The sequence below is a fragment of the Podarcis pityusensis genome (assembly GCF_964106645.2).
Source record: "Podarcis pityusensis genome assembly, chromosome: 5".
In the NCBI taxonomy this organism is placed as follows: Eukaryota; Metazoa; Chordata; class Lepidosauria; order Squamata; family Lacertidae; genus Podarcis; species Podarcis pityusensis.
This window is the reverse complement of record NC_138032.1, coordinates 9,399,231-9,471,319: the sequence shown is the minus strand read 5'-3', so window position 1 is coordinate 9,471,319 and position 72,089 is coordinate 9,399,231. Positions and strand designations below refer to the sequence as shown.

The following is a 72,089-nucleotide window of genomic DNA, read 5'->3' as shown; positions in this document are numbered from 1 at the left end:
TGTTGGTCTGCCATAGTCAAAATAAAAAAATCCTTCCAGTAGCACCTTTAAGACCAACTAAGTTAGTTCTTGGTATGAGCTTTCGTGTGCAAGCACACTTCTTCAGATACACTGAAACAGAAGTTGCCAGATCCTTCAACTGGATCTGGCAACTTCTGTTTCAGTGTATCTGAAGAAGTGTGCTTGCACACGAAAGCTCATACCAAGAAGTGTGCTTGCACACGAAAGCTCATACCAAGAACTAACTTAGTTGGTCTTAAAGGTGCTACTGGAAGGATTTTTTTATTTTGAATGTTGCCCAAGACAGGGAAGACACGTGTGTTACTTTTTAAATATCTTGTTGGACTTTAAAAAAGGTTTTTTAAAAACTTGTGTGTGTGTGTGCTGCAGGAAACATTTCAGTGCTGGATGTATCCACTATAAGGAAGGACAGAAGATTCAAGCATAAGGGGCCTTTTCTTTTGAACGTAACTGTGTGCAGATCATTCTGATAGGATCAGTAAACTTCCGAAAGCCTACAGGGCAAATTGAGGTAATTCAAAGACTTGTTTGGTAAAACAAGGGCAGGAAAAGCTCACAGCCTTTCATGCAAGAGGGGAAAGAAAGGGGTGGGGGGTGGGCAGGCATCTCCAAAGGGATTATTCCCTTGTTGATTCCATTCAAAGGGAAGAAGAGAAACTGTGTCCTGACAATGTTTTTCCTTGTCTCCTCTTTATACCTATGTTTGCTCTACTCTGTTTCAGCCTGCAGAGAAAGCAAAGTTCACTGTGGCCAAAGGATACATTCAAGGTAGTCTGAAAAGTTTGCCAGAGATCTCTTTGAGCGAAAGCCATGTTGCATCGGATGATGAGTTTTGCAGATACAGGAGAGTCACAAAGAGGGGGACATCCAAAGGAGCTTTAGCACACGGTCTTTACTTCTGCCCTGTCCCAGTCACTGCCAGCTTTATGGATCATAGCAGTGATGTGTTTCCACTCCAGACATACACAGTGCTTTGAAAAATGATGAGTAACAAAGTCCTGGCAGCTGGTACCCAGAAGAAGTACATAGCTAGTAGCCATTTGTAGCATTATCCTCCATGAGTTGTCTAATCCTGTTCTATAGCCCTCCAACCTTGTGGCCATCACAGTGCCTTGTGGTAGCAAATCCCATAGCTCAAGTCTGCACAGTGAGAAGAAATACGTCCCTTTGTCCTGAATCTCCCAGCAGTTAGCTGAGCAACAGGAAAACACACTGAGAAGTGTGGAATGAACAAGTGATTAATGGGAAGACGTATCAACACCTGGCAAGCAAAAACGGGATCAATGCAGGATGAATAATCTCCCTGCAAACAAATCGGAACAGGTGCACAATAAAGACATGATATAATCTAACCTCCGCAAAAGCATTGTGCAAGCAAATTAGAATGAATGCTCACTAAACAGGTCATATTGGAGGTTGGGTTCTTACCGTCATTATTGTATAAATGGAATATTATGTTTGTGAGTACAATCTAACACCATTTTATATGCACTGGGGTCTTGTGTTTAATTTTGGTGTTGATCTGGTGTGAGCACTTTTGGAAGGCGAGTCAAAAGTGGTTTTAAATAAACAACACAGAGGTATTCGGCTGCATCTCTCCACAGAGTAAAGGCATAAGCTACACTGGTTTAAGTTAAGTTGACTGAAGATTTGAACTCTCTTCTTCCAGGTCCCAGTCCAACAACAGCACACTGGCCCTCATGTCTACAGTACCTGGTGTTCCCGAGAGGTCTCCCATCCAAACACTAACCATGCCTGATCCTGCTTAGCTTCCAAGAGCAGATGAAATCAGGCATGTTCAGGGTGCTGCTTATCTCTGTTTAGCACAATGTAATGGAAGCAGCTCCAACGTGGAGAATTATGTATCAAAATAATTGATGCTATTAGCTGGGCCGCCTCTGAATCTGCTGGATCATGCATACTGGAAGAGCAGCTGGATTCAAGCTATTATACTTGGAATACATTAATGGGGGGGGGGAGCTGAGAGGGGGACACCTTGCAACTTCTGCAATCTCTGCAGTATGTTAAACTGCAGGCCCTGTTTGTCAACATCCTATTTGGAGCTGCTTAGTAACTACCTCAAGTAACCCCAATCAATGCGCATAATGCTGACTCTGTATGGGACGACCTGCTGTTTGTTGAATCTCAAGTGTCCCATTTACATTTCTCAAGGATAACTGGGAAATTTGATGTTTGCCAAATATGACACTGAAGGACACTTGACTGGCATGGATTAGTTCACCGATACGTTTTCACCAAATGTTCAGATTGTCACTTGATCAAGTTCTGCATTTTGCAGACTTGCATAGTTTTCCTTTGCATGCCTAGGAATGGACAAATTTGTCAATTTCAGTTCTCTATGTTTCTCATTTTCCCCACACTTAAATTCAGTTCACCCCATAACTGCAGGAATTTGCCATCACCTCCACTAACATATACTGTACATTGTTTTGCATATTTCCCCCCAATATATGCAATTTTTGCACATATGGCCTGCTTTGCAATAATCAGAATAGGGCATATTCCAAAAGATAGATACTGTCTTTTGCTTTGCATACTGATTCATAGAATCATAGAATTGTGGAGATGGAAGGGACCCTGAGGATCATCTAGTCCAACCCCCTGTGATGCAGGAACATGCAGCTGTTCCATATTGGGATCGAACTTGCAACCTTGACATTATCAGCACCATGCGCTAACCATGCTCCAGCCAGATGAGCTGTCCAGGCAGATAAGCTGAATTTCTCCTCCACCCCAATCTGTGCCAGCCTAAATGCACAGATCTTCCCCTTCCTTCCTTCCTTCCTTCCTTCCTTCCTTCCTTCCTTCCTTCCTTCCTTCATGTATCGGGTTTTATTACCTTACAGAAAAGGTAATAAAAAACATGATTCCTACAACTGTCAGCAGCAAATGATTCATAAATCAGATGGAACCAAGACAGGGCAAGATATGTGTCATGCTATCTTGCAACAGTCACCACACAGAATGTTTTTTGAGTTGTGCGGCAAGTGAAAAGTTGGCCAACCTGCCAATAATTATGTTAAGTTCAAAAGAGGTTTGTTAGAAAGCCATTAGGTGGTGGTCATCATTTACCCAACTGCTGCTCAAGGCCAGACTATTCGTATACATAATTCACTAAGGATCCTTAAAAGGTAAAGGTACCCCTGCCCGTACGGGCCAGTCTTGCCAGACTCTGGGGTTGCGCGCCCATCTCACTTAAGAGGCCGGGAGCCAGCGCTGTCCACAGACACTTCCGGGTCACGTGGCCAGCGTGACAAGCTGCATCTGGCGAGCCAGCGCAGCACACGGAACGCCGTTTACCTTCCCGCTGGGAGCGGTCCCTATTTATCTACTTGCACCTGGAGGTGCTTTCGAACTGCTAGGTTGGCAGGCGCTGGGACCGAATGACGGGAGCGCACCCCGCCGTGGGGATTTGGACCGCCGACCATGCAATCGGCAAGTCCTAGGCGCTGAGGTTTTACCCACAGCGCCACCCGCGTCCCTAAGGATCCTTAAAATCAGATAATAAAGTCGGAGCAATTCACATTCAGCTAAGCACTTGATCTATTCAGGAAACACCCCCCATCTAGCCAGTTCCATTAGTATAGCATGATAAGTAGGCATTGCACTGCTGTTTAGATGGGATGGGAAGGGAGGGGGAATCAAAAGCACACTATGTAAAACAAAATATGAGGTAGTCAGTAGCAGCAAGAACCGGCACAACTGGCGACACTTTAATTAATTCTAAATGGTGCTTTTCAGGGTGTTAAAAGCTCAGGCTACTGAAGTGGAAAAGGGGAGTTAGTTTGTGTCTTGATATACTGGCAACCTTACTAATCTGAGCAAACTCATCTCAGAGGCTTACATCAGTGACTTGGAATGTGGAGGCAGAGTTTCCCTAGGATTGGGAGCACACTCAAACAGCCCAGCTTGCTGTGGCTGGGAGCATCTTGACCAAGGAGGTGGGAAGATTTTAAAATATCTGGGCTGGATCCACATTACAGCCCTTTGCATTTGTGAGGAAGTGCAGGAGTGGGATTTAAAAGCGTTTAAAGCAGGATCACACCACTATAAATGCATAGTTCTGGCTTCCCCCAATAATCTTGGGAAGTGTGGTTTGTTAAGGATGCTGAGAATTTTGTTGTTGTTTAGTCGTTTAGTCATGTCCGACTCTTTGTGACCCCATGGACCAGAGCACGCCAGGCACTCCTGTCTTCCACTGCCTCCCACAGTTTGGTCAAACTCATGCTGGTAGCTTCAAGAACACTATCCAACCATCTCGTCCTCTGTCGTCCCCTTCTCCTTGTGCCCTCCATCTTTCCCAACCTCAGGGTCTTTTCCAGGGAGTCTTCTCTTCTCATGAGGTGGCCAAAGTATTGGAGCCTCAGCTTCAGGATCTGTCCTTCCAGTGAGCACTCAGGGCTGATTTCCTTCAGAATGGATAGGTTTGATCTTCTTGCAGTCCATGGGACTCTCAAGAGTCTCCTCTAGCACCATAATTCAAAAGCATCAATTCTTTAGCGATCAGCCTTCTTTATGGTCCAGCTCTCACTTCCATACATCACTACTGGGAAAACCATAGCTTTAACTATACAGACCTTTGTTGGCAAGGTGATGTCTCTGCTTTTTAAGATGCTGTCTAGGTTTGCCACCTGGAGGAGGAACCGGCAAGCCACTCCAGTATCCCTGCCAAGAAAACTCCATGGACAAAGACAACAGGCTGAGAATTTAGGAGACCCCCGACTCTGCCTGGTTTTCTTGATCCCTTGCAGGCTTTTTGGGTAGGATTTGAATGATTTTAGGAGTTTTACTTATTGGATACCAATTATGCAGTAAACAGTCTGAGTTGTGGCAATGAGGGGGAGCAGGTAAATATATGGCATTTTTTGGACTACTGATGGAATTTGATGCTGGATGTAGAGCAGTGTTTCCCAACCTTTGGTCTCCATCTGTTTTGGGACTACAATTCCCACCATCCCTGACCACTGGTCTTGCTAGCTAGTGATGATGGGCATTGTAGTCCAAAAACAGCTGGAGACCCAAGGTTGGGAAACACTGGTGAAGAGTGATTTGAACCAGGGACTTTTGTTCTCACAGTTCACCTTCTCAACTCCTGTTCTACCCTGGCATGTATATATTGGGATACAACAGTTCTGCACAACGTTACCACCTCTTAAGGAAGTCAGCCTGGCTTTTTAAATAAAGTAATAGATTCAGAAGTAGCTTTGAATCCCACATCTCAACTGAAACAGGCTCCCAGAGCGACTTACAAATATTGATGATAAGACAGCGTCTGCTCTGAAAGACATGGCATGAAAGGAAAATGGGTTTGAAGGGAGGAGAAAGAAATAGGAGGAACTAAGCTCTTCTTAGTTATAGAGTTGTGAACCACCCTGAGATCTACAGGTGATGGGTTGTATACAAATTTAGATGATGATGATGATGATGAATAGAAAGATTTAAGATTTCAAGAAGAGAAGGAAACCAAAGTTGCTGGTCTCTAAGCTGAGTCAATGGAGAGGTCCTGCAGCCCCATCTCTCTCCATCTCCTGCAGCCTGGTGCTGTTAAGAGTAGCTGCTGATAGCTAGTTTATAATTATGGACCTGCAATTGCTTCTGTTCAGCAAAGTCCTGCAAAGTTATGAGTGCAAAAGTCCCACTGATTTCACAGCTGTGTGCTGAACCACAGCCTTGAAGATTTATGAATGAACATCTTCTTCAGGGTCCATTGCCTTTTGTTTACTGAGGTTAAGCAAATGATTTCTTAAATGCCCTTTATGGAAGCATAAAGGGATGAATCTGTTCCTCTGGTCATATAAATACCAAACTGATCTTAAAAAAGAAAGAAAGCCTGTTTTACCTGTTATGCCATTTTACTGGAGAGGGAATAAGTACTAAATTGGAGAGGAGAAAAAGGAGCCCATTTTTCTTAAGTGTATGCCTGCTATTGGGGGGAAAAACATGCTGCATCATTGTTCATAAATGGAGGGGAAATTTCCCTCAGCATAGGAAGGGAAATTTTATTAGAAGGAGTGGAAGCGGCATTTCCTTTTCAAAAAGGGGAAAATCCTCAATAAGCAATAAATCAGTTAACACTCAGGTTTTCCTGGTTTCAAAATAGTTGCACTTCTAAAATCTTTAGGTTGCCTCCCCAGGCTGTATTTTATGTAAAGGTAGTTCCTCAGTCTTCCTCTCTGAGAAAAGGAAGATGAGAAGCTGAAGAAAACACACACTCTCTTGTTATGAGTTGGGGGAGTGGGTCTGGATGACGCCCTGGTCCCTTCCAGTTCTTGCGATCCTGTATTTGTGAGGCTAGGCTGTATAGGAGGGAACCTATGTCTAGGAAAATGCTTTAAGCCTTTAGCCAGCCAATTAAATGCTCATCAGCATCTCAAATAATGAGCTAAGTGAAGCGGGTAGGCTTATCCCCCACTCCACTCACCTGGCTGGTGGCCACATGATCCTAGGTAGAAGAGCAATAGCCAGGGTTGTTGTGGATGTGAGCTGGAAGCTGGAGACACAGAGACATGTCTTGCTCTGTTCTGGGCCCCAAGCTGGACTTGATCCATTGGGGTGTTAATGCTGTGGCCCTTCCACCCTCAGGTTGCTGAGGTTGTATATAAAAAGGTAAAGGACTCCTGACAGTTAAGTCCAGTTGTGAACGAGTCTGGGGTTGAGGCGCTCATCTCGCTTTACTGGCCAAGGGAGCTGACGTTTGTCCTCAGACAGTTTTTCCAGGTCATGTGGCCAGCATGACTAAGCCGCTTCTGGTGAAACCAGAGCAGTGCACAGAAACGCCGTTTACCTTCCCACCGGAGTGGTACCTATTTATCTACTTGCACTTTGACGCGCTTTCGAACCTCCAGGAGCTCACTCCGTCAAGGGGATTTGAACCGCCGACGTTCCGATTCGCAAGCCCTAGGCTCAGTGGTTTAGACCACAGCGCCACCCGTGTCCCTAGGTTGTATATATGTGTAAATAAAACCATGCATCTTTACATCACCAGAGTCTACATCAGCGGCAGGGCACAGAGGCAGCATTGCCACTTACTTTCCACTCTCCGCTGGAGCTGCTGGGCCGGCTGCAAGGAAGCAGGAGCTTAGTTGCTCGTCACAGCCTCTCTCTGCCCCCAGGTCAGCCCAGAGAAGGAGGAGCTTCGGCTGGGCATGCTGTGCACCGCAGCCACAGTCTGCCCCTGAGTCAGGCTAATAATAATAATTTATTATTTGTACCCCACCTATCTGGCTGGGGAAACCCAGCCACTCTGGGCGGCTACCAACAAAGATTAAAAATACACTAAAATGTATTAGCTTGACCTGAGTCAGGAGCTGTGGATGGGCATGCCAGGCGTGGGCAGGAAACACAGAGGGTGTGATCTTCACCCTCTGTGCTCTCCAGCCCCCACCACTGGCAGGGGATCTTGGGGGGGGGGCGCCCGGTTCATGTCCCCCCAGACTGTGCCTGGGGCCACAACTGCTATGACCCCAATGCTATGCCACTGGTCTACACCAGTGTTCCCCAAAGTGGGCGATACCACCCGGGGGGGGCGCTGGAATGATCCAAGGAGGCAGTAGTAGCCTTGGGTGCAATTGAGGGGTGTTGAATAAAAATAAGGGGGCAGTGAAAGAATGAAGAAAGAAGAGAATGGTTTATTTTGAAAAACTGTCTGCACATGTTTCATCTGTCTTGCAATGATGCTTACCACCATGTACTGTTGTGGGACTGTACCAATGCCTCCCCTGGACTTGGTCGTCGTGCTGCAGACAAGGGGTTGAGGTTGGGTGAGCACTATTCAGCTTCACCCAGGCCCAGGAAGTGGATCGCAGCTTGCCTGCTTATTTGGCCAAGGGTAGGTGGAGTATGGTGCTCCCCCCCCCCCGGGGGGCGTGGATCAGACTATTACTTGGGGGAAACATGCATGGAATTGAGCTGTTTGTTATCTTATTTTTCAAGAAGTCATAGGTAGAAATATGGATACGTAAAAGAACGCAAGTTTGTCACTGCATCTTCCTCTCCAAGGTCTCAGGCAGAGGGCAATGATGGCTGGGGCCCATCGGAACCGGTAAGGCATCCAAACTGTGGGTGGAGTCAGAGCCACTGGCCAGCAGGGTCAACTAATTCTAATTTTGTCCCCATCCTCTTCCCTGCTGAGTTCTACAAGGGTGACACTAAAGAGGAGGAAGCTGACAAGCAGCGCCCCCCTCTGGATGGCAGGGGCTGGCTGGGAATGGACTGAAGTCGGTGGTTCAGTGTCCCATGAATCCCACAGGTAGAAGGTATTTCCCATCATTTGCTACCTGATCTATGTAACTGGAGATACTGGGGATCGAACCTGAAACCTTTTGTATGCAAATTGTTGGCTTGCCCCTGAACACTGGTCCCTCCGCATTATAATCAGACGCATCAAAGTTCCCAAGAAACAACTGCAAGGAGTCTGGAGTTAGAGAGGAAACTCCGGGCACATTTAGGATTCCACACATCATTTTTGGGCCTCCTTGTATTTTACTACATAAACCCTGTTTTGGTCAGCTTAATTCTGGAGATAATTTTGGTGTGTGCGTTGTTCCTCCTCCAAAAAAACCCCAAGAAAATTCCCATGCACACGGAGTGAAATTTGAGGAAGGAGAATTCTGGCACTCTGTTCTGTATTAGGGGTGTGAGGAATATGGGTCAGTTCCAGGAATTGAGCAGAGCAAAGTCGAAGATTGCTGAACCCGAATGCATGAATTCCTCCGTCCCGTGAAGGCAACAAGGCATAAATAGGCACTTATTAGATTATGTCAGGCCTTCTCAAACTGGTTGCTTGCCCCAATAGGCAACTTGTTGATAATAGGAAGTCTTCTGTGAGGAAGTGCCTGCAAAAACAAGGGGAACGGTCAGATTTAATAAAGTATCAGAGGAAAAAGTCTTAAAATGACACCCGCCCTATGAAGGGAAGACTAAATTTGCTTTCCGCGAATTTATGTTTGTCAGGAAGGGCTCCCAGCGGCTTTGTTTGTGGTCCTTGATGTGTGACCAGCAATAGGCTCCTGGCTGCCCCCCACCCCTGGCCTTATTCTGCCACTGCTCTGCCCACCCATATTGACACCGCAGGGGGAAGGGGGTTTTCAGAGGAGGCAGAATCAAAAGCGGAGGGAGGGAGGGGAAGGGTAGGGGGGCTGGAAGGCTGCTTTTCAGAGTCTGATGTGTGGGAATCAAATGAGAGGCCTAGCTCAAATCCGGTCGCCAGGCAACCGGAGTGATATGCCGAGGGAATATCATTAAAGTTGGAAACTAGGCAGACTCTCTGAATTAGTAAACCTGACCACAGTGAGGACAACAAGCTCCTGCAGAACTTCTTCAGAGCTAACCCCCCCCAGCCCAAGCTAAGTTTCGACACGTAGATATGGAAAGAGGATGGGGGGAGGGGAAGCAGCTGATTTGTAAAGCTTTTCATGCAAAAAAAAAAAAAAAAGACAATGCTTGTGTCCAGACACAGAGTTGGTGGTGAGATATGGTAACTGCCACAGTTGCAGCTGGCCCTCTGACAGAAGATTAATATCTTGCAGTTACCTAGCCGACCAGAACCTAGTGGGAACTATCCAGCGTTTCTCCCCCTGTGGATTGTGGGTAATGGCTTTACTGCAAGCTGGCCCAGCGGATGGTCCTGCTGCACCCCCACCCCACCCCACCCCCGCTCTCCTAAAAGTGCAGTGAGCATCTGTGACTCTGGTGAGGTCATCTGGAGAGGGTGTCCGGCAACCACGGCTGGCAAAAGTTAGCATAACCTTTGCTGAACCCAAAGCACAGCCATTGTTTCCCAAAGGGTATGCGTGCAAGGCGGAGGGTGAGAGGAGGCAGAGCCTTCTTCCCGTAAACACTGAAGAAAAACGCTCACAGCTATCACAGGGAAAGTAGGGGGAGAGTTCAAGTTCCGAAGGGGAGATACCTTGCCAAAAAACTGCAGCAGAAAACATGTAGGATTCACATTTGAAAGTGCCCCATAAGAATGTTGATGAGCAATTTCTTTCTTGGATTTCAAGGCTGACTTTAAGTCACAGATATATGTAATGTTTTCATTGCTTTGGGGAGAAAATAATATCTAGGAGAAGCTGGGCAAGATCACTGAAAGCAGAGATAGCATAAATCCAGCAGCTGAGCGTACGGATGTGTTTGACAGCAACACCTCATACGTGGTGTGACAGGTTATACATTGATAGACAATTTGATTGCAGGGGCAATGTAATCCAAACGTTACTTCCCTAGGCACCAGCATGTTCCATTTTTAAGCACACAAAACATAATCAATATATCTAATACAATTCTTTTATTTTCAAAGCAGATTTGAGATTGCTTTTCTCACCCAGGGTACTTGGGACCCCCTTAAAACTTCAAGCATGTCCCTTTTGAAAGGCTTTTCTGTGTGGTAAATTGAGTGTTAATTGCACACTTTGCAATTAACATGCACGTTAATTTTCCTTTGCTGTGCATTCCTTCTGCACATCTCTGTTGGGTGGCTTACAGCAGCTAAACAGATATGCAATGACTTCTTCTTTGGCAATCACTCGTAGCTGAGTAAGATTGTCTTCCATGACCATGGTCTTAACAGTGAGTCCGTAAGTGACTATGGAGGCCAATTCTGGATCCACACGTCCTTCCACAGTGGGGACATAGGTTTCTGGGTGGGAGTTGATCATGATGAGGGTTTGCCAAACGTGCCTTCCTCTTAGCACGTTTCTCCCTTTTGTTCTGAGTTCGAACGTCTTCAAAGTCCAACTTTGGGAAAGGCTGTTCTCCAATTGGAGATGCCAGGTCTGATGCCAGGTCAGGTTCAAAGTGTTGCTGCTAACTGTATGTAAGATACAAGGCCTTCTGCAGGTGAGGACCAAGTTACTTGAGATATTGCCTTATACCTTCTGTACCCAGTAGACCTCTGCAGTCTCCAGGACAATTTCTCCTGCAACTTCCAAAAATTGCAGAAACTTGCTTCGCAGCGACTTGGAGCAGGGTTTTTAGTATAGTACTTTCTGCACTGCCCATTTACATGTTACTTTATTTATTTGTAAAAATAATCATATACCACTTTACATAAAGAACACCATAGCAATTTACAACAGTTATATGTAAAACCATACAATAAAAACTGTATGAAAATCTTATAATCAGGTAGCAGCTAATTATTGTTAAACTACAACTAATCCAGAATGCGGCAGCTAGACTGGTGACTGGGAGCGGCCGCCGAGACCACATAACACCAGTCCTGAAAGACCTACATTGGCTCCCAGTACGTTTCCGAGCACAATTCAAAGTGTTGATGCTGACCTTTAAAGCCCTAAACAGCCTTGGCCAAGTATACCTGAAGGAGCGTCTCCACCCCCATCATTCAGTCCGGACACTGAGGTCCAGCTCCAAGGGCCTTCTGGCGGTTCCCTCATTGCGAGAAGCAAAGCTACAGGGAACCAGGCAGAGGGTCTTCTTGGTAGTGGCGCCTGCCCTGTGGAACACACTCCCATCAGATGTCAAGGAAATAAACAACTACCAGCCTTTTAGAAGACATCTGAAGGCAGTCCTGTTCAGGGAGGTTTTTAATGTTTGATATCTTATCGTGCTTTTAATTGTGTTGGGAGCCACCCAGAGTGGCTGGGGAAACACAGCCAGATGGACAGGGTATTAATAATAATAATAATAATAATAATAATAATAATAATAATAGTAATAACAACTACTACTACTATCAGAGATGCCCGTTTAAAATCCAGTGAATTCATGCATTGGAAATGAAAGAAGCAATGGAAGAATCTTATATCCTGAAAGCAGATACAAGATGGCCAAAACAACACAATATATTAAAATTAATGTCCATATGCCATTGACACTGATAATTGAGACTGCCAGCCATGGTTCTGGTTCTGATCCCCACAAAGTGCTGCTACTTTTACTTTAAACATAAGGCACATTAAATGCAAACATACAGACTTAATGTATCATCTAATTCAGTCCACCTTAGCCTCACTTTGCAAAATTAAGTCTGAAAGCTGGTTCATGCAAACATGGTCCTCAATTATCAGATTTTCAAGACAAGATTATGTCACAAATTACTTGCCTGTTCCCGTGTGAACCTTCTGACCTCTATGACCATCCTCAGGGGGCCTTGTTCTCTGTCCTATCCATTCATGAAGTTAGGTGGGTGGGTATAAGAGACAGGGACCTATTGGTGGTGGTGCCAAGACTATGAAATCCTCTCCCAGATGAGATCTGCCAGACCCCTTCTTTGCCAGTCTGTTGACTTACAATGTATGATCTGTTGTTTTAAACTTTTTAATGTGATTTGCTGGATTTTTAGTTTTGTGCTGCTGCTTATTGATATTTTGGTCATTGCTACGTACTTGATTGTTATTGTTTTGTTTGTTTCTTTACTAAGCTTCTATTTTTGCCTTAACAATATTTATTTTCCTGTTTTTACGGAATCCTTCTTTGTTTCAATAGAAGAGGAGGATACAAATATTAAAAGTACTAGCAGCCTTGTACCTGGCATTGCTTGGGAATGCTAAGAAACCCAAAAATCATAGAATCCTAAAAGGAATCCTGAAGGTCATTCAGGAATCTCAACCAGCAAACAAACAGTGGTTAAAATCAGTGCAGTTTTGAAAGGTCTAGTCCATGCACAGGCAAACTCGGCCCTCCAGATATTTTGAGACTACAATTCCCATCATCCCCGACCACTGGTCCCGTTAGCTAAGGATGATGGGAGTTGTAGTCCCAAAACATCTGGAGGGCCGAGTTTGCCTATGCCTGGCTAGTCCACCATCTTGAATAAAAACTGTGTCCAATTCTATCCAAACTTGGACAAAAAACTGCTCAAGAACCAGAGCAAAAAAATTGTGTCCAGACTTTTATTTCTTGAAATATAGCAACCCTGTGCGTAGTGAAGACACAATATATAGCCGATGGCTGGTGTGTGTGTTTCAGTAGATATAAAGCACTAGATGGGCCAGTGGTCTGTATAAGGCAGTTCTCTCTGCTCCTATGTTCCAGATCACACGTTGATCTGGAAGTCACCAGCTAAGAAAATAAGAAGGTCCCTGCTGAGTCACAGCAGTCTCAGCACCCACATTCCCCACAAGCTGAAAGCCCCGATAAACAAGCAGGACAAGACATGAAGGCAATGGCCTTTGCCTCCTGTTGTTTCCCAGCAGGTGGGATTTGGAAGCAAGCTGCTTCTAAACATGCGAGGTTCTACCAAGCCATTGTGATGAACAGAGACTGGCAAAGCCATCCTCCAGGAAGCGCTATGTCTCAGGGGGCTTCGCGTGGATAAAATGGGATAACACCGGCCCAAAGTGTTGGATTGATTTAGATGAAGATATTTTATTTATTTATTATCCTTCCTCTTCTTACTCGTGTAAGAATGCAGATAACATTTTTCAGCAGAATAGACCCACCATCAGTGTGCAGCTTATCTCTAGAAGCTTTTAGAGATGAGGTTGCTAACCTTCTAGAACAATTATGATATCCCAGAATGCTTAGGCAGAGTTGGACCACTTTTCTCCCTTTCTTAACAAAAAAAAATCACTCTCAGACTGTTTAAGTAAACAAGAAAAATATGAAGTTTACTCACATCAAAAGACTTGCCAGGATTCAACAGATACAGTGATGAAAATCAGGCAGGTAATAATCCTTAAAAGTTACAAAAGTCCATAGTCCATAGTTCACAATGGAGTTACCTCATTGCAGGTAAGAATAAGAGTGTGCTGTGACAGGAAGAAGATTAAGTTTTCTATTGTGCCCTCTCCTGCCGCAAAAGTTTAGAGGATATGACATCAGTGTCCCCTGTTTGTGACTCTCTAGGAATCCTGCAAAGGGACGCAGGTGGCGCTGTGAGTTAAACCACAGAGCCTAGGACTTGCTGATCAGAAGGTCGGCGGTTCGAATCCCTGTGACAGGGTGAGCTCCCGTTGCTCGGTCCCTGCTCCTGCCAACCTAGCAGTTTGAAAGCACGTCAAAGTGCAAGTAGATAAATAGGTACCACTCTGGCGGGAAAGTAAACAGTGTTTCCGTGCGCTGCTCTGGTTCGCCAGAAGCAGCTTAGTCATGCTGGCCACATGACCTGGAAGCTGTACTCCAGCTCCCTCGGCCCATAGAGCAAGATGAGCACCGCAGAAGAAGAAGAAGAGTTTGGATTTGATATCCCGCCTTTCACTCCCTTTAAGGAGTCTCAAAGCGGCTAACATTCTCCTTTCCCTTCCTCCCCCACAACAAACACTCTGTGAGGTGAGTGGGGCTGAGAGACTTCAAAGAAGTGTGACTAGCCCAAGGTCACCCAGCAGCTGCATGTGGAGGAGCGGAGATGCGAACCTGGTTCCCCAGATTACGAGACTACCGCTCTTAACCACTACACCGCAACCCCAGAGTCGGTCACGACTGGACCTAATGGTCAGGGGTACCTTTACCTTTACTTTAGGAATCCTGCATTTGTGATTTGGCTACAGATTCTCCCGTACAAAGATTCTGCGTTGAGCAGCAAGGTATAAATGTGATATGTCAGTAAATGACACCATGCACCTGATGAAGGTGGTTCTCTCACACAAAACCTTATGCCGTAATGATAGCACCAAGGTGAAGCTCTTTCAAGATCTGTTGACTTTGATGGGTCTCCAGCTGAAGCCATTCAAACTTAGAAGTGCCTGACACTGGTCGGTTTTGTAGCCATCAGCTCCAGAGCAAGGAACGCAGGATGTGTTGAGATCTCTGTTTCTCATCTTCACAGCGCTTTGGAATCCAGTCAAGGTGTCAACATCCCTCCTTGTCTTGCTGTGCCTCAACTTAATGCAGTACTTCAAATAAGAACCCTCCTTTCTGTCCTCTCTACGTGAGTGGTAAAAACTGTCCCTGAATTCCGCAGTGACGCATGATGGCAGTGGAGTAGTGCAATGTTATTATTCGTTGTATAATAATGTGCTACTCATTTTCCTTCCACATCTTTTAAGATCTTTTTCTCCTGGCAGGGGAGAGATACCATATTTCTAAAGTTTAAAGTAACCCGGATTCACACACCTCAGCCTTCTTCCACAATTATTCCTCCACACAACCTCGTCTTGGCACTGGTTTTTCCTGTAAGCCAGTGTGGTGTAGCGGTTAGACTGTTGGACTAGGACCTGGTAGTCTTGGGTTCAAATCTCCACTCAGCCAGGAAGCTCCCTGAGTGACCGTGGGCCAGTCATTATCTCTACATCAATTTGCAAACGAAGAAACAAAATATAAATTTAAGTCTTCATGAACATTTATCTGCCTTCTTGGCTAATATGCACACTTTTCCAAAGCAGTTTCCTCTGATATATGGCATTTTAAAAATGTTATTTTCACTAATGTACTTTATCCTAGCATGTGCATTTTTGTACACATTGCTTGACCGAAGAACTGCACTGCAAAATTCAAAGTGCAAATTTTGAAGAAGAGTTGGGTTTTGCTATGCACATTGTTTCAGAAAGTGTGGTCCAGTGTGTGGTCTGAAACAGCATCATTCCAGGTCGTTGTGGGTGAGAGAGTGGCAGCTGACATCCCTCTTAATGTCCCCAAATGATGCTGCCCCAGGGCATTGTGGGAAAAACAACACAGCAGCTTTCGAGAGCAGTTCTTCACGTCAACTGGATGACTGCCATAGAGAGCCAGGGAAGCGGGGTAGGGGAAAGAAAAGAGAAGAAAATACCAATGATGGACATGGGAACCAAAATCAAACAAAATGCAGTTTAAGAAAACGTGAATCACCTGCCAGCAACGCCATGCACTCCTTTCTTCATAGAACAAACTGGTCCAGTCTCTGTGCAAAAGTATAGATGGAGACAAATTTGACATCAGAAAACTCAGCATTCCAAAATCGTTAAGGGAACACCACAAATTCCGTCTGATGCTAACTTGAAAGTTCTTTTTCTGCATTACAGTGGTACCTCAGGTTAAGTACTTAATTCGTTCCGGAGGTCCGTTCTTAACCTGAAACTGTTCTTAACCTGAAGCACCACTTTAGCTAATGGGGCCTCCTGCTGCTGCCGCGCCACCGGAGCACGATTTCTGTTCTCATCCTGAAACAAAATTCTTAACCTGAAGCACTATTTCTGGGTTAGCAGAGTCTGTAACCTGAAGCGTATGTAACCCGAGGTACCAGTGTAGATGAATTCAGAGGGAAATTCCAGCATAAACTATTTGAACTGGAACTACAAGTTTGTTATTTTGTTTTGGTGTCTGAATAGAGGCAACAGTTTCATTTCTCACTGCATTAATAAATTAATAGAGGTTTTGACATATTCATGCAAGGTACAACTATCAGAGGTCGCTGGCAGTTTTATCTCTTGCACTTCCCTGTATGGCAGTCACAATTCCCCATGCAAAGACCACAGGAAGACAGACCAGTGGTTCACCTAGTTCAGTATTGTCTACACTGACTGGCAGCAGAGCTCCAGAGCTCCAGACACGAGTCTTTCCTAGCGCTTCCTAGAGATACTCAGGGTTGGACCTGGGACCCTCTGCCTACAAAGCTGGCATTCTACCACTGAGACACAGCACTTCCTCTAGAGTTCTCTTTATCTCATTTATATCCCAAACTTCCTCCACAGCAATGGGTCCATCTTTACAAACTGCCCACTGAGATAGGTTAGGGCTAAAGATTCTGACTTGCTCATGGGGAGCTTTTGAGCACAGACCTTCCCTGCTCAAGTCCCAACACAGATCACCAACCTCTCAGTCTGCCATTTAAATGGCAGACTGAGAGGTATCCCTATCAAAATAGGATCTGTGCATGCTGAACCACAGAGCCTAGGGCTTGCTGATCAGAAGGTCGGCGGTTTGAATCCCCACGATGGGCTGAGCTCCCGTTGCTCGATCCCAGCTCCTGCCAACCTAGCAGTTCGAAAGCACATCAAAGTGCAAGTAGATAAATAGGTACCACTTCAGCAGGAAGGTAAACGGTGTTTCCGTGTGCTGCTCTGGTTTGCCAGAAGCATAGTCATGCTGGCCACATGACCCGGAAGCTGGACGCCGGCTCCCTCAGCCAATAAAGCAAGATAAGTGCTGCAACCCCAGAGTCATCCGTGACTGGACCTAAGGGTCAGGGGTCCCTTTACCTTTATGCTCTCAGGACATTGACTGCATGAGGCATGTTTTATTGCATTGTGGACAATATGATCAAGCTAGGGAACTATTGATTAAACCACTATTGGCAAAGCCGGGTCAATCTGAAGCCTACTGTACCAAATATGACGACAAGTCCAATGATATCACAGTGGCCGTGGCAAAGTTTCTTTCAGTAGTCGTATGAATCAAAGATCAACATACCCATGACTAAACAAATAACGCTTCGGTCTCCCTTCCCTGGGGGGTTGTCTGTATGAATCTATACAGTGGTACCTCGGGTTATATACGCTTCAGGTTACATACGCTTCAGGTTACAGACTCTGCTAACCCAGAAATAGTGCTTCAGGTTAAGAACTTTGCTTCAGGATAAGAACAGAAATCGGGCTCTGGCGGCGTGGCGGCAGCAGGAGGCCCCATTAGCTAAAGTGGTGCTTCAGGTTAAGAACAGTTTCAGGTTAAGAACGGACCTCCGGAACGAATTAAGTACTTAACCTGAGGTACCACTGTATTTTATTCTGAATCCATGTTATGGGTCATTGGACCGCAATAAAGATTAAAATAAAAAGATCACCAACCATCAGCCTTCTTCAACCTTCTGGGTCTCGAGATGTTGTTGGACTACAACTCCCATCATCCCTGACCGCAGTCCAAGCTAGCTGGGGGTGATGGGAGTTGTAGTCCAACAACATCTGATTGCAGCAACGTTGCACTATGCTACATGGATTTCTTGTCATCCCATGTTACAGCTTCTCTAAAGAGATTAATTTCCACCAGAATCCTCCTCTTCTTCTTTGTGTGCCGGGGGGCAATAGAGGCTTTGAACGAAATATTGCTGCAATCCAGAGTCTGCAGAGGGATCAGAATCCAAGAGCTTTGGATCGTAGTTTGCCGAAGCCCTGAACTTGGCTGCTTAATATTGTGAGCCATTACTCAAAGTCCCACGATGCCAACGTGATTAAATTTGTTTCTGAAACCAGTGTGTGCAAGTTAAACAACCAGGTCAGTCTTGTCCTTTGTCCTTTGTACAAGTTGGTGATGAAGTGGTAGCGCCCTCTGGTGGCACAAATCTTGACTAACTGCCCGAAAAGCTGTTTTGCAAACATACTGTAATTCCCTCTTTACAAAGCTCACATTAGGGCCAAACCTTCTTCTTCATCATATCTGAATTGGGGTGGTAGTGGCGGAATCTTCCAAAGCCCAACATATGTTCTTCTTTCTCAGTTTTTCTTTCTTTCAACCCAAGTAGTCGTAACGTTGTCCTTGGTTAAGTATTTTGGAAAGCTGGGAATTTTGTTTACTGCTGTTATGTAAAAGTTAATTCCAGGGTTCTCCCGTAGAATAGACCTTGTTAGATCATTACAGCACCCTTTTCTGGTAGGTTTAGAGAAATTACCTCACTTTTGCTCAGTTAGTTGATCAGACTCACTCAAGAGAGAGAGAGAACACCACCCACATCCCTCAGATCTAACTTGTGAAACCGCAGAGCAGCTCGGCTGCAAGTCCTGAAAGATTTGCTCCCTGCCTGGGAGGCCTTTTCTCACCTGGCTTGGCAAAGAAGGGCCCTGACTGACTCCAACTACAAAAGCCGAGACTGCTGAGCAGACTCTTGGGACAGGGGACGTTGCTGGGGGGGGTTGTTGCTGGGGGGTTTTCTACCTGTATTTTATATCTTGTGATTTATGTGTAAATTGTTCAGTTTGGTTGTGTCTTCATAATGTTTTATTTACTGTTTATGACTACTTTTGTTATGTTGCAGTTATGCATTTTTTCCCATGTTGTAAGCTGCCTTGAGCATGGTTTGAACTGTGGAAAGGCAGCATTCAAATAAAATTATGTATGTATATATGAAAGAACGAATTCAAAATTTAGTTCAGAAAAAGTTTGTAGCCTTCAATATTGCGACAACAGTAACGAATGTATACAATTCCCCATAGCCCATAAATATACAAACCATAATGCAACTCAGAGGGGAGTTATGTTGAAGCCCTGTTGGTCTCAATGCCTCATGTGTTTTTATATGATGTTGGGAGCCAGCCAGAGTGGCTGGGGAAACCCAGTCAGATGAGTAGGGTATAATATCTTCCTCCTCCTCCTCCTCCTCCACCTCCTCTTCTTCTTCTTCAGACCAATGTTATGAACTCTGATTCACAAGAAAGTCCTACTGAGTTCAATGTGCATTCCAATGAATTGTGCTGTTAGAATTACGCTCTTAGTTGCTTTTTCTCATGTTACATTGTAGGAAATGATTGCTAGCATGCCATCTATAGATATATATTTATTATTTGTATTTATTAGATTTATTAGTCCTTTCTCTTGCCCAGGGCAACCCAAAGTGAATCACAGTCGTACCTCCGTTTACGTAACCCTCTGGTTATGTAAACTTTGGGATGCACGCGTGGCAAACCCGGAAGTCTGCGCATGCAATCTGTGCAGTCTGCGCATGCAAAGAAGCGGTCCTCAGGTTGCGGAAACCTCGGGATCTGACCGGACCTCCGGAACAGAACCTGACCTGTCCGCAACCGGAGGTACCACTGTTCATTATTATATTCTCTCACTCTCACTCTCTCTCTCTCTCTTTCTTTCACACACACACACACACACACACGTTAAACAAAGATGTATATCAGCATCAGATAATGTATTTCCTTTTATCTACAATAGCTATTGTACTATCTTATACTATCTTATTGGGCTATCTTATATTTATAATATAAAAAATAAACTTTGAACTGGATACATCTGACAAGGTTTGCAAATTTAGTTTAAAGCTGAGCTTTTTGAAGCACTAGTTAGAAAACTGATGCCAAGAAAAGCACACCAGCAGTCATAAAGGCATACAATGAAGCAGGGTTTAAAGTTACAGAAATAGTTCATGTATATTATACCACAAATTTCTCCTGAGCAATAAAACCCATTAAAATTAATGGGTTCACCATGCTATGTTCTTCTGCAGCTCCCAGCAATATCCATGGACATGAAACTTCCTCATGAGTAGTGCACATAATAATGAAAGAAAATGATCTTTAAAACTAGCATTATGTGGTGGAAATTCAAATGTTGTTGCCAGTGGATGAGATACAATAGTCTTCTTTCTTCTTCTTTGGCGATCACTCGTAGCCGAGTAAGAATGTCCGGTCTTAATGGTGTCTCCATAAGATACAATGGTAGTCCTACTCAGACCCATTGAAGTAAATGGACCTACGTAGGCTGCAGTGGGTCTACTCTAACAGAAGAAGAAGAAGAAGAAGAAGAGGAGGAGGAGGAGGAGGAGGAGGAGGAGGAGGAGGAGGAGGAGGAGTTTGGACTTGATATCCCGCCTTTCACTCCCCTTAAGGAGTCTCAAAGTGGCTAACAATCTCCTTTCCCTTCCTCCCCCACAACAAACACTCTGTGAGGTGAGTGGGGCTGAGAGACTTCAGAGAAGTTTGACTAGCCCAAGGTCACCCAGCAGCTGCATGTGGAGGAGCAGGGAAGCGAACCCAGTTCACCAGATTACGAGTCCACTGCTCTTAACCACTACACCACACTGGCTCTTAAGAAATAATACTGACTTCGAAATTCTTTGGGGTGGTGACGAAGGGACCTTGGTCCCTAGGAGCTGGCTTTGATGACCCACTATTAGTCTCATCCGCTCGATCCACTCAGGTATGGAGTAAGTGAGCAAAAGAGAACAAAAAATAATTCCTACTCAGCCCCCCAAAGACAACCATCTAATCCCACATTGTGTAAATGAATGGGAGGGCAGAGTGATGCTTTAGCTAATCAAGAGTTCTGAGCATGGGCAGAACTGTCTGATGATAGACACACCCATGTCAATGCAGGAATGTTCTTCTCATGGGAACTTGTAGCTCTCACATTCTTCACTCCAGCAAACAGGTGAGGGAAAACAGCCCGTGACGAAGCTGCAGACGTCACTGGCACTTGCAGCAAGTGGGTTTGCTAATTATCATCAATGATGGCTTACCATCATGACAGCGACTGCTTCTTTGGAATCAAGAAGTGCTTAATAAAGGATGTTCAGAATAATAATCCTCTGCATGACAATTACTGGGAATCAAACGTAGAAGGAGGGCTACTGTAGTCATGTCCCGCTTATGGATTTATTCATTCATAAAAATATTTATATACCACAAATTCATAAAGAAAATATCAAAGTGGTTCACAACAAAACAGTATGGTGAAACTCATATTAAAAAGTCAAAATCAGAAATAAGATAACGACCGTGGAAAGATGTATTCTTAATTGTCTGCATAACCCTGACAGAACAGAAAAGTTTTCAGCAGGTCTTTAAAAGTTGGAACAGAAGGTCAATGAATATCCGTTGACACGAGTGTCCCACAGGACTGAGGTGGTGACACAAAAGGTTCAGTTCCTTCTGGTTGTCAAATGAGCCTCACCAACTTGGGGAACAACCAATGACCACTCTGGCAAATGATCTCAGTGGTCAATCTGGAATATAAGGGTCCGGGTGATCCCTGAGCCCTGTTTGTGGGCTTCCCCACTGTGAGAACAGGATGTTGGGCTGAATGGGTCTTCAGCCTGATCCAGCAGATTCTTCTTACTTTCTGAAGTGATATTCAGGCTTCTATTTTCTCTCTTCTTTAGCAATTGGATTTCAGAACCTCATTAGAGTTAATATTATGTTCATGTTCAAAGGGTAAAATATTATGCAGCAATAATAAGCTGACCAGTGAGACACAAAGATTTGAGAAGAAATGCCATGGTGCATCTGCAGCAGCACAACTGGATGCCTTCTTCAGCTGCCCCAGCTGCAACAAAACATGTCTCTCCTGTATGGGTCTCTACAGCCACAGCTGGCGCTGCAACCTTCCAACCGTTTGACCTCACCGCCAAAGGCGCACTCCTCCATTTTCTCCCGAGACAGATGGGATATAATAATAAGTATTTATGGGTGGCCTCTAAATGTGAAACATCAAGATCCAAGGAAGCAAAATGTATGCTCAAGAGGGGGAAAATCCCCATGGAGCCAGGGATTTATTTGTGGATATTGCTGATGATGTTCCTGCTGCCAAGGAGGCAAATTGATTTTTTAAAGGCTTGTCTCTTTGGCAGAGTTCTTGTTGGGATTGAAACAACAAAGGAAGCTCAAGACATATTTTATTTCAGTTTCACAATTTGCATACAGGTGTTCAGGTAAGAACATAAAAAGATGGGTCGTGAGCTGCGTACGCCATTGCCATAAGATGTGGCACTACTAGAATATTCTTACAAAAGCCCGATGCCTGCCCCTCTCTCTGCCAAGCAGTGGCAAGAGCGCATAGGGTCCCAGGCACCCACACAAGGTCTGTGTCCCTTTGGAGGATGGAAGACACGGTGGAGACTGTCATGCTTTGAGAAATACAGTTTATTCACCCATTTGCACCTTTGGTTTGCATGGAGGGGGTCCTGCATGGAGCTGCCTGCAGTCAACACACTCCAAAGATGGCTCTCTCCCCTTCCTCCTCCCAGAAACCCCCTCGCCTTCCCCCAGAACAGTTACCCTGGCAACCTTCCCTGGTTCCCAGTCTCTGGTCACACCTGGGGCAAGAAGTTCTCTTGTCTTGTTAACGACCCTCAGTGGCAATCTACCGTTCCCTTAATGGCCCTAGCTTGGCCAGGCTGCCCAAGAATTCTCTGGCAGCTTACATTTCTCCCTTCATACCACAAATAATTTATTAGTTTTACCCACATCTATAACACGTTTCCGAGCACCATTCAAAGTGTTGGTGTTGACCTTTAAAGCCCTAAACGGTCCAGTATACCTGAAGGAGTGTCTCCACCCCCATCGTTCTGCCCGGACGCTGAGGTCCAGCTCTGAGGGCCTTCTGGCAGTTCCCTTGCTGCAAAAAGCCAAGTTACAGGGAACCAGGCAGAGGGCCTTCTTGGTAGTGGCACCCACCCTGTGGAATGCCCTCCCATCAGATGTAAAAGAGATAAACAACTACCTAAAATTTAGAAGACATCTGAAGGCAGCCCTGTTCAGGGAAGTTTTTAATGTGTGACATTTTAATGTATTTTTAATCTTTGTTGGAAGCCGCCCAGAGTGGCTGGGGAAACCCAGCCAGATGGGCGGGGTACAAATAAATTATTATTATTATTATTATTATTATTATTATTATTATTATACCATCAAAAACTCTTAGCTGAAACGGAACTGGCCTGCCATGTTCCTAGCAGCAACTGATGCTCGTGTATAGTTTAGGGTGTCCAATTATGCATCACAAACAACGGCGACACGAGTGGACACTGACTTCGGTAAAACAAAATTTAAAAAATCCTTCCAGTAGCACCTTAGAGACCAACTAAGTTTGTTATTGGTATGAGCTTTCGTGTGCATGCACACTTCTTCAGATACACTGAAACACAAGTCACCAGACCTTTATATATAGTGAGAGGGTGAGGTGGGGTATTACTCAGAAGGGTGGTGGGAATGGGTGATTGGCTGATAGGTGTGGTAAACCTGTTGACGACTGCAATTGGCCTTACAGGAAAAAGCCAGGGGTGAGATGGCTAAAAATAGCTTTATCATGTATAATGAGATAAGAATCCAATGTCTCTATTCAGACCAGGTCTCTCCATGCTTTTAAGTTTGGTAATAAGTTGCAATTCAGCAACTTCTCTTTCCAGTCTATTTCTGAAATTCTTTTCTAATAAGACAGCTACTTTGAGATCTTGTATAGAACGTCCTGGGAAATTGAAGTGTTCTCCTACAGGGTTCTCTGTCTTGTGATTCCTGATGTTGGGTAAAGTTTGCATTAGCTAATACATATTTATAGGTGCAATTTTATAAATAATTGCTCTGATTTAAATAGGAATGCAATATATTTCCCCATAAGCTATTTCCCCATAAGTGGAAGACCTGATGTTCTGTGTGCTTCCTCAGTTTGCGGTTCAGGCACAATCTGTGGATGAGCAGTTTCACTGCTGCTCTCCCTTGTTAGGGTTCCTTATCTTTAATCTGGACTTGGGATGGACAGCCCTTCAAACAGAGGAATGGCCTTGGTGAAACAGCATATGCATGGCAAGCCTAATAAATTTCTCTGAATCCACATATTTTATTTTATTCGTTTATTTAATTGCTATACTGCCATTCACCCAAGGATCACAGGGCAGTTTACAATACAGTGGTACCCCGGGTTAAGAACTTAATTCGTTCTGGAGGTCTGTTCTTAACCTGAAACTATTCTTAACCTGAAGTACCACTTTAGCTAATGGGGCCTCCTGCTCCCGCTGCGCCGCCAGAGCATGATTTCTGTTCTCATCCTGAAGCAAAGTTCTTAACCTGAGGTAATATTTCTGGGTTAGCAGAGTCTGTAACCTGAAGCGTATGTAACCTGAAGTGTATGTAACCCGAGGTACCACTGTATAAAACAAAAACACATAGCGTAGTAACAAACAAAATAATGCCCCCCCCCCCCAGTTTAAAAGGCCATTAAAAAAAATTAGACCAAGGCCTGGGAGAAGAGGACTGGTTTCGTCTGGTGCCTAAATACATGTAAAGAGGGTGCCAGGCAAGCCTCCCTGGGGAGAGCATTCCACAAGTGGGAAGCCACCGCAGAAAAGCCGTTGTCATGTGGCCCCCCTCTGGACCTCTCAAGGACACATGAAGAAGAGCTTCAGATGATGATCACAGGGCTCAGGGCAGTTCATTTAAGGCTTTATAGGTCAAAACCAGAACTTTGATTTGGGTCAAGAAACCAATTAGCAACCAGTGCAGTTGGGCCAGGATTGGTGGCATTCTGTGCTCAGGCCATCTTGCCCCAGTGAGCAACTTGGCTGCTGAATTCTGCACCAACTGAAGTTTCCAAACCCCCTTCAGAGGCAGCCCCATGTATAACACATTGCAGTAATCTATCCTAGAGGTTACCAGAGCCCAGACAACAGAAGATAGGCTATCTCTGCCCAGCCAAAGTTGGTGGCAGGCACTCCATGCCACTGAGGGCACCTGCTGGCTCCTCGGATCACGGAGAAAATGTGCTTTGTGTATAGAGAATGGCATTATTTAAAACCTGTCATTCAAAACATGCTACCTCCAGAGCCCATGGAAACGAAATGATCTGTTGTCTGCCTTGTTCACAGCCACAACTTGTTCTCTTTAAAGTACAAGGGGTTTGACCTATATTTGCTGCTGCCAAATGTTGGAGGGCAAGACCTGAGCAAACCACCACTTAAACTTTATACATTGAAGTTGGAAATGTTCGCGCTAAGGCGAATGATGGGCGAAGAATGATCTGTGTAGCTGTATTTATAGAACGGAGTGAATAGAAGTTGACCTTTCCCCATGCTATTTGCCATTTTGAAAAAGTCTTCTGTAGGTACCGCTGATATGATTGCATCTTTCCAATTCAGTTCAAATTGGGAAGATTGTTCCACCGTCCAATGAGTCTCAGTCTAGGTATGGTGGAGCTGGGGGTGGCAGCACAGTTTGCCCTGAAAAATGAAATCCAAAATGATCGTGGAAGCTTCCCTTCAGGCAAGATGTCTGAGAACTTTCGAGAGAAGCCCAAGCGGTTGTGTGAATCGTCTTGCAGGCGCCACTTCATCTTAATGTCTGGCTTCCCAATCTTCCCGATGAATGCCTTATCCTACAGAGTTTGTAAACTGTACATTTAATACAATGTGAAATAAGAGGGTGATGTTTCTAACCTGAAAGTGGCTTTCTAGGCAACCAACAGCCAAGAAGATTCCCAAGGGCGAGATCTGGTGACCAACACTTTAAAATATAAACAGCGAGTAAGTGAAGGAGTGAAATGTGTAAGGAACTGATAGATAAGGGGGAAAGGGGGGCGAATGCAGAAACTCAGCAAAAGGGGGCATATGACTCAGTTTTCAGAAGACAAGAGAAGGCTGTTTGGAGAAGGAATTTCATATCAGCCCTGCGCCACCCACACCTGGTAACAAACTACGTTGATAAGCATCATGAGAACACCAAATAAAATGGAGCAATTTAAGAAACAATGGCCAGTTGGAAGTTATATCTGAAGAAATGGCAGCAGATCAAAGGAAGAGAAGAAACCCAACACAAGAACTAGTAAGCTGGGAGGAAAATAACGATTAGCAACTAGAAAATTTGTATTTAAGGGTACATTTACACAAACCTGCTTTCATCAGCTGCAGGGAATGGTTTGAGAAACATAAGCGCACACCATTGTCCTTCGCTTCCCTTTTCCCTGTCCCAAGGTAAATGTTGCCCCAATATAAACATTCTCTGAGCCCAGGTCCCCTGTGCTTTGCCTCTGGGCACTGCCAAGACCAGCTTCCCGTAGCGGGAGAGAGATCTCAAGTAGTCAGCACTGATGGCAAATATGCGGTTGTGAAGTATCCGGGGCATGCAAAACACCACAACTGCAATACTTGGGGTATAGGACACGGGGGGCCTTCTAGTGGTTCCCTCATTGCAAGAAGTGGTTACAGGGAACCAAGCACAGGGTCTTCTTGGTAGTGGTGCCGTCCCTGTGGAACAGCCTCAGGGAGGCTCAGGGAGTGGTGCCATCCCCTGTGGAACAGTGTCAAGGAGATAAAAAACTACACAACTTTTAGAAGACAGCCCTGTATTGGAAAGTTTTTAGTGTCTGGTGTTTTGTTATAGTTTTATATGTGTTGGAAGCCACCCAGATGGGTGGGGTATAGAAGGAAGAGGAGGAGGAGGAGGAATGACAAAGACGTATACCTAAGAACATACCCTCCAGCATTTCTCTGATGAAAATAGGGAAGTCCCATTCCATAACGATAATTTTACTATTTATGCCCCACACATCTTACTGGGTTGCCCCAGCCACTCTGGACAGCTTCCAATATATATAAAAACATTAAAAAAATTAAAACTCCTTTCCTATACAGGATTGCCTTCAGACGATTCAGGGGGTCGGATAACTCCATTTATCTGATGAATATAGGGACATCTTAAGGAAAACTTGGACATTCCAGGATCAAATCAGAAACCGGCACAGCTTCTCTAAATCAGGGACATCCCTGGAAAATAGGGACGCTTGGAGGGTCTGTAAGAACAGTCCTGCTGGATTAGGAGAGTGGCCATTTAGTCCAGCATTCTGTTCTCACAGTGGCTAAGCAGATGCCCAAAGGAATCCTGCAAACAGCACTCATTTCCCCAGCAACTAGCATTCAGAAGCATCTTGTGGAGGTAGACTGTAGCCATCAACAGCCTTGCGATTCATGAATTTGCCTCATGCTCTTCTAAAGTCATCCAAGTCAATGGCTGTCACTATACCCTGCAGGAGCAAATTCCAGGGTTTAATTAAGGGCTGTGTGAAGAAGAGTTTCTTTTTTTCTCTATTGAAACTTCCAATGCTCATCTTCATTGGACTGGTCCCCCCAATTCTACTGGTGCATAATTTCACAGACAAACAAGAAAGTAGAGGAGAAGGCTTCACAGCAACAAGCTGTTCACATCAACTGAAGTTGCACAAAAAGGAAGTGAGAAGTGATTGGTTCCCTGTGCTCACCTGAACCTAGGTAGTTCAGCTCATCCCAGGGATTAGCTGTCCTTCAGTATCTACTGCAGTGTTTGCAACTCTTTTTGGACTACAACTCCCATCATCCCTAGCTAGCAGGGCCAGCGGTCAGGGATTATGGGAAAGGTAGTAAAAAACAACAACCCAGCGGGCGACCCATGTTTGGGAAACAATGTTTCTTCACAGTGACTCAGACTGGCAGCCTCATGTTCACATGGCCCCGATAAGCGACTGGTGGAACATGGCAAAGTGAGAGTGAAAATAAAGGGAGACAAATGGAAAAGCTGTTAGAATTAGGCCCCATCCACACTATACCGTCAAAGCAGTATCTTACCACTCGAAACAGTCATGGCTTCCCCCCAAAGCATTCTGGGAACTGTAGTTCGTTATGAGAGTTGTTAGTCGACCCACATGCCCCTCACAGAGCTACCATTTCCAGATCGCCTGTCAAGCCGCTCTGATAACTGTAGCTCTGTGGTGGAGATAAGGTTCTCCAAACAACTCCCATCACCCTTAACAAACTACACTTCCCAGTATTGACTAAAGGGCTGCAGTGGCTCCCCATCTGTGGAATGCTCTCCCCAGGGAAGTTCGCCTGGCGCCTTCATTATACACCTTTAGGCTCCAGGCAAACGTTCCTTTTTCACCAGGTTGATCCGATTTACATACTATGCCCTTTTAAAATGTGTTTTTTTGGGGGGGCTATTGGGTTGTTGTTATTTTTATTAGGTATTTTGTGGTTTTATATCTTGATTTTATTCTGGGAACCGCCCTGAGACCCCCGGGTATAGGGTGGTATATCAAACAAACAAACAAACAAACAAACAAACAAACAAACAAACAAACATTCTTTGTGGGAGGCCATGACAGTTTCAAGTGGTAGGATACTGATTTGAAGGTACTGTGCAGACTCCATACAGTGGTACCTCAGGTTAAGTACTTAATTCGTTCCGGAGGTCTGTTCTTAACCTGAAACTGTTCTTAACCTGAAGCACCACTTTAGCTAATGGGGCCTCCTGCTGCCACTGTACTGCCGGAGCACGATTTCTGTTCTTATCCTGAAGCAAAGTTCTTAACCCAAGGTAATATTTCTGAGTTAGCAAAGTATGTAACCTGAAGCATATGTAACCTGAGGTACCACTGTAGTCCTGGAGATGAGCCAGAGTAAAGAGAGCCCAAGAAACAACAGGCTAAATCAGGACCCATGAAGCTGGGTGATGTGACCACCTTAGGCAGCAAGATCCCCATGTAGATCTCTAGTCTGCCCTTGTTTCTGAAGTAGATCTTCACTCACCCCTTCTTCCCTGGGGGGCGGGGGAGCACTACTTGCTTGTTCGTCTCAGGTACCCAAATGTCTCGGGCCACCCCTGGACTTAATGCTCAGAGGTCATTACATGGAAGTAAATGTTAGCCTTGGATTATCCCTAACTAAAAACACCGCGAGGTCCTGTTCTCTTGTAGCAAGCAGCAGGTTCCAGAGTGCGCAGCTGTGCTCTGGCTTTCTTTGAGGAGAATGTGGCTCCTATTTACCCAGCAAGCCGCACTCCTTAAAAATACCTGGCCGTAAATGAGGGGAAGGGGAAGCTTCCGGGTGCTTTGGGTTTCCCAAAATCCAGGTTCCCAGAACGGAAACGAGGCGTATGTGTGTTTTGGGGGACTGCTGTGGTTTGACTGCCGGGCGCCTGACATTGTGGACCCAGCAAATCACGCAGCCCTTGGAAACCCCAGAAGATGTCCCATGCGCCAAATGTCAGAGTCAGCACATTCCAAAATAAAAGGGAAAATGCAATGAATAAGAAGAAGGTGGTGATAATAACAATAATAATAATAATAAAGACAAGAGTAAGATATTCAGTAAAAAAAAAGGACAGCAATCGCTATTCCTGATCGGTGCGATTTCTTCCCTACCTGCACCCCCCCCTTCTCCTCTTTCTTCTTTCAGCCAGACGACAGGCAATCATTTACATGAGGCTCTCCATTATACGCCGAAATAACAGTGCAGTTTTCATTAACAAAAGAGACTGCCTCTCTCCTCTTGGTTTGTGTTGTCAAGATACTTTAGCTGAAATATACAGCGATTTCCAACACTTACCCTGCTTGTCACACTGAGAGTGAAATAATGGCTGACATTAGGAAGATTATTTCTCTGCAATAAAATTACCTTTCACAACATATTTCTATCTAAGTGGAAATGATAGAAATCATAGATTCTATTTTCAAATGGAGGGACGGGGTGGAGTAAAGGGAGAAGAGAATGAAAGCAACAGGATTTCTCCCTCCACCCCACCTCCCCAGAGCCAGTCAGGAAGGCAGCGCAGGGAAACGCAGGCCTGTCTGCCAACAGAGGCCTAAATGGAACGCCGTGGATTTGCCAAAAAATAAAGAGGAAGACCAAAAATGCTTTAATAACAGGTACAATAGATTCAAACGAGTGGCTCCCCTTTCACACACAGGGCAAGCTTAAAGTTTTGTGGGGCACAAAGTAGGATTGGGGAGCCGGGGATCTGCCTTAACGGGCAATCCGTTGCAAAACTGACCTTATCAGCAGCTAGGAAAGTCTGTTGCAGGACTCTGCAGGTGGCCAGCCAATTTGCACCAGGAAGGTGACATCTGAAATTATATCTGCATAGCTTTTGCTGCTTAAAGCCTGGGATAGGGATGGACGGGGTGGGGGGGTGGGGGTGGGCAGCAAATTTGATTCAGTTCACATTTAAAAGCGAACCTACCTCATCTGCACTTTTTGAAACAACTCCTGAAACAAAACATAGTCACCCTTGGAAATTCCCTCAATTTTTTCCATGCAGCCAAGTACAAAAACGCACATGCTAGGGTAAAGTGTGCCTAAAAATACATACCGTAGATGATCATTTTGCGGGGGTTTTTTTGTTCCCAGCCCCTGTATGCATCAACGAAGTGCATCATAGGGTTGCCATATTTTGGAGATCAAAAAAAAAGAGGACACATTTGCCGACTTCTACTTTTAACTATGGATCGCTGTGATGACTCTACCCATGAAAATTACGACATGCTCTGGAAAAAGAGGATATATAGCAAGTCTGACGCCCTGCCCTATTACACCCCGTCCCCGCTCCAATTCCACCTTTTTTGTGACATATTTTGTGACATTTTCAGTGATTTCCGGGCTCAGCGCTGTGCATGTGTGCGCAATCACACATCTTTGGGATGCGTGTCAATCGGTCATGGCCTGTACGTTAGTGATGACCACCAGCCTTCTAAAATGTGAGCTGAGCTTGCTTTAGGGTTTTCCTGAATAACAGAGGTACGTTTGTCAAGGAATCCTTGCTGGCTGCAGCTCTCTGTCCAACGAGCCTGGCACCACTCATGTATGAAACGGCCCTCATTTCAAAACTAATCTTTAGTCAGACCAATGTCTGGATCAGACCAAGCACACATCTTGCCCAGCATTCAGTTCCCCAAATGCCTCTTGGGAAGCCCATGAACAAGGCACAAAGGGAGCAGTCTATTCCTTCCCAGAAACAGGTACCCAGAGATCCACCTGATCCTAGATCAGCCATCTTGGTTAGTAACCATTGGTGGACCTCTTTTTCTCCACGAAATCTGTCTGATCCTCCTTTAAAAGATCAGTTCCAGTATTATGAGAGGCAGAGAATAAGGTGTGTTTCCATTTTCTCCTTATCATGCATAATTCTATGAACTATCAAAATGCCTCCCTTTAGTCATCTTTTTCCTTAAACCCAAAAAGAGAAACAACTCCCCATATTTTTGCTTTTCTGGTATCTTTGGTCATTTTTGGTTGCCCTATTTCTCACATTCAATCTGGGACCAAAGCACCAATAAAACTTCCTTGGGACTGGAATTGGTTAGCCTCTAGTGAGTTTCCTTGACGAACCACAGCAATTCCAACAGTGTGGCCATGTACCCTACTTGACAGAGGCAGTCCTCTATCTCAAATGCTGCCAGAGAGGATAAACAATCCAAAGAAAGGAGAGCAGCAAGAGGGGGTTTAAATTTGCCCATCAACCATTTGCACCCAGACAGCGGGATGTGCTGGCACACGGGACACCGAATCTCAGGTCGCCTCTCACCCCCTATGGTGAGATGTACAGTGGTACCTCAGGTTAACTTAATTCGTTCCAGAGGTCCATTCTTAACCTGAAACTATTCTTAACCTGAAGCACCACTTTAGCTAATGGGGCCTCCTGCTGCCGCCACACCGCCGGAGCCCGATTTCTGTTCTTATCCTGAAGCAAAGTTCTTAATCTGAAGCACTATTTCTGGGTTAACGGAGTGTGTAACCTGAAGCGTATGTAACCTGAAGCGTATGTAACCCGAGGTACCACTGTATTTCTATTTAAGCTGCGCAACTATTTCTAACTTCCATCTATAAAGATTAATTCACGTATGCACATTTCATTGAGCCTTTCCCTTCCCCCTCATTTTTAAGAATGGCGCAAGTGGCTGCCGTAAATCACTTGTGCACGCACCTCCAGACTAGCATTCTGGAGAACAGAATCTCTTCTGTCCCCCTCCAAGAGTGTTTTTTGCATAAACGAAGAGCAAATATTCTTGGAAAAGCACCTCTCCGCACACATCCACACCAGCCAGTCCCCAGGCATCCTTTTGTAGTTTAACCTGCACGAGGGGGAAATGGTTCTTTGCTCTGTTCAAATCTGACCACATTGCTGGCATTTTTCTGCTTTCGCTCCAATGTCTGGGCATCGTAAGAAGGCACAGTGTGTTAAAACTGCACAACCCCGCCCCTCGGGGAAGAGATAGGGAGCCTGCCTGCTCCTTCCCCAGCCAATGTTCCAAGTTCTCATAGTGTTAACTGTCTTCTCTTTAAATCCCTTCAGTTCTGCCTGCCACCGAGGGCGACCCAGATCACATTAGATTCCCAAAGCAAAGGGAACGGTTCTCATCTATCCGTCACCAAGGAGGCAGACAGGACCGGGGAACAACAAGGCATTTGTACCTGAGGAGGAGGACACTCCTGGGAAACAAACAGATGAGCCACCCCACGAATCCGAGCTATTCTCCAGAGGTAAACAGAACTGCATGAGAAACACACAAATTATCAGGGACATCTCGGTAATTCTCCCTTGCTTCAAGCTGCTGGTGAGGTGGGCTCAGGGTCTGAAACACTACATTGTCCCAGGGGTCGAGCGTGTGAGAATGTTAACCCTTGGAAAATAATGAGGATGTTGGGGGAAGGCAGGGGGAGAGCGGGGGGGGGGGGGAGAGGAGGCAGGCCCCAGCCTCACAGAGACCTGCCATTCATTTCACAACCACCACAACATGCTGAGCAAGCCCTTCCCAAACCACATGGCATTATGCCCAAGGCAGAGGCATGCTTAACTAACACACACACACACACACACACACACACACACACACACACACACGAGTTCCCCTGCTACATCTTTGTGAGAATCACGGGCCTGCTTAAAACAATCCCGTTTTATCAGTGGAAATTGGTGGGTTGCTTTCAGTATTAAGTCCCAAACAGACATGTTTTCCCACGTAACAGGGATAACACCAAGGTTGCAGGTTTGATCCCCGTATGGGACAACTGCATATTCCTGCATTGCAGGGGGGGTTGGACTAGATGACCCTCATGGTCCCTTCCAAATCTGCAATTCTATGATTCGAAGTGCGCCTCCAACTGCCCCATTTTAATTAAAAATTAAAAATGCTGAATGGTCTCATTCCAAGGGCAACTCAGGCTGCGTTCACATGGCAGATTAATGCATTTTCACAGTGTTTTCCTAACTGCTTATTTACACGTTATACAGTCGTACCCCCGCTTACGTATCCCTCCAGTTATGTAAACTTCAGGATACGTAAGCGGCAAAGTATATTACCGGGTTTTTGCCGTGCATACATGCGCAGAAGTGGTGTCTCCGGTTGCGAAAACCTCGGGATCTGGCCGGACCTCCGGAACGGATCCTGTCCGCAACCAGAGGTACCACAGTATTTGAGCTTTCACACACTGTAAAAGCCACTTCTGGAACAATGGTGGAACTATAGTGCATGTTTAGTACTCATTTCCATCTTACTTGCAAATGGATTTTTTCTGGAAGCAAAATGCGTACTATTTTTATTTTTAAATTTGCATACCACCCTTCATCCGTAGATCCCAGGACAGTTCACAACATAAAAATACAAGGTAAAAACACAAAATGCATAATAAAAACAAGAACGAACAAACAAGTAAACAAAACAAAAACAAAACAAAAACCCCTCCACTTCCACCCTCTACCACAAACACGTTAAACCTTGCACTATATTCCACTATAGTTCCAGAAGCGGCTTTTACATCATGTGAAAGCTCAAATACAGTGAGGAACTTAATAAAAGTAATGACAATTGAATAAATTGCTGTGTGAATGCAGCCTCAGCATGTCAAAGCAACACTGTGTCCTGAAGGCCCTTACAGAAGGCACTGCCAGGCATAATGTGGGAAATAAATGGGGGTGGGCAGAAATAAACATATAAAATGACATTTTAGAAAAAAATAAATGCACTTTATAGTTAGCACCTAAATGATGCATTCCTAAAATTAAACACAATTAGCAAAATGGTCTAATTGTGTCCTTTGGTATGAAGTTCTTCGTTCTGATCTGTGAGTGAAAAAACTATACCCAATTTACTTATGTTAAGACCCAGCACAAAGTATGCATTCCGCCTGTTGCTTTCATTGCTAAATGAGCTGCCTGAGCAATGGTACATGTGGGACTGCAGAGCTTCCACAGACAAACCTTTGAAAAACATATGTTATAATTGTTGGCATCCCTCAAGGGACACTGAAGTGCTCCTCCAGAGATGAAGTCAAACGCTGGAGAATCACAGCGCCTGCTGTGGCTGCAGAGACCAATAACTCATAATGGCTGCCTCCCACATTGCTTTTGCTGCATTAGCAGCACCAAAGGGACCTCTCCAGGGCACAATCCTAGGCAGTGTGTTGTGGAAGTCCTGGGTTGCCCAGAGATCAAGACACCCCCCCCCCCAGCCTTGCCGGACTGGTCCAAATAAAAGCAGAGCAATGTGTTTGGCACCAGCTTGGCTGCAGGAGTTGCCAGAAGGAGGCATACAAGATACCACCCAACTATCTTAGGGATGCTACTCTGGATTTGTGTAGGGTTTACTCCTTAGCCTTTTCTTCTCCTGAAGACATCCCACAAGGCAGCAGAGGTTTAGGATCAGAGTTTTCCTTCTCCTAGATGGACTACCCAGGTGGATGAGCCCCACTTGCCCCTCACTTCCCTCTACAGCACACGCAGAAACCACCTTCTTGACTGTTGGACCACCAAGCCAAACTCAACCCACCAGCTGTGAATTTTGGGGTGAGGAGTCTAAGAGCTTTCTGGACAAGAGCTTTTAAGACAAGGTGGCTGAGTGGCTTCATTCTTTTCTGAAGCAAGGGGTGGGGGAAACCGCTCGTCATTGCTTCAGCAGTGTCTTGGCTTCCCGCAGCAGGTAGTTTTCTAAGTGGGAATATAATGCCTCATTGAGAAAAATGCTACATCACAAAACAGTGTTCCAGGCTGGAATAGAATGCACAGTAGGAGTGGCTCTACATCATGTAACACCATTCGTAGAGGGTATTGGTTCCAAATGCTGTGAGCCTCCTCCAGGAAGCCAAAAAAGCCAAGCCAATGAAATCCTCAGCTACCTATCTAGAATTGCTCCAATCTCTTTATCCTGGCAATATGTTGACTGTTAACTGTTTGCACGGTACAAACTTAAGATTATGAAGCCTGTGATGCAGTGCAAACATGGAGGGAAATATCCGTGCACAAAGAACCATGAGCTCATACTTGAAATAAATGGTTGGTTGTTGTGAAGGAATGGGCAGCCCAATTTTCCCTAGATGTCCAATGCTTAGTTTGAAATATGGATTACAAGGTAGAGTTCGTTCAGCTGGTTTTGGTGACAGCCATGGAGTAAATCCAAGGAAATCAATGGACTTTCCCCCCATGAATTCCAATGGATATGTTCCATGTCTCAGTTGGCGATATTGTACTATATAATAAAATTAAGAGGCTGTCGTCATGCTGTAGTTCCTGGGGCAACCAATAGGTAGCCACAGAAACTCCAGCATGAAGAAAGATTCATATGTGAGCACACAAGCGGTATGGGTGGCAGCCAGCCAGGTCAGCTGTTTAAAAGTGAGAGCTACTTCAGAGTGCGGTTCGACAAACCACTCTCTGAAGTGCCTCTCCCCCACCCAAGAAACATTGCTGTCATGGCAATTAACAAAGTGGGGACGTGCTTCAGACAGCAATTTGCCAAACCAATTTATGAAGGGCCTCCCACCCTCCTTTAAAAAGGGGTGGGATGGGGTAAACTGTGAATGGAGGTGGGCTTGGGGCAAGTAGGGAGGGTTTGGGTGAGCTGGGAAGGGATGGGGTGCAGCAAACTGTGAGAGGTGGGGTGAGCTGTGATTGGGAGGTTTGGGAAAGCCGTGAGGGAATAGGGGGTGGGTGGGGTGTAAAGAGAGAGTGATTTGTTGAGGTGTAAAGGGAGGATGGGTTGTGGGGAAAGTGAGATTAGCAGGTAGGCAGTACTGGAGACCAGAGTGGCAGCGCCTTTGTTGTTTAGTCGTGTCTGACTCTTCGTGACCCCATGGACCAGAGCATGCCAGGCACTCCTGTCTTCCACTGCCTCCCGCAGTTTGGTCAGACTCATGTTCGTAGCTTCGAGAACACTGTCCAACCATCTCGTCCTCTGTCATCCCCTTCTCTTGTGCCCTCAATATTTCCCAACATCAGGGTCTTTCCCAGGGAGTCTTCTGTTCTCATGAGGTGACCAAAGTATTGGAGCCTCAGCCTCAGGATCTGTCCTTGCAGTGAGCACTCAGGGCTGATTTCCTTAAGAATGGATAGGTTTGATCTCCTTGCAGTCCATGGGACTCCTCCAGCACCATAATTCAAAAGCATCAATTCTTTGGCTGTCAGCCTTCTTTATGGTCTAGCTCTCACTTCCATACATCACTACTGGGAAAACCATAGCTTTAACTGTATCGACCTTTGTCGCAAGGTGATGTCTCTGCTTTTTAAGATGCTGTCTAGGTTTGTCATTGTTTTTCTCCCAAGGAGCAGGCATCTTTTAATTTCGTGGCTGCTGTCACCATCTGCAGTGATCATGGAGCCCAAGAAAGTAAAATCTCTCACTGCCTCCATTTCTTCCCCTTCTATGTGCCAGGAGGTGATGGGCCCAGTGGCCATGATCTTAGGGTTTTTTTATGTTGAGCTTCAGACCATATTTTGCGCTGTCCTCTTTCACCCTCATTAAAAGGTTCTTTAATTCCTCCTCACTTTCTGCCATCAAGGTTGTGTCATCTGCATATCTGAGGTTGTTGATATGTCTTCCGGCAATCTTAATTCCGGTTTGGGATTCATCCAGCCCAGCCTTTCGTATGATGAATTCTGCATATAAGTTAAATAATCAGGGAGACAATATACAGCCTTGTCATACTCATTTCCCAATTTTGAACCAATCAGTTGTTCCATATCCCGTTCTAACTGTACTTCTTGTCCCACATAGAGATTTCTCAGGAGACAGATAAGGTGATCAGGCACTCCCATTTATTTAAGAACTTGCCATAGTTTGCTGTGGTTGACACAGTCAAAGGCTTTTGCATAGTCAATGAAGCAGAAGTAGATGTTTTTCTGGAACTCTCTAGCTTTCTCCATAATCCAGCACATGTTTGCAATTTGGTCTCTGGTTCCTCTGCCCCTTCGAAATCCAGCTTGCACTTCTGGGAGTTCTCAGTCCACATATTGCTTAAGCCTGCCTTTTAGAATTTTAAGCATAACCTTGCTAGCGTGTGAAATGAGTGAAATTGTGCGGTAGTTGGAGCATTCTTTGGCACTGCCCTTCTTTCTGATTGGGATGTAGACTGATCTTCTCCAATCCTTTGGCCACTGTTGAGTTTTCCCAACTTGCTGGCATATTGAGTGTAGCACCTTAACAGCATCATCTTTTAAATTTTTAAATAGTTCAGATGGAATAACATCACTTCCACTGGCCTTGTTATTAGCAGTGCTTTCTAAGGCCCATTTGACTTCACTCTCCAGGATGTCTGGCTCAAGGTCAGCAACCACACTACCTGGGGTATACGAGACTTCCATTGCTTTCTGGTATAGTTCCTCTGTGTATTCTTGCCACCTCTTCTTGATGTCTTCTGCTTCTGTTAGGTCCTTTCCACTTTTGTCTTTTATTATGGTAATCTTTGTACGAAATGTTCCTTTCATATTTCCAATTTTCTTGAACAGATCTCTGGTTTTTCCCATTCTATTGTTTTCCTCTATTTCTTTGCATTGCTCATTTAAGAAGGCCCTCTTGTCTCTCCTTGCTATTTTTCGGAAATCTGCATTCAATTTCCTGTATCTTTCACTAGCTCCCTCACATTTTGCTTGCCTTCTCACCCCTGCTATTTGTAAGGCCTCGTAGGACATCCACTTGACTTTCTTGCATTTCCTTTTCATTGGGATGGTTTTCATTGCTGCCTCCTGTATAATGTTACGAGCCTCCATCCATAGTTCTTCAGGCACTCTATCCACCAAATCGAAATCCACCAAATCGAAATCTGAGATATTTTGTTCAAGTTACCGGGATGAAACTTGATCTTGAAAATATGAAGAATTTTATTAAAATTTTATGCAATAAATATCATGTTACTGGTTTCACATCTTCATCTCTTTTTCCTTTTTCCTTTTGCTATATGAATCTCTAAATAGTTTACACTGATGATTCTAGCTTGCTAACCTATCATATCATTCAATTAATGAGTTCAGTTTCCATGACTTGTGAAGCAATTTGCAACATCGAATTGCTGAATGTTCCCCTGGTGAAAATAACCTCCCACCACCTTGCAATTAACAGAATGTTCAGGTCAGTTCCGTAATTCCATTTTGTACTCCCATTACCGTTTATAAAAGAAGAGCAGTTTCTGCAGGAGTAGAAACGAGCACATTTCCCGCCACTGCTCTCAAGAATGGTGGTGACTTCTGTGCTTGTTAGAAATCATTTCGATAGACCATAATCCAGGGAGACCAGGTGGCACTTTAGCTTTTTGTTTTCCGAAGGTTAAAAAGGAAAACTATTTCATAGGTTGTAGGTTAAGTCTGCAGCCTTCGAACCTTTCTTTTGAGGAATATTCCATTGACATTCCATTCCAGGATCAGAGTGCACAATACAGTTTGGCTTGGCCTCATTCTTCACTGAGTTTTTGGAAATATGTAGAATCGTAGCACTGATAGGGATCTCGAAAGCTCCTCAAGCCCAACCACCATCCAAAACAGGAAATCCACTACTACAAGTTTTGCCCAGTCTTTTGGAACGTATTCCTTGCAGCCCCACCCAAATCATATGTAATCAGAACTGATTCCTGCTGAGAATTTCTAAGTAGGATTAGAGACTTTCACTTAGAGTGGCCGTGTGTCCTATTTTACAGAGCACGGTCCCCTCTTTCAGCAGTGGCTAGCTTGTGGCCCTCTGGATGTTGTTGGACATGGAGCCCACATCTTAGCTCCCCCCGTTCTCTGTCTGAAGGGTTGTCCTGTCCAAATCTGGTTTAATGCTAAAGATCTATACAAGCAAGTGTGGTCCTTGCAGTTGCCCACCCACAGTTAGCAGCACAGGCACAGCAGACTGAGAAGGTCCACAGGTTGCAGTCTTCCTCATTAGGGTACTATGTATTGCATCTCTATTTAAACTATAGTAATTAAATATTTCTAATTTTTGCATCGATAGAGATCCATTGGCACATGCTAATCATATGCAGACCTGTGTCCTCTTTCTTCAGAGACGCCAGGAACTGAGCCAGAGAGTGCAGATCATGCGCTGTGCCACTGAGTTGCTAAGCTAAATAGTACAACAATAAAATAATATTTGGAACAAATTACTCCATTATAATTAGGCACAGATAAGTTCTGATAGCTTCATTTGAAACTGAGACCTTGGGCTTACCAGAGTATCAGTTCAAACACTTCCCCTAATGCTTTTGATTCTATCTCTTCAGGGGGACAGGGAAATAGCTTTGCTGCAGAGCAAAGGTAAACTGCAGGAGAGCTGGCATTGACTAAGCACATGGCAAAGTGTGCTAACTCTTCGCTTGAGCAGGTGCAAGAAGGGACGTCTGCATACTCTGCCAGTAAAATATGGGCTTCTATTGCCATGCAGATACCACAAGGAGCATCACAATAAAGCATGAATCTCTCTCTGTGTGTGTTTCATTCACTGGACACAATCCGATGGAGACTGACATTCATGCCACCTGCATTTGAGTGTCACTGCCATACCGGCTATCTAATCAAGGCTTGTTTGCACCTCTTAAGGTTACGTTTCCCCACCACCATTTTGCAAGTGGGACATCGTGATTCAGATCCAAATCTGATATAGACTTTGGACATTCTGAGGTCCAAATTTGCTTCCCACCACTACCACCACCACCACCTTTGCCTCGTAAGACTGCTCAAGAATCCTACGTCAGTATCCTTTTTGAGGTGAGGGAAGCAGAACTGTTCACAGTATTTCAAATGTGGTCGCTTGTGGCCACAGAGAGTGCAATCCATTTCAGATGCACACACCCCACACAGTCACACACCAAGATATTCCATTCTTGCATGCCTGATATGAGAGCCTGCCCAGCCCATCTTCCAGTTCCTTGACCCCATCTCTTTTCTTCCTCTTCAGTAGTCTGTGCCTCTTCCTGTGCCTTTGTTACATGGCTCCCAGCAGAATTATCTTCATAAAAACTGTTTGATTAAATAGGCTCTCTCAACAAACAGGAGGTGTGTACAGCAAAACAGGACAAGAGTATTAATCAGAGGGTAAATGTATGGAAACGGTGCACAAAAGCCAAGCAGGTTGGTTTGTTTAGTCTTCTTTCACTGTTGCGCATCTTCCTAAATCTGCCTTTCCTGTCTGAGTCAAGGTATTGTGCCCGACAGTATTGTTACCTTCAAAAGCCAAGGTCAGGTTGAGGTAAAGCTCAGAAAAGATGCAAGGGCAGGCAGCTCTATTCTGCGACGGGAACTTTTGCTGCAAGGTATCATCCCGAGGTCACCGGTTTACACCCTCTATGATTTTCGTAAGTTCCTTCATTAAAAATTGAGGGTTGACCACAGTACAAAACAGACTGGCAAGCTGGCTTGAAATTTCTATCAATAATGGATCAGTTCCTCTATACTGATTTCTTTCCAATATGACCCTTCGTTATTTTTAGCACAAAAGAGAGTGTATCTAAATACACAACTCTGCTGAAGAGAGAGGGCAGAAAGAGAAGCCATCACTCAGCTAGTCTCAGCTGAACCACCATCTTCCTGAGCTGCAGACTGTCACTGTCAAAGATGGTGCAGCTGAACTCCAAGTTCAGGCGAGACATTTCCATTTAAGAAAAAAATAATTCAGATGCTAAGTTACCCTGGGTTGGCTAAGTACCGCCTTCTCCCTCCAGTTGTATTGGACCTCAACTCCCACCAGCCTTTGCAGCACACCCTATGGTTGGGGATGATGGGAGTCTGAGTCTAGCAACATGCACAGGACAATGGGTCCCCCATCCCTGCCTATCCGCTGAAATATCCACTGAGACAAACAACTGAGGAGAATTTGTGCAATAAATTCATAAAACAGCCATGCATGATCAGAGGGGATTGGCTGAACTTTCACATCCTCCCACAAATCCCTCAGACTTGGACTACACCAAATATCATCCAGTTTTACTTTTCAAATGAGAATTTATTTATCTCAATGTGTTTGAAATATTCCCTGAAAGACGTTTTCCCTGTCCTGTAATGTGATATTGTTTCCTACCCCAACTGCTACTTCTGTTGTTCTGTTCACCTTCTTGTGTTAGTCACATGGGTGAGCTAAACCAATCAGGGATTGTGCACTGAATGAGGTGGCATCATGATACCATGCAACCAACACGATTTAGCCATGTGACGGAATCAATAATGGTAAGTCAATGGTAAGTGAAAGCTGGACCTTAAAGAAGGCTGATCGCCGAAGAATTGATGCTTTTGAATTATGGTACTGGAGGAGACTCTTGAGAGTCCCATGGACTGCAAGAAGATGAAACCTATCCATTCTGAAGGAAATCAACCCTGAGTGCTCACTGGAAGGACAGATCCTGAGGCTCCAATACTTTGGCCACCTCATGAGAAGAGAAGACTCCCTGGAAAAGACCCTGATGTTGGGAAAGATGGAGGGCACAAGGAGAAGGGGACAACAGAGGATGAGATGGTTGGATAGTGTTCTTGAAGCTACCAGCATGAGTTTGACCAAACTGCAGGAGGCAGTGGAAGACAGGAGTGCCTGGCATGGTCTGGTCCAGGGGGTCACGAAGAGTTGGACACGACTGAACGACTAAACAACAACAACAAGTCAAGTCAATGGTGAGTGACATCAATCAAAGGAAATGTAACTGAATCATCTACCATTTTCACATGGAATTGGGGGTGGGGGGGGCTAACCATAAAGGGGGGCATTGTCTGAAACTGCCACAATAAATTGTAAGTAGTGTTATAATGAAGGTAGCTTAAACACTGAACTGCAGCGAATGGAATCAAGGAAGTATTCAGACAATGCTCTTCTTGCTCACATGCTCAGTTAGATAATATGTTATCTATTTTATTTTATTTCGATTCGTATCCTGCCCTTCCTCCCAACAAAGCCCAGGGTGACCATGCAACATCTCAGCAAGCTGTTCCAAATCTGCTGAAACCAACCATCTTTCAACTACTAAACAATGTTTACATGGGCAAATACAACATGTGATCTGAGTTACCATAGAATTGCCTGGCAACCACTTTGCAAACCCTTCCACAATTATCCTCTGGCCTTCATGCAAGTGAACCCCTCCAGCCAACCAATTGATTTTTTTTTCTGTTGGCATCTTGTCTCTTTACCACAGATGCCCCCTGCTACAAAGATTTCTATAAATATTTACACCCACAGTGAGAAAATGCCCATACGTTGTATGCTAGAGGAACTTCAGCTGACCTCGAAATCTCCACTTATGCCATTGAATTGAGTTTGCAACGAGGTGATCTATTGAGGCTTGGAATCATTCAGAAACCTGGCAGGTGGATCACAGGTAAATGCTAATAGCGAGGGCAGGGTTGCCTCTTGTTTTCTTTATATAATCCTTTGTTGCTTCTCTCTTGTTGCTTGGTTTCTCCCCCCTCCCCCATCCATCTCTTCTTCCTCGTTTGTTCTGCTTCTCATGTTTGTTTCGGCCCATTGCCTGACCTTTAGGCATGTGCCTTGTTCCAACTTGATGTTACTCTCCCAGGGAAATGTTCTGCTCGTTCCAGATGGGATTTATGTACCTGAAAAGGGACACTAGGTGAAAGAGTCGTTTTCAAGGGTGTAGAAACTCGGGGTTTAGAATTTCTCAGCATGCAAAGTGAGGGTGGGGAGGAGGACATTGATAGTCTTGTTTTGCTACAATTGCCTTCGGAAATCAAAGCGTGTGCAATAAAACAGCCCTGCGATGAAGCATATCCCGGTGCAAATGCGGCCATAGTTAAACTGAACAGCATTCATTATTAAAAAGATAAAATTGGTATTTCAAGAACTATTGCTTTTTAATTGCATAGCTTGGTTCGGGCCTTTCAGCATCAAAAAATAGTTTGGATCGGACTCATCCCAAACACTCCATCAAGGACTGACCATGTCTGAGGAATGGAGCATCACTTAGTGCATTGATGGGGAAATGGTGCACCCAAAATACTAGGCAAAGGTTGAATGCTGTAGCATAGAATATTGTGATGTCATATAAGGTAAAAAGGTAAGGGACCCCTGGACGGTTAAGTCCAGTCAAAGGTGACTATGGGGTTGCGGTGCTCATCTCACTTTCAGGCCAAGGGAGCCGGCATTTGTCCACAGACAGCTTTTTGGATCATGTGGCCAGCATGACTAAACCACTTCTGATGCAATGGGACACCAAGACGGGTGCCAGAGTGCACGGAAATGCTGTTTACCTTCCTGCTGCAGTGGTACCTATTTATCTACTTGCACTGGTGTGCTTTCAAACTGCTAGGTTGGCAGAAACTGGGATGGAGCAATGGGAGCTCACCCTGTTGTGTGGATTCGAACTACCAACTTTCTAATCAGCAAGCCCAAGAGGCTCAGTGGTTTAGACCACAGAGCTACCGACGTCATATATACTGAGGCAGTTCTTTTCAGTTATCGACTGTTGTGTGACTTTTAACTGTGAGAGCAGCAAGTGTGTTGTGTTATGCTGCCACCTGCCTCAGAGCCAGTCTGTAAATATTAGTCTCAGATACAAATTCACATAAATATGTTTCAGTAACATAAGTATTACCTACCTCTCTTATGGGACACGGGTGGCGCTGTGGTCTAAACCTAGGGCCTAGAGCTTGCCGATCAGATGGTTGGCAGTTCGAATCCCTGTGACGGGGTGAGCTCCTGTTGCTCGGTCCCTGCTCCTGCTAACCTAGCAGTTCGAAAGCATGTCAAAGTGCAAGTAGATAAATAGATACCACTCCAATGGGAAGGTAAACGGCATTTCTGTGCACTGCTCTGGTTCACCGGAAGCGGCTTAGCCATGCCGGCCACATGACCCGGAAGCTGTACGCCGGCTCCCTCGGCCAATAAAGCGAGATGAGCACCACAACCCCAGAGTCGTCTGCGACTAGACCTAACGGTCAGGGGTCCCTTTACCTTTTTACCTCTCTTATACATTCAATCTGACAAGAGCAAGCACAGCAAGTAATGTAAAAGTCATGTTATTTTTCAAACTTGGTTTTTCTGGGGGGTGGGGGAGAGAACTTTTCAAAAGGGTCAAACAACCCAGGGCAACTTCCACACAACATTGTAAAGTATAATTACTACAACTGGCCCAGACTGCCTGTGTTTAGAGACCTCAGACAGAGATGTGCATTCATTTTATCAATAAATGAAAGATTGAGCAAATGGGCCTGCTCACTTCAACTTTCATCCATTATGAAATGAAGGCCATGGATACAAATGAACACAGGGGGACAACTAGGTATGCACCAGGTAAATCCAATGCAGACTAGTGTTATTTGCCTGGAAAGAAAAACTTGGAGAGCCATTGCCAATGTGTGTGAACAATATTGAGCTACAGGAGATGGACCAATGGTCTGACTTGGTATAAAACAACTTTCTATGTTCCCAGGTTATGCACAATCATAGCCCCAGAACCCTATTCAGGGAGAGAAAGGGATAAGAGTATATGCAACACCTGTTGCCTACTGTAGGAAGAACGATGCCTCTGCATTGATCAAGCTTGGCAAAAATGAAAAATGAAAAAATCCTGGGCCTTCTGCTGAGTCAAGAGAATGGTACCTACGTCATGGTTCTTGTTCTTGTTTAAAAACCAATTTTTAAAAGTTGTAAAAAATGTGCATTGAAAGGACTTAACTTTGGGAAGAGAGGCAACAGGAACTAAAGCGATCCCATTGACGCAAGATTGGCCCTGCAGGTGGGCCAAAACTCACTGCAGTCCCCCCCCACCCATGCTTCTGGGTTGGCAACTGCCTCTTTAATTTCCCAGAATGCCCCAGAATAAGGCTAAATAATGATGCAACATTGTGTCCATGGCATTCTGTGGCAACCAAAATGGCAGCCCTCAGGTGGGAGCAGCCACTGTGAGCTTTGTGTCCCTTGACATTCACTGCATGCACATGCGTTGAAACATGATCTGCATGTACCAAGGTCATATAGTAGTAGTAGTAGTAGTAGTAATAATAATAATAATAATAATTTATTGTATACCTGCCCATCTGACTGGGTTTCCCCAGTCACTCTGCGTGGCTCCCAATAGAATTAATGACAACAACAACAAAAATAACAACAAAGCATCAGACATTAAAAACTTCCCTAAACAGGGCTGCCTTCAGATGTCTTCTAAAAGGAAGAGTTGTTTATTTCCTTGACATCTGATGGGAGGGCGTTCCACAGGGCGGGAGCCACTACCGAGAAGGCCCTCTGCTTGGTTCCCTGTAACCTCACTTCTCCCAGTGAGGGAACTGCCAGAAGGCCCTCGGAGCTAGACCTCAGTGTCCGGGCTGAACGATGGGGGTGTAGACACTCCTTCAGGTATACTGGGCCGAGGCTCTATAGCTATGCTCTACAGCTCAAGGCATGAAGATACAGTCAAAAAGAACACAGGGTCACATGTAAGAGCAGGTGAAGGCAAATATGTTTTATTGCACCAAAAGCCAGAACTGGACCAAGATGGAGGAAGGCAAGCTGTGGCATAGAGAGATGTTCCCATTGCATCTGGGCGGCCATCTGGGTCTCTGTCTCTCTCTGTCTGTCTGTCTGTCTCTCTCCCTTTTCTGCCTCTCGCTAGCGCATGCAGTGAGGAGCATTCAAAAGCAAAAAAGCAGATGCAAATGCAGATGTTGCAGTTAAGACATAATATATGACATGCTGGTTGTCTGCCAGGGATTTAATGAGGAGTTAAAACGCCGTAGGCACCATTTAGTGTGTGTGTATAATGCACTTCACAACAGAACAGTTTCCCTTTACTTGCCCTTAGGAGAAAAAGCCAGTTAAATATTTTCTTTGCTTTCTTCTTTCTCCCCCCCCCCCTTTTTTTTAAGAGAGAGGCATTAGAGTTGGGTTGTTTTTTAAAAAAAAAATTGTGAAGCATTTGCCGTTCTTCCTCTTTCTTCTTAATTGGAAAAAGGGATGCCCATCTGTTTCATTTAGTGCTGAGATGAAACAGGATGGGGCACATTTCGTGAACATTTCATCCCCCTGCAAAAAAAAAGCCACTCGTGTCAGTGATTTTGAACCCCACCCTTGCTAATTGTTGGGGGGAGGGGTTGAGTGCATCTAAATATACGCCTCCGCCCACACTCTTCCCCAACTAGGGAGGGAAGTCAATCTTATTCACATCCTAAAGCGAACCAACCTAATTCATCGGCAGTCAGAACACAGTTGAGAAATGAATTGCACCCAGGTCCAAATTTTGTGGTGCATCCAGTAAAGTGCGTTTTATGGGGGAAATGGGGACAAAGGTGCATATTTTTTGAGGAAGGGTGCATAGAAAAAAATGCACTCAATTTAAATGTGTGTCTTTCATATATGTGTTTATTTTTAATCCACAGTAAAAGGGATAGGGGGACGTGGGTGGTGCTGTGGGTTAAACCACAGAGCCTAGAACTTGCCGATTAGAAGGTCGGCGGTTCGAATCCCCACAATGGGGTGAGCTCCCGTTGCTCGGTCCCTGCTCCTGCCAACCTAGCAGTTCGAAAGCACGTCAAAGTGCAAGTAGATAAATAGGTACCACTCCGGTGGGAAGGTAAACGGCGTTTCCGTGCGCTGCTCTGGTTTCGCCAGAAGCGGCTTAGTCATGCTGGCCACATGACCCAGAAGCTGTACACCCGCTCCCTTGGCTAATAAAGTGAGATGAGCGCTGCAACCGCAGAGTCGTCCGTGACTGGACCTAATGGTCAGGGGTCCCTTTACCTTTAAAAGGGATAGGACAGACTCCTTATTGAATACTTGATATGGAAGTTTGGGAACCGGACTAGGAACTGGGATATCAGGGTTCAAATCCACACTCAGCCAGTGACCAACTCCTACCCTACCCTACCCCCCAGGGTTGTTGTGAGGTTAATATGGAGAGGGAGAGAACTTTATAGGCCAGCATGAGCCCTTTGTAGGAAAGACAGGACATAAATGCAATTAAACAAAAAACAAAACTGACGTGGAATGGAAATAAGCTGATAACCCCAACCTGTTGGTTGGCATCTATCTGTCTTGGGAGATGATGGAAGAGTGCACCTTTGAGGGTCAAATAATATCCACAGTGCCTGCTGTGGATACGGGAGAGGCATGTTTTGTTGCAGCTGGGGCAGATGAAGGCGTCCGCTTGAGCTGCTGCAGATGCATTGTGGTGTTTCTTTTCTCTGTGTTCTTCCCAGTGGTCATTCCTCCTCTGGTCACTGCTAGAGATGCATGACCTGACTGTCTCTGTCCAGGCACCGCGGTCATCTGCAAGGGGTTCCCACATGGCAGTGCTAATGTTGCCAGCCTTCATGTTGCATGCTGTTTGCAGGAGAACCATGATTTTGTCCCTCCTACAAAGAATCAGAGATTTGGAAGGCAACCCTCTGCTGGTTCTGGAAACCCACTGCTGCCAATGAGTTTCAGTGGATATGGATGGTTTGAAAGCTGCAGCGAGGGTGGAACACTAGACTGCTTACAGGTGCAACTGGCAGGGCTCACCTAATACGAATTCTGAGGGAACTGCACGTGCTGCCAATTAGCTCCTGGGCCAAATTCAAGGTCTGATCTTCAATATATATTATATAAAGCCATAAAAGGCTTGGGGAAGATGCAGGGGGAAATATGCGAAAAAGAGGAAGGAGAGTGGGGTGCCTTTCCCTGTGTCCTACACACACACCCTGCCCCTGGCAACTATCATTCTAAAAACCAAACTTTGCAAATATCCAGTGTGGTGCTACCTCCTTTTTACAACTAGAGCATCTAGAGAACATCTAAGGTGTCGCATTGAGAGTAATGAAGGATATAGAGAAACACCCATCACAGGTTGTTGTGAAACAATACAGTGGACGCTCGGGTTGCGAATGTGATCTGTGCGGGATGCACTTTTGCAACCTACAGCGTTCGCAACCCCCAGCGGCCGTAGCGGTCAACTTTTCCCTTTTCTTACGAGGAATCCTATTCAGAATAAGGGAATTTCCCTTAAAAAAAGGGAAACGTTGACAGCTATGGCAGCGGCGCGTCTGCCCACACGTGGGTTGCGATTCAGCGCTTCTAAGCATGCGCAAAGCATGATTTAGCGCTTCTGTGCGTGCGCAACTGCCGAAACCCGGAAGTAACCCATTCCAGTACTTCCAGGTTTCGGCAGTCCGTAACCCAAAAAAATGCAACCTGAAGCGTCTGTAACCCGAGGTATGACTATATAGGTAATTTAGTATGTCTTAAAGTTATCTGTCTAGCATCTCATCTGTTGGTCACCTTTCCTTGTTCCAAATGAGGTACAGATACCCCAACTGATCTTGGTAATGGGGATAATTCTGACCTGTAAAAAGTCCTTGGGGATACCAGCCCCTGCAGAGGCCACGTCCAGCAAGTCATGCGGCTACATGCCTCCAAAGAAGGGATGGAATGCTCTCCATTGCAACTCCCCCAGTTTCTCATTTTCCCAAACTTATATTCATTTCTCCACATTTCCACAGTCATTTGCACTTTTTAAAAAAAAAATCCTTGTGGAAAACGGCCAGCATTTTATACTGAATGTCGCCTAATAAACACATTGGTGTACGCAGTATGTACACATTTTTGCAAATATTTTTGCCCAAGATTGACTGCCTTTGAAGGAGCGAGTACATAGCTTGGGGGGCACTTCTAGTTGCATTGCTGTCACCTGAGGCTCAAAAAGCCTTGGTGGCCTGGAGTGCCTCCCACCAGCTCCGCCCCTGTCAGAACAGAGGTAGCCTAACTTCTGTAAAATCTAGGTTAGATTACTGCAATGCTGCCTCTGAAGACGGTTCAGAAACTTAAGCTGGTGCAGAACTCAGCAGCCAGATTGCTACCAGGGCAAGATGGTCTGAGTGCATCACACCAATCCTGGCCTGACTTGCACTGGCTAACAAATAGTTCCCTATTCAAAGTGCTAGTTCAGACCTATAAAGCGCTTTGTGGCTCAGGACCTCAAAGACCACCTCCCCGCATATGAACTGGCCTGAACTCTGCAATCATGATCGGAAGCCCTTCTTCATGTGTCCCCCTCCATGGACACACTAGAGCAGGCCTTTTCGGTGGTGGCTCCTCGCTTGTAGAATGTTCTCTCCGGGGAGGCTCACCTGGCAGCTTCATTGCCAGCTTTGATTTATTTATTTATATTTATTTAAACAGCTTGTATACCACTTTACTACAATCATTTAGAAACAGTTGTACATCCAGGCATGAGGCTAAGATGTGCCTGTTTACCTAGGCTTTTGGTCATTAACTTGGATCATACCATGGTATGATTTCTTGCCCACTTTGTGATGTCCATCTTTCATTAGGGTAGGGTAGAATTTGTTCTTTTTATAGTTATTGTTGGATGAGAGCACTTTTGAGAGCATTATTCCACTGTAATGTGATTTTTCCCCCATGTGAATTTTCGTTTTAAAATTATTGTCAGGCTGTTTTGTATTTCATGGATTTGTATAGGGGACGCGGGTGGCGCTGTGGTCTAAACCACAGAGCCTAGGGCTTGCCGATCGGAAGGTTGGCAGTTCGAATCCCTGCGACGGGGTGAGCTCCCGTTGCTCGGTCCCTGCTCCTGCCAACCTAGCAGTTTGAAAGCACGTCAAAGTGCAAGTAGATAAATAGGTACCACTCCAGCAGGAAGGTAAACGGCATTTCCGTGCACTGCTCTGGTTCACCAGAAGTGGCTTAGTCATGTTGGCCACATGACCCGGAATAACTGTCTGCAGACAAACGCCGGCTCCCTTGGCCAGTAAAGCGAGATTAGCGCCACAACCCCAGAGTCATTCACAACTGGACTTAACAGTCAGGGGTCCTTTAACTTTTACCTTTGAGACATCTTGTGAAAAACGATGAGTGAATGTAAAACAATAATAATACTTAATAACTTATAGATAATTGCATCAGAAAGTTGCTCCTCTTCCAGATTCTCAACCTGTAGTAGGACCTTATAGTCAAGTAGGCAAATTGCCTTTCTCCCAATGAATCAATCAGTGGTTCCAAGACATGCCGTTGTGTGTTCAGCAGACATCTTCCTTCGATACCCTCTGCAGAAGATGAACAAATGACTAAGTGGCGCGATTAAACAACTAAACTGTTAACATTTTGCCTCTGAAGGAGACTCGAGTAAATCCAGAGGCTTTAATATGAAATCTTTGATAACCAAACAAACCATTTATTTTGGGGGATACCATCTGCTTTATCACTTACATGGTGTTAACGTCTTTTCCAAATAGGCAGATGGACCTCATTCAAGTTCTGACAGTAACCCTTTGTTATTGGTACAAATGGCTTCAGAGGTATTTAATTACCATTAGTAATCATCGGTTTGCTGCTAGCTGGTGACATTCGGAATAGTAAGCAGGTTGCATTCTTTGTGTCCAGCGAGTTCATAGAAAGTTAAACCTACTTTTGACAACAGCCTCAAGCTTAGCCACCATTAACCCCTCTTCAGTTACAGGATGATGTGTTTGAACAGTATGAATGATTAATGGAAGCTAAATAGGCCCATTTCTAGCTTAAAAACCTTTTGTTGTTGGCAGGGCACGGGCGACTGGCAAGGTGAACAGGAATTCAAGTGTTGGGGTCCTTGCTCACAAAAGAGATGTTAATTTAATTTTATTTTACTAGGTGGTTGACGGCAAACAATGCCAGGCTACAGAATGCCACTTCCGCCTCCTCCGTGTCCAGCGCTGTCTCTCTCAGCCCCCTTTCCAAGGGATCAGCTTTCCCTGGCAAGGTGGGCGTGGTGTAGCGCAGGCTGGCAGAGATGGGCAACCTGCAAAACAAGGAAGCAGCACACCAGTAAATGTGTTATTTAAGGGTTTGATCTCGCTGAGGAAGTGAGCGAGCGTCCCCAAGTTCCACACCCAGTTTGCGATTTCTGTTCAGGCAACTTCCAGAATGTTGGCCTATGCAATTCGCTGCAGCTGATCATTTTGCTTATTTTCTCAATGAACAAGTGGGCGGTTTTTAATAGAAGAAGGCGAAATATGCCTCTCCTGGTCCTAGGAGACCAGCAGCGAGGGGAGCTTGTCACAGCAGGAGGGGGAGACACTTGCGCCTCTTCACCAACTTATCTCCCTCCTTTCCTGCTTCTGCTTCTACACTTCTCTCTGTCACAGACTCCCCCCACTCACTAAGCCCTGTCGCCTTTTCAGCTTCTGGAACCTCCTCTTCCCACTCTGCTCCTTCTTCTTCCTCTGACCTCTCACCATCATCCCACCACCAATCCCCAGGCTCTGATGGTTGCTCCCACAACCAGGCCGGGACATCACCTTTCCCAGAACATGTATTTAAGAACAGTAGAAGCAGCTGGGAAGAAAGGAGTTTCATTTTTAAAATGACAATTTTATAAGTTGCTTGTCTTTGTTTGAGCCTTCCGCATGATTCTGTATGTATTGTGGTACTTTATGCATTGTGATCTGCTGTTATTTTCATTGACTATAGTTTAGTAACTAAGATTGTTAAGAGTGAATTTCTGTTTAATTATCATCTGCTGAAATTTGATGTTATTGGGTGCTATTATATGTTAACGGATTATTAACTATCACTTTATTTGATATTAGTTGTTTATTTTAAAGCTGTGTTTTTAAGATGACTTTTTTTGTATTGAACCACATTGTTATAAGGTTTATGATCTTTGTTGTTTCTTCAGATGTCAGAGAAATAAGCAACTATCTGACTTTTAGAAGACGTCTGTCCTGTTTAGGGAAGATTTTAATATTTGATGAATTATTGTATTTTAATATTTTGCTGGAAGTTGCCTAGAGTGGCTGGGGAAACCCAGTCAGATGTGTGGGGTATAAATAATAAAGTATTATTATTATTATTATTATTATTATTATTATTCGGCTTGTAAACAGCCTTGTGTACACAGAAAGGCAGTTTACAAATTAAAAGTGAAATGAAATGGGGGGCGGAGAATAGTGTTGCTTTTCTCAACAACAGATGTGCATGAAGGACTGCCGTTTTTCCGTTTCCCCAAAAAAAGTTGTTGCACAAACTAATGTACTGTACATTATAGAGTTGGGCTGGTACATGTTTATTCACCACATGAGCTCACTGTGGATAGGAATGCACATCCCACAGACATCAATGTGGTGCTGACAGACATCTGCACCTGAATTCCCCTTCAGTTTCTTTGTCACCTTTACATGCCTATCTCTCCCACAAGTCTGTGTATCCAGCTGCTGATAAACGTATTTTTTGCTCTATAAGACTCACTTTTTCCCTCCTAAAAAGTAAGAGGAAATGTGTGTGCGTCTTATGGAGCGAATGCAGGCTGCGCAGCTATCCCAGAAGCCAGAACAGCAAGAGGGATCGCTGCTTTCGCTGCGCAGCAATCCCTCTTGTTGTTCTTGCTTCTGAGATTCAGATTTTTTTTTTCTTGTTTTCCTCCTGCCAAAACTAGGTGCGTCTTATGGTCTGGTGCATCTTATAGAGCGAAAAATACGGTGCTTTCTTTGGCCCATGCTATACAGAACACTAACTCAGTACTTATATATCATGTATTTATTGCTGTTCTATTTACATACCTGTTGTTTTCATCTATCAGTCAATAACATCAGCGATTAAATTAATACTTATTAACAACAGTTATTAATAGCAGCCAGAGGGAGGTGGCCGGGGTAGATATGCCTCAGAACTATGATACACAGGAAGATGGGCATGTCGTTTCATTTTTTAATATTTCCTGCCGCTTTTCACACACGCGAGTCCCAAAGCGGCTCAGCAACAATAAATAACAGTAACCTAACAGAACATCGCAATTATAGAATAACTGACAAATCATCAGCGAAACAACCACCTTCTATAAACAACTATTAACAAAGCAACTAACAAAATAAGCTGAACACTGCCAGTCAGTGTAGACCAGGGGTGGCCAACTCCCAAGAGACTGCGATCTACCCACAGAGTTAAAAACTGGCAGTGATCTACGCCCATTTGGGGGGTTCAGGTCAAAGTTGAGCTTTTTTTTAGGAAGGAGGAACGCTGCTTTTTTAGGAGTTCAGGTCAAAGTTGTTTAGCTTTTTTTAGGGGAGCCAAAGTTGTTGAGCTTCTTTGGGGGGAGCCAGTGATCTACCAGTGATCTAGTACAGATGTCCAGTGATCTACCGGTAGATCACCACCTATCTGTTGGACATGCCTGGTGTAGACCATGAGTAGGCAAACTAAGGCCCAGGGGGCGGATCTGGCCCAATCACCTTCTAAATCCAGCCTGTGAATGGTCCAGGAATCAGCGTGTTTTTACATGAGTAGAATGTGTGCTTTTATTTAAAATGCATCTCTGGGTTATTTGTGGGGCATACTGTAGGAATTCGTTGTTGTTGTTTTCAAAATATAGTCTGGCCCCGCACAACGTCTGAGGGTCAGTGGACCGGCCCCCTGCTGGAAAAGTTTGCTGACCCCTGCTATAGACAATACTGACTTAGATGGACTTATGCTTTGTGTCAGTATAAGGCAGCTTCCTATATTTTCCCTTTAAAGCCCTAAATGGCCTCAGCCCAGTATACCTGAAGGAGCATCTCCACCCCCATCGTTCTGAGGTCCAGCACCGAGGGCCTTCTGGCGGTTCCCTCACTGCGAGAAGCCAAGTTACAGGGAACCAGACAGAGGGCCTTCTCGGTAGTGGCACCCACCCTGTGGAACGCCCTCCCACCAGATGTCAAAAAGAAAAATAACTACCAAACTTTTAGAAGACATCTAAAGGCAGCCCTGTTTAGGGATGCTTTTAATATTTAATAGGTTATTGTATTTTAGTGTTTTGTTGGAAGCCGCCCAGAGTGGCTGGGGGGACCCAGCCAGATGGGCGGGGTACAAATAATAAATTATTATTATTATTATTATTATTATTATTATTATTATTATTCCCCATCCCCAGTCCTCCACAGCACTCAAGTCAGGTCGCCAGCTCAGATCTTGTCTCTGCCATAAACTTTCTAACTGACCTTTAGCTCGTTGGCAGACCAACTCTGCATTATAAAGATGTCTGCAAATGTGACATGAAGGCTGGCAATGCTGACCTCAATGTGTGGGAATCCCTTGCAGAGGACAGCAGTAAAAGAGAGGTTGTGCATCCATAACCATGACCAGAGGAGGAACCACCATTGGGAAGAGCACAAAGAAACGCCATGGTGCACCTGCAGCAGCACAACCGGACGTTGTCTTCTGCCCCAGCTGCAACAAAACATGTCTCTCCCATATCAGTCTCTACAGCCACAGCAGGCGCTGCAACTTTCCAACGATTTCACTTCACCCACAAAGATACACTCCTCCATTGTCTCCCAAGACAGACAGATGCCAGCCACCTTAGCGAAGACACTCTCTCCCAGCTTCAGTCTTCCCATCTGAAAAATGGGAGATCATAGAATAGAATCATAGAATCATAGAGTTGGAAGAGACCACAAGGGCCATCGAGTCCAAGCCCCTGCCAAGCAGGAAACACCATCAGAGCACTCCTGACATATGGTTGTCAAGCCTCTGCTTAAAGACCTCCAAAGAAGGAGACTCCACCACACTCCTTGGCAGCAAATTCCACTGTCGAACAGCTCTTACTGTCAGGAAGGTCTTCCTAATGTTTAGGTGGAATCTTCTTTCTTGTAGTTTGGATCCATTGCTCCATGTCCGCTTCTCTGGAGCAGCAGAAAACAACCTTTCTTCCTCCTCTATGTGACATCCTTTTATATATTTGAACATGGCTATCATATCACCCCTTAACCTCCTCTTCTCCAGGCTAAACATGCCCAGCTCCCTTAGCCGTTCCTCATGAGGCATCGTTTCCAGGCCTTTGACCATTTTGGTTGCCCTCCTCTGGACACATTCCAGTTTGTCAGTGTCCTTCTTGAACTGTGGTGCCCAGAACTGGACACAGTACTCCAGGTGAGGTCTGACCAGAGCAGAATACAGTGGCACTATTACTTCCCTTGATCTAGATGCTATACTCCTATTGATGCAGCCCAGAATTGCATTGGCTTTTTTAGCTGCCGCGTCACACTGTTGGCTCATGTCAAGTTTGTGGTCAAGTTTGTGGTCAACCAAGACTCCTAGATCCTTTTCACATGTACTGCTCTCAAGCCAGGTGTCACCCATCTTGTATTTGTGCCTCTCATTTTTCTTGCCCAAGTGCAATACTTTACATTTCTCCCTGTTAAAATTCATCTTGTTTGTTTTGGCCCAGTTCTCTAATCTGTCAAGGTCGTTTTGAAGTGTGATCCTGTCCTCTGGGGTGTTAGCCACCCCTCCCAGTTTGGTGTCATCTGCAAATTTGATCAGGATGCCCTTGAGTCCATCATCCAAGTCGTTGATAAAGATGTTGAATAAGACCGGGCCCAAGACAGAACCCTATGGCACCCCACTAGTCACTCTTTTTAAGGACTGTTTTAAGGACTGCAGCTACATAAAGTCGCCCTTGAAACCACTGTACAAATGCCAGCACTGACAGAAACAGCAAAATACCATCTTTGTCAAGGATCTTCAGATTCCTATGACAACCCTCCTCGTCAAAGCTCTCTGAAAGGGCTGGAGAGCTGGTGATTTTTACAAAACTGCAGCCCCCTCATTGGCGGACCATCTCCTCCTTTCACCCTAAAGCACTTTCCCCATTTTCCACCATGTTCAATGTATACATGCGGGGAGGGGGCAGAATGTAAAGATATACTTCAATATTTGAATGCATTTTTGATGGGGGTGACTCATCTCAGCTCCGTACCAACTTTTCATTTAGTTGTGTTTTTTTTTCTAATCCCCAAGGGAGGCAGCAGGATATTAATTAGCCTCGTGCCCATTACTCAACAAATACACAGGCTTTAATTGCACCTTTGGTGTATTTTGCTCTCTGTCACAGGATCTTGCTTTTATTAACTACAGTCATTTAAGGCTCTGCGTCGCTTTCGCGGCAACGCATGAATACCGCAGGGCCCCAATGAATCATTCACCCGTACAGAGCTGTCAAGACAATTTGCCAGCCCAGGTGCAAAGCAACTCACCCGTCATGATAAAGATGAGGAGATTTTTATTTTTATTTTTATTTAAAAGATATTTGTCAACAGAAATGAGGAGACTTATTTGCTTCAGACAAGTGGATGAGCGTGAAGCGGCCAGAGAAATGGCTACAGTAATTTTCCAACTGAAGGGGGGAAAACCAGGAATTTCTTTTTCTGGTCCTCTAATTCTTTCTCTCTCTCTCTCTCTCTCTCTCTCTCTCTCTCTCTCTCTCTCTCTTCATTTCCTACCCTGGGATTTTTTGCTTTAATTGCAATTTGCTCCAGGAATGTAACAGTCTTTTTCTTTCCTTGTTGTCTCTCTTCGCTTGTACAGCCTCCAGCTGTTTTTTGTCGTAGGTTTGTAATACTTGCCACCCAGTACTCCGGGTTACTCACAGCAGCAAGGATTTGCCATGCTCAGCTTGTGACCTACCAAACCAAACAGAGCCCATCTGCCATGCATGGCAGCTTGTTAGAGGCTGAATGAACCCCCTGTTTTGCGCTGTCTGCTGCGATTGCAAAAAAACAGGGGTTGGGAGATGAATGGGGCAAGCTCTTGGCAGGCTATAATAGATAGCTGCTGGACTGGGCTCAGTGAATCACAAGTTCTTCAGAGCTGGGGGGGGGGGTTGGGGTTGGGGAGTGTTCATCCCCGTGCACAATTGGTAATTGTTTTTGAAAATATGCACCTAACCTCAGGGTCTTTTCCAACTCTGCAAGTCTCTGATTCTGCGATTCAGGACTCATGGCCCTCAGTCTGCACTGACTTTGTTTGCTTTCAATACAGTCATACCTCGGGTTACAGACGCTTCAGGTTGTGTGTTTTTGGGTTGCGTACCGCGGAAGTACCGGAACAGGTTACTTCCAGGTTTTGGCGCTTTGCGCAGAAGCGCCAAATTGCAACCCGTGTGTGTGCAGACGCGGTGCTGCAGGTTGTGAACACTGTGGGTTGCGAACGTTCGCAACCTGAGCGTCCACTGTAATGGTAGCATGTAGCCAAAACTGATTGGCTGTGTAGGCTTGTGATATCAGAACAGTCACTAGATGACCCATGATGGTTAACTAGGATCACCCACAACGTGACTTTGATAATAATAATAATAATAATAATAATAATAATAATAATAATATAATAATAATAATAATAATAATAATAATAATAATAATAATAATAATAATAATTTATTTGTACCCCGCCCATCTGACTGGGTTTTCCCAGCCACTCTGGGCGGCTTCCAACAAAGATTTAAAATACATTAAAATGTTGCACGTTAAAAACTTCCCTGAACAGGGCTGCCTTCAGATGTCTGCTAAATGTCAGGTAGTTGTTTATCTCTTTGACATCTGATGGGAGGGCGTTCCACAGGGCGGGTGCCACTACCGAGAAGGCCCTCTGCCTGGTTCCCTGTAGCTTTGCTTCTCGCAATGAGGGAACCGTCAGAAGGACCTTGTCGCTGGACTTCAGCGTCTGGGCAGAACGATGAGGGTGGAGACGCTCCTTCAGGTATACTGGGCCGAAGCCGTTTAGGGCTTTAAAGGTCAACAACAACACTTTGAATTGTGTTCTTTGCCTTTACTCTTAACAGACTTTTTTGGCCTTCAGCAACATACAAGCATCTTGGCACATCTGATCGACTATGTGTCATTGTGAAATTGCCACATTCACTGCCACCTCGGAGTTAGGGGTGCTTGAGGAAACAGGTCAGCAAGAAATTCATTCCAAAGTTTGCGCAAACTGATATGCTGCACCCAAAGCTGAAGCTTTGATGCTCCTCCTCAGGTGAACAATTCAACGCCACCCGCACTGCCCCACTGGTCTCTACTGCTCATCACTTCGCCTCATCTTCGCCACATAATGTTTTTGCTCCTAGTCCCCTTCCTCGGGGGGGGGGGGGTGTGTGACTGACTTCACAGAAAGTTTATTTGATGATTATTCCATCTCCTCAAGGAATCCTACTAACTGCAGTTCTGTTAGGAGAACCTAGAAATTCTGCCTAAAATTTTCCGTGGAAGCAATGTCCAGATCTGTTGGGAGAAAGATGCTACTTTTGAGGGGGGTTTTAAAGCGATATTTGCAGATGGAGAGAAAGGGAAAGTTTGGAAACTGGAGAGCTCATAGAGGATGAAGCTGCAAGACTTGGTCAGGAAGCGAAATGGTATTCCCACCCACCCCCTTGTTTAAACTGAGCTGTAGATTGTTATTTATTTATTTTACCATAAATGGCCACAAAGTGGTTTCCATGACAATCAACTAAACAACCCATCGATCAAAACAATCCGATATTTAAAACTAAATGAGAACCATAAGTAAACAAGAAAACTTCTAATTTGTAGCTCCCAGGTTTTTATTCCAAAAATGCAGTTCCCTGGAATTCCCCAATGCAGACAAAAAAAGCAATTATGAAGGGGAAAGTCTGCAACAACAAAAAAGGCAGTTTATATTGGTGGAAATAATGTACTGAAATGCATCCTTCTTTAGAAGAATCCCTTGCAAAAATGTGTACATCAGGCAAAACTGCATACAGGAACATATATGTTAGGTGCAATGCAATTGAAAACGCATACAGGTTTTAAAAACTTATTCACAAACGAGGAGAACCACAGTGAAGGTGGGGGAAATGAGACGTTGACATTAACCAAAGTGGACAGGATTTGTCCATTCCTAGCGTGGCCGGCCATAATGTGAGAAGGGGTGTGTTGGTGTTTACAGTGGTACCTCGGGTTAAGTACTTAATTTGTTCCGGAGGTCTGTTCTTAACCTGAAACTGTTCTGAACCTGAAGCACCACTTTAGCTAATGGGGCCTCCCGCTGCTGCTGTGCCGCCGGAGCCCGATTTCTGTTCTCAGCCTGAAGCGAAGTTCTTAACCTGAAGCACTCTTTCTGGGTTAGCGGAGTCTGTAACCTGAAGCATATGGAACCTGAAGCGTATGTAACCTGAGGTACCACTGTATGTGTATTTATAATCGACTCATTTATGAAGTTCTGAAATGTCAAGCGTCCAAAACCTCCTTGCAGTAGGAGGACATTTTGACTGCGCTATTTATAAGTGATAGAAATGTGATGGCTGCCTGCTCAAGTGATAAAGAATAATTACTGCGGGCACCTCCCGGCACCAGCGAAGTGTACAGATGCATGCGGATATCGAATCCAGGCAGAGGGGAAAATGCCCCCTTGTTGTGCAAGAGGAATGGCTGATCATATGTTCAGGAACTCACAGAGACCCTCATTCAGCCAAGCACAGCGGCAGCCGCCACCTGCAGATTCGGCTGGTGGCACACAAGAGGACGGGTATGTCTCTTACATAGCAGCTGTCCTCAGCCAAAGCAAATTACAGCGTCTTCCTCTTCGGAAGGCAACCCAGCAGTCGGCTTTTCTTACACCCTGATCCTGGGCGTAATTACTTGGAAGGAAATCTCATTCATTTCAATGTAACTTAGGTGTGAGGAGGAAGCTTAGGATCTCAGCCCATAATCTCACAAGCAGGTTAATGCACGTGTGTGTGTGTGTGTGTGTGTGTGCGAGCGCGCGCGCACACACACACACACACACACACACACACACACAGGCTGGTTTAAGAAATCTCCCAAAAAATGTGACAACTGCTTGCTTTTCTTTCTTTGCTTTTCTTTTTCTTTTTGCATAAACTATCTGTTAACTCAAGCGTGCTGCACATATGACAGCACAATATACAATCCCATTAAAGTTGATATATAAAAAAAACCTGAAGCACTTTAACTTTAGTGCAAATAAAATATGCACATGAAACGTAGAGACTTCTGGACATTAAAAAAAAAAGTAATGGAAAAAGCACGAACTGTCTAACAGGAATCCTGAAACAAAAACAGTTTTTATCAAATGATACAGGCAAGAGCAATTTTACATCTCGGTGAATTTATGTCATAATTTGCAAGCCGCAACAGAAAATACAGAAATTCTGTAGGTTATATATGATTATGGTATGATTGCGGGGGGCTGATCTTTAAAAAAAATTCCAAAAAAGGAACTCCTGAAATGAAATTTAGTCCTTGGGTTACTGCAAAATGAACAGTATAATAAATAACATTATTTATCACATTAGGGGCTGTGCCCAAACTTGCCCTCCGATTTATCCAAGCTTCCTACCTCTACAAAAGAGGCTTCTACTATTCTGTTTAAAGCACTATGATGCGGCTTCAAATATACATGGCTTCCCCCAGAGAAATACCCCTGTCCCCCTCAGAGAGTGACAATTCCCAGAATTCCCTGGGAAGAGAGATTGATTCTTCAACCACTCCTAGACACCTCCTGCCTGAAATCCTGCAAATCAGCTAGCAGCCAGTGCAGACAGTACTGACCTTGATGGACCAACAGTCTGACTTAGTATAATGCCGCTTCCAGTGCTCCAGTTGCAACAGAGCATGGCTAAATTTCCACGGATAATGCCATGAGGGAAACTAAAACCCATTAAAAATGCTGGCACTCAGCTAGACCTGGTTTAGGGAACGTGGTATCGGTTTAATTGTTCGTGGTTCATAGGCAGTGCTTTGTGTATACAGTGGTACCTCAGGTTACATACGCTTCAGGTTACATACGCTTCAGGTTACAGACTCCGCTAACCCAGAAAGAGTGCTTCAGGTTAAGAACCTTGCTTCAGGATGAGAACAGAAATTGTACTCCGGCGGCACGGCAGCGGGAGGCCCCATTAGCTAAAGTGGTTCAGGTTAAGAACAGTTTCAGGTTAAGAACGGACCTCCGGAACGAATTACGTACTTAACCTGAGGTACCATTGCATTACTGGCCTTAAGAGAAGGGAGGCCAGCTTTGACATCAATCATTGGAGTGGTGGGTACCCCAAGAAAGGGGTACTAATGTGAACACATAGAAACTAATGTGTTTTCAAGATTCAGTTTTGAATAACTTCCATGGAATGCACTTCAGCTCTATCTTAGCACCACATAAAATGTGGGCAAGTGCTTCGAATCATAGAATTGTGGAATACTTCTTCCACAAAGGACTTAAAATGCTTAGGATAAACTAGATAATCACCCTTTTCTTGGAGAAAAAAATATCGGGAGCCTGATGTCAGAATACTAAAGGCCATAAGCAGGGAGGCTGGTCCCTCATCTGCCTGCTTTGTTGTTGTTGTTGTTGTTGTTGTTGTTGTTCTTTAGTCGTTTAGTCGTGTCTGACTCTTCGTGACCCCATGGACCAGAGCACGCCAGGCACTCCTGTCTTCCACTGCGTCCCGCAGTTTGGTCAAACTCATCCTGGTAGCTTCGAGAACACTGTCCAACCATCTCTTCCTCTGTTGTCCCCTTCTCCTTGTGCCCTCCATCTTTCCCAACATCAGGGTCTTTCCCAGGGAGTCTTCTCTTCTCATGTGGTGGCCAAAGTATTGGAGCCTCAGCTTCAGGATCTGTCCTTCCAGTGAGCACTCAGGGCTGATTTCCTTCAGAATGGATAGGTTTGATCTTCTTGCAGTCCATGGGACTCTCAAGAGTCTCCTCCAGCATCATAATTCAAAAGCATCAATTCTTCGGCGATCAGCCTTCTTTATGGTCCAGCTCTCACTTCCATACATCACTACTGGGAAAACCATAGCTTTAACTATACGGACCTTTGTTGGCAAGGTGATGTCTCTGCTTTTTAAGATGCTGTCTAGGTTTGTTACTTAGAAGTAATCCAAGGCGTTGTACTGCCTATCAGCCTCCTCCTTCCTCTATCTGCACTAGAATTCATTGGCTGTGCCTACCAGCGCCTCTGACTCCACCTAGTGTCAGCCTTCTGCCTTACACCCCACAAGTCCCATTGGACACTAATCACCGCTGGTCGTATGGAGACTTTCCCACAATGACAAGTTCCCAAATATTTTGAGTTTGGCACTTGGTCAATATCATGGCTATGCAAATACAGTTTGCATCTAATAGGATGCTTGCCAAAAAGGACCACTTTAGTCTTCTCATATTTTACAACTCAGAATTCTTTTGATATGAGTTCCAAGTTCTATAAGCAACTCTTTAAGTCGTTTCTGAGGAATAATGGATAGCTGAACTATGTCATCTGTGTATTGTAATAGCAGCAGCAAAGTGGCTGAAATATCAGATGAACAGAAACTTGGAAGCCTCGGTTGCTCAACAATCTGATGGATATAAGTATGAAAAAAATGAAGCCATCACAAAACAGCCTTGGCAGATGATCTTCCCTCTGGCTCCAGGGGGCCAAGGCTCTGTGGGCTGCCTCAATTTTTTACTTTATTTTTTGGAGGGAGCCACCTCCCCCATTTTTCACATCACGTCGACCCCCTCAATGTTCCTAGGAAGTTAGCGCCTCTGATTCTGATAACGTCTCTTGTTTGCCGAGGTGGAGGATGCAGAAGGATAGACCACTATGTGCAAAACTAATCAATTGCCCAGATAAAACATTTGAATTCATTGCTCCACCAACTTTGGCCTCTGGCCCCTGGAAGGTTGCCCAGGTGGAAATGTGGCCCTTGGTCTCAACAGGATCCCCGAACCTTGATATAAAGAAAGACATTGATCAGGCATATTCTTGTCTTTTGGAAGACCAAAAAGCCCAACAGATTTGGGCAGGTAACAGTAAGTTTATGAACTACAACCTTTATCTCACAACCTTCACAGAAGGCAGCAGGGGTCTTGAATCGGCAAGTGCAGCAGCGAGAACCAGGCACCTTGCTTTCTAAATAATCTTGCTAGGAGAAGGTGCTGCTCGACTGCTCCTATCTTTGCACCAGTGCCACCCAGATAACCAAAGGGGGGTGTTGCAGTGTCCAGTTCAGCAGGGATCATGTGACACAACAGGCCAATAGGGTTCCACTGGGTCCTATAAAGCTATCTGAAGGAGTGTCTCCACCCCCATCGTTCTTCCCGGACACTGAGGTCCAGTGCTGAGGGCCATCTGGTGGTTCCCTCACTGCAAGAAGCCAAGTTGCAGGGAGCCAGGCAGAGGGCCTTCTCGGTAGTGGCACCCGCCCTGTGGAATGCCCTCCCACCAGATGTCAAAGAGAACAACAACTAACAGACTTTTAGAAGACATTTGAAAGCAGCCCTGTTTAGGGAATTTTTAATGTTTGATGCATTACTGTATTTTAATATTTTGTTGGAAGCCGCCCAGAGTGGCTGGGAAAGCCCAGCCAGATGGGCGGGGTAATAATAATAATAATAATAATAATAATAATAATAATTGCATAGCTTCCAACATTTTTCTGATGAAAATAAACCCCACATGGCAGACATGGCAGTCTGTGTAGCAGGGACTGAGGAGCTGGATTGGTCGGGCCGAGGCCCCTGGTTTTTAGGATGGACGCAGGGCCATCTTAAGCATAACCGGCGCTGTGGTGCAAAGATCCCTCCGCCCACCCCCCCGTTTCCCAGAGTTGTCGACCTTTTCCCAAGCCTCTGAGGGAACGCTCTCCTCCTGAGGAGGCTTAGGAGGCAAGCTGCACGCCCGCCAGCCATATGGTTGACGGGGCGCAGCTGGCGGACGTGCAGGAGGGAAAGGGGAGGGCGCCAGCAAAGCACCACTAAGCCCGATGGGGAAGACGGCTCTGGATGGACGAGGATATTTCGACCATGCTGAAGAAACTCATCATCGGCGAGAGTGGCTTTGGCAAGTCTAGGTGTCGACTTGCAAGTGAAAACAGTATTTGTGGATGGGAATAAGGTTCAACTAGCAATCTGGGACATTGCCGGTCAGGAACGGTTCAGAACGTTAACACCCAGCTATTACAGAGGATCACAGCGTGTTCTGTTAGTTTATAATGTCACAAGAAGAGACAGTTTTGCAAAACCAGACAACTGGCTAACTGAATTAGAAACACACTGCACAAGAAATGATATAGTTTAAATCAGGGGTCAGCAAACGTTTCAGCAGGGGGCCAGTCTGCTGTCCCTCAGACCTTGTGGGTGGTGGACTATATTTTGAAGGGAAAAAAATTAATGAATTCCTATGCCCCAGAAAAACCCAGAGATGCATTTTAAATAAAAGGACACATTCTACTCATGTGAAAACACCAGGTAAGCCCCACAAATAACCCAGAGATGCATTTTAAATAAAAGGACACATTCTACTCATGTAAAAACACGCTGATTCCCGGACCCTCCATGGGCTGCATTTAGAAGGCAATTGGGCCGGATTTGGCCCCCAGGCCTTAGTTTGCCTACCCATGTTTTAAATGTTAGTAGAAAACAACATTGATAAGGAAAACAGGGAAGTTGAGAAAAATGAGGGTCACAAGCTTGCCCGAAAACATTCCATGTTGTTCACAGAGGCATGTGCAAAAACATGTGATGGTGTACAGTGTGCCTTTGAGGAGCTTGTTGAGAAAATCATAGTCTCCAGGACTGGGGAAACGAAAGCCAAAACAGAGGTGTAAGGTTGTCAAACAATGAAGATAGCTATAGCAGCAGCTGCGGTGACTACCATTCCGTGTTATAAACCCCGAAAAACTTGTTCTTTTGCGTATTTAAGAGGATAGTTGTGCCCTCTGGACATAAACTTACACCTGCTATTTTAGGGACCTTGCAGTTTGCTCATATTTGTGTATCACGGCAAATGAACATTTTTCTTTTTCTTTTTTTATAATAATTTTTATTCATTTTCCAAACATTTTTATACAATCAACACATTTTTTATCACTCATTCATCAGTTTTTGACTTCCCTCAGTTTCTCTGCCAATCTTTCGTTAAAGTTTCTATTATTGACGCATTTCTGAACTTAATATTGCCTTTAGAAACTCCTTTTCCCTCTTACACGCTTTTTTACAATATTTCTTAATTTTTCACAGAGTCTCTTCAAAACCAACAAGCATTGTCTGTACATCACATATGCTTTTCAGATATTCTGTAAATCTCCCCCAGTCCTCGATAAATTTTTGGTCTTTCTGGTATCGAATCTTCCCTGTCAATTTGTCCAATTCTGCATATTCAGTCAATTTCCTTCTCCATTCTTCCAACTGTTGGAATTTCTTCCTGCTTCCATCTTTGGGCCAGAAGTATCCTTACTGCTGTCACTGCATATTGAAAAAGTTTACAGTCTTTCTTGTTAATTTCATTTCCTACCAAACCTAATAGGAAGGCCTCTGGTTTTTTAACAAATGTATATTTCAACATCTTTTTCAGTTCGTTATATATCATTTCCCAGAAGCCTTTCACCCTTTTGCACTCCCACCACATATGATAGAAAGTTCCTTCTTTTTCTTTACATTTCCAACATTTATTACATGTTTTATACATTTTAGCCAGTTTAACTGGCGTTATATACCATCTGTAAACCATTTTCATTACATGCAAGTGAACATTTTTCTAGGGAAATGTACTTTGCAGCTTTTCCAGTTGAAAAGTGTTATGGTTAGCATGCCTAATCTGAAACTTATCAGTTCTTTTTATACGTAGCATAAGAACTTGTTGCAGGAACAAAGGCACTCAAATTTCATAATTATCATAGAATTACTTGGGAAAATATTTCAAACACATGTTTAACTCAACCATGGCACTGTTTGAGGTACACAAATCTCAAATGATACAAGCGGATGCATGTAAAATTTGCACAATTTTATTGTCAATGGCCTTTTCTGACCATTTTAATAGCATGCATATACAATCCTTTTCTGGCTTCAAGCAACACTTTTTCTAGCTTGTAACTAATCCCAGTTATAATCTGTGATCTTGAAAGAGGTGCAAATTACTTCTGGTGGGGGTTGGGTGAGAAGGGGAGATTTTAAAAATTGTCACTTCAGTAAATACTACGATTGTCTAATTTGATTTTTTTTTAACCCTGAGTGTGTGGGGGGGGGGGGGCATTCTTGCACCATGGCATTTATGATGTAATATGCTATGGACCTGCAGGAGAACTGAAAAAAGACAATGCACATTTTTGGTGAACCAAGAAAATATTTAATAAAAATTATATTTTAAAAAAAGGAAATAGGGATGCCCTATTTAATAATAATATTAATATTAATAATAATACCCTGCCCATCTGACTGGGTTGCCCCAGGCAGTCTGGGCGGCTTCCAGCGTATATAAAAACATAATAAAACATTTAAAAAACTTCCCTCCATACCCTCCAGCATTTCTCAGATGAACATAGAGACGCCCTAAGAAAAAGCAGGACATTTAAGGATCAAATCAGAAACCAGGTTGGCTTCTGTAAATCCGGGACTGTCCCTGAAAAATAGGGACACTTGGAGGGCCTGATATTGACTCTGGCCTTGCTGCTCAATTTCAGCAACTTCCAACTCATGATGGACCCAGCAGTTCTTCAACTGGACATTATCAACTGAATGCCTGCCTGCTGACATTGGTGCCCAAGACTGCCCACAGAACACCAGACTTGATCTCTGCCACCAGCTCATTTCTGGGCTTTTTTCCTCAACAGATAATTTGTGCGTTCACTGCAGCTCCTTCGAAAATGGCTCCAGCTATTTTGAAGGCTTGGGAAGACCTCCAGAGGTCAGGGAAGCCTGCTTGAACCTCTGTTACCAGGAGCAAGGATATTATGTTGGGGAGTGCAGGTGCTGGGCTCAGTCAACTCCCTCCCTCCCTCCCTGCAGTTTCCATATCTGCTATCCAACTGGCTGAGTTACTGTGATTGGAATGAGCAGGCACAGTCTACCTGACGACACAAACTGAAGTCTGCAATGTGTGTTCATAGAATCATAGAATTGTTGAGTTGGAATGGACCCTGTGGACCATCTAGTTCCTGCAATGCAGGAATGTGCAGATGTCCCATACGGGGATCAAACTTGCAACCTTGGCATTATCAACAGCATGCTCTAACCAACTGAGCTATGATGGCGTGTCAGGGTTGTGTTTGTGTGTGAGAGTCCAGCTCTGTCTGCGTGCACTTTCCCCCTGCCTTCTGATTATGGGACAGAAAGTGCTTTTTTCTGGGGGGATGCAGGGGTACGCATGCCCCTAAACATTTTGTGAATCTTTGTACTTTTGTCCATTTACTGTACAGTGGACACTTGGGTTGCAAACATGATCCGTGCGGGGAGCACGTCCGCAACCCCTCACGCTCGGATCACAATTCAGTACTTCTGCGCATGCACAAAACGCAATTCGGCACTTCTGCACATGCGCAAGCGCCGAAACCCAGAAGTAATCCATTCCAGTACTTCCGGGTTCGGCGCGGTGCGCAACCCAAAATAGCACAACCCCAAGTGTCTGTAACCTGAGGTATGACTGTATTTATTTCCCCTGATTTGAACTATAAAATGGTGATTTCCTTGAGTCAAAATGAGAGTACCCCTAAACATTTTTAATTTTTTTAAGAAAAAAAAGCACTGGGGACAGTTATAGTTTGAATTGGGAGTGTGCATTTCATGAAGTGAGGACAAATATGTCAATTTCAATTTCTCTCAGTTCCTCCTTTTTCCACCCTTAAATTCAACCTACCACATCGATTTCTGAATTTTCCTTTGATAAGTCCACATGGAAATTAGCATGTCTTATCTTGCACATTTCCCCAATATGCACATTTGTCTTAAGATGGGCATTGCTGCGAGACATTTCCCCAAATATAATGCCGTTTGGTGTGTCATTTTCACAAATATGTGCACTGATTTGGCTGGAGAACTGCACCACAAAATTCAGAGAAGTGTGAATCTTGAATGATAGCTGGGCTTTGATTCATTTATAAGTTCAGGAGGAACAAATTAGGAAGATTTGCATTAAAATGCAAACGGAATGAATTTCTCCCTATTGCTAGGGAATCGTGTGAAGGGGTAGCTGTACCTTTATAGTCTGGATTAACACAATGCCTACTACGCAGCTGTTAGGCGAAATAATATATTATTATTATTATTTTGTTACATTTGTATCCCACCCATCCTGAGGAGATTTCACCCCTCCCATACCCAAGAATCTCCTGATCATCTCCTGATGGTCTCTGCTGACTCTCCAGAGAGAAGGAGGCGTGTCTACTTATTCTGCCCAGCAACATCTCTGTGTGTGTGAGAGAGAGTCAGTCAGTCAGTGTATCGGAGAGAGTGAGAGTGTTGGAGATCCTAGAGATAAGATTGCTGTTAGAGCAGCTGCAGACTCTCAGTGTAGCATTGATTTATGCTTAGAATATTCAGCTCTGTATATAGTTTTGTATCATAGTTGTAGTTATAGAATAAAAGGAAGATATTCTACAGAGCTGCTCTCCGAGTGGTTTATACTCTGCAAGACTCTGCAAAACTCTGCTGCGCAACGACTGTATTATTGAGACAGTGAATCCGGTGCTCTCAGCTCTGAGCTGTGAGTCCACAGCACTGTGACCGTTTCCTGTGAGAAGGAGGTCTCTGGCGGTGCTACCCAGCTCGCCTAGCCCAGTCGGGGTTGAGGTGCAAGAGTCCAGTTGGTGCACTGGCTCTAGGGCGATGCTGACACATCCATCCCCCCAAAAAGGACTGTATATATGATTTCGCCTCCCCAGTTTTAGCCTTACAGCAGCCCTGTGACGTAGGTTAGACTGAAAGATAATAACCATGTTATCATCTGAGCCTGCATTCAGACAGCACTTTATTTCATTTCCCCAACGTCTCCTTACCTGCTAATTTCTACATTTTATGTGACGTTTCAAACAATGTAAATGCTGCTTCTGGAAAATGTAGAAGTTTAATACTTGTGTTAAAAATCTATTGCAACCCCATTAACCTGGAAGATTGCTGGAGTTTTGCGTTGTAATTTCAGGTGACAAACTTCGATGCATGCAGTATTCCAGCATTCAGTTCTTTCCCACCATTTAAAATTAAACACAAAACGGCAGTATTTGGATCAAAAAGCCACTGTTCCATAATGCAACAGGTTGTTGTTGTTTATTTATTTAGTCGTAGAATCATAGGATCATAGAATCAAAGAATCATAGAGTTGGAAGAGACCACAAGGGCCATCGAGTCCAACCCCCTGCCAAGCAGGAAACACCATCAGAGCACTCCTGACATATGGTTCTCAAGCCTCTGCTTAAAGACCTCCAAAGAAGGAGACTCCACCACACTCCTTGGCAGCAAATTCCACTGTCGAACAGCTCTTACTGTCAGGAAGGTCTTCCTAATGTTTAGGTGGAATCTTCTTTCTTGTAGTTTGGATCCATTGCTCCGTGTTCGCTTCTCTGGAGCAGCAGAAAACAACCTTTCTCCCTCCTCTATGTGACATCCTTTTATATATTTGAACATGGCTATCATATCACCCCTTAACCTCCTCTTCTCCAGGCTAAACATGCCCAGCTCCCTTAGCCATTCCTCATGAGGCATCGTTTCCAGGCCTTTGACCATTTTGGTTGCCCTCCTCTGGACACGTTCCAGTTTGTCAGTGTCCTTCTTGAACTGTGGTGCCCAGAACTGGACACAGTACTCCAGGTGAGGTCTGACCAGAGCAGAATACAGTGGCACTATTAGTTCCCTTGATCTAGATGCTATACTCCTATTGATGCAGCCCAGAATTGCATTGGCTTTTTTAGCTGCCGCGTCACACTGTTGGCTCATGTCAAGTTTGTGGTCAACCAAGACTCCTAGATCCTTTTCACATGTACTGCTCTCAAGCCAGGTGTCACCCATCTTGTATTTGTGTCCGACTCTTCGAGACCCCATGAACCAGAGCACACCACATTCCACTGCCTCCCGCAGTTTGGTCAAACTCATGCTGGTAGCTTTGAGAACACTGTCCAACCATCTCGTCCTCTGTCGTCCCCTTCTCCTTGTGCCCTCCATCTTTCCCAACATCAGGGTCTTTCCCAGGGAGTCTTCTTTTCTCATCAGGTGGCCAAAGTATTGGAGCCTCAGCCTCAGGATCTGTCCTTGCAGTGAGCACCCAGGGCTGATTTCCTTAAGAATGGAGAGGTTTGATCTTCTTGCAGTCCATGGCACTGCAGTGTAAAAGGAATGTTTGACTCCACAATGGCAACATTGGTATTAAAATCAGGACCACTAATGCAGTATTTCCCACATTTGAACGTACTCTAAGTCAATCATTTTAGCTGATAGTATCTAAGATTTACATTTTTAAATCAACAAATTAGCAAAAATTTACATTGGTTCAGTTACAGTTGAGCTAGCAAATTTTATGCTCACTGTTCACCCTAAAATGTCCCAATTGCTGCAGGAATTCACATTGGCACAAGTTTGACTGCATTTTACTAATACCTTCACAGAAACAGTTTCAGTTCTATTCTGACTATCATCCTGCCCTCCTGGCACAGCAAATATCCTAACCAACATGTACGAGAACATCAAAACAGTGCAAGATTGACTGCCTGGGCTATAAGGTTCAACTAAGAAAAGGGTTTAGCTGGATCATACTTGACTGGCAACTGATGCCAGATTATGGAGCTGTTCGGATATCAGAAACAGGACATTGACAACCACAGAGTGTTAACTTACTGGATTTTTCTCTGAAAAGTTAAATCTAGAAATAAATGGGAGGAAAATACAGACTGCCATATTGATGCCAATGTTGTTGTGTGAATTCTGCAAAAAAGAAAAAAGAAAAGCACAAATAAGGACTACCGATCACTTGTTTGTGCCCAATGCCAACTTAGAAGTGCATAGAATTTATTTATTTTTAAGCATTCAGAAAAACAGCCACTAGTATAGGGGCAATCCTCTGGCAAGATCCACCATAAGGAGCTGCTTTGAATGTAGCAGATCTCCAGCTCAGTTGGCTGGTTCCTGACTCGGTTGGGCTCAGGTGACATTTAAGTCCCCAACCCCAGCTCAGCTAAAGATATGCCAGCATAACTTGCTCACCTTTTTTTAAAAAAATGTATTTTTATTAAAGATTTTCTTGATTTACAAAGGTATGTGCAATGTCTCTCTCTTGTATTTTTTCCCAATGTAACATTTTTTTTTTTTTAACAAATCGGTTTCATTTGTTGAGACATTAGGAAGAATAGGGGGAAAGAGGGGGTGGGGGGAAGATGCGTGGGGGTGGGGTCGGGTGATGATGTTTCTATTTTACTTTATATATAGAACTTGCTCATCTTGACTCAGCCGGAGCTCAGCCATTTAAGTCAAAGCTAGCAGAACTGAGGCCAGTGTAACGGTAAAGGGACCCCTGATCGTTAGGTCCAGTCGTGGCTGACTCTGGGGTTGCGGCGCTCATCTCAGTTTATTGGCCGAGGGAGCCGGCGTACAGCTTCCGGGTCATGTGGCCAGCATGACTAAGCCGCTTCTGGCGAACCAGAGCAGCGCACGGAAACGCCGCTTACCTTCCCGCCAGAGTGGTACCTATTTATCTACTTGCACTTTGACGTGCTTTCTAACTGCTAGGTTGGCAGGAGAGGCCAGTGTTAAGTCCCCCACCCCAAAGGAGCATTCCAGGAACATGCTGTGGTGGGGCCAGAGAGTTCCCTTCAGCTCAGCCAAGTGACCTGGCAACCCAGTGCAGAATACATTTCGAAGGCTTCCCTCTGCCAGCTGTAGGTAGAGCAGCAGCAGAAGCCTCACTGCAGGCCAGGGTTGGGATCCAGCGCAACTTTATGCCAGCTTCACTTCCACAGGCTTGCAATACCTCCTTGGGCATAGGATTGCTCCCTAGGATAATCAGAAGGAAACGGGTTGCTCTTTCTTCTCATTCTCCTCCTTTACTGTCCAAAGCTTACAAAAACCTTAGCACTGCAAAGAAGAAAAATGCATCATGCTTAGTCCTCCGCACCTGAGCAGGTTGAGGGTGGCAAAGGCCTTGCACTTGCTGAAACATTCTGAAGCATCAAATAAACATTCCACATGCAATCTGCATCTAAAGGAAGACAAACCCTGTTTTGGGGAAGAAGAGATATTCTCTCGCTGCTCCTTTTTTAAAAAAAAACACAC

General features: G+C 44.7%; 1 long non-coding RNA gene and 1 pseudogene across 3 annotated transcripts; both read left to right on the top strand.

Annotated features, from left to right (window-relative positions):
- The first annotated feature begins 29,914 nt into the window (after nucleotides 1-29,914).
- On the top strand, nucleotides 29,915-58,368 carry LOC308478532. 2 transcript variants are annotated; one of them, XR_013987112.1, is made up of 5 exons: nucleotides 29,915-30,009; nucleotides 32,433-32,620; nucleotides 42,544-42,682; nucleotides 44,753-44,918; nucleotides 57,881-58,368. It is a non-coding gene; the product is annotated as an uncharacterized lncRNA (long non-coding RNA). The 2 variants fall into 2 exon arrangements; XR_013987113.1 differs by lacking the exon at nucleotides 57,881-58,368 and having other exon boundaries at nucleotides 44,753-44,979.
- Nucleotides 58,369-63,842: 5,474 nt separating this feature from the next.
- LOC308477608 (ras-related protein Rab-18 pseudogene) lies at nucleotides 63,843-64,728 on the top strand (annotated as a pseudogene). The gene is made up of 2 exons: nucleotides 63,843-64,144; nucleotides 64,473-64,728. The product of its transcript is annotated as a ras-related protein Rab-18 pseudogene (transcript).
- The last annotated feature ends 7,361 nt before the right edge of the window (nucleotides 64,729-72,089 follow it).